This window comes from Ipomoea nil, unplaced genomic scaffold, assembly GCF_001879475.1.
Source record: "Ipomoea nil cultivar Tokyo-kokei standard unplaced genomic scaffold, Asagao_1.1 scaffold2403, whole genome shotgun sequence".
In the NCBI taxonomy this organism is placed as follows: Eukaryota; Viridiplantae; Streptophyta; class Magnoliopsida; order Solanales; family Convolvulaceae; genus Ipomoea; species Ipomoea nil.
Window position 1 is genome coordinate 657,336 of NW_017618831.1, and position 72,089 is coordinate 729,424.

The window sequence follows — 72,089 nt, forward strand, 5'->3', positions numbered from 1 at the left end:
TTAGCTTTTCCCTGACCAGGTGACAATCAAGTTCTATGTGTTTTGTCCTCTCATGGAATACAGGATTCTCTGCTATGGCAATTGCAGATTTGCTATCACAATACACAGCTATTGCTTCATTATGCTGAACTCCAAATTCTGTCAGTAGGAAAGATAGCCATTGTATCTCACAAGTTGTAGTTGCTAGGGCCCTATATTCTGCCTCTGAGGATGACTTAGATACTGTGGCTTGTTTCTTAGATTTCCATGAGACCAAGGCACTCCCCAGAAAGATACAAAAACCAGTGACTAACTTCCTTGTATCCACACAAGCACCCCAATCTGAATCAGAAAAGGCTTTTAGCTGCAGATCAGAATTTGCTGGGAAAAAGAGTCCCTGACCAGGGGAAGCTTTTATGTATCTCAACACCCTGTGGGCAGCTTGTAAGTGCAAGTGAGTAGGTTTGTCAAGAAATTGTGACAGCTGCTGAGTAGCAAAACTAATATCAGGTCTAGTTATGGTTAAGTATAGGAGTTTTCCTATTATCCTTCTGTATTGAGTATTGTCATCAAGTGGCTCACCCTCACTCTTGCTTAGTTTATGTGAGGGGACTGTAGGACTGTGCACTGGCTTTGCATTTGTGAACCCTGTGTCATCAAGCAATTCAAGGGCATATTTCCTTTGACAAACAGCAATACCCTTTTTCTGCCTGGCCACTTCTAGGCCAAGGAAATACTTCATAGGCCCTAAGTCCTTTATCTGAAAGCTTTCATTGAGCTGCCTCTTGACTTGTTGAATGATTCCTAAGTCAGCACTGGCAACCACAATATCATCCACATACACTAATAAGGCCACAAAAGACCTACCTTCACCTTTGGTGAATAGAGAGTTGTCAGGCAAGGACTGCTTGAATCCCATGCTGTGTAGGGCAATGCTCAACTTGGTGTTCCATTGCCTACTTGCCTGCTTCAAGCCATATAAGGACTTAACCAACTTGCATACCTGTCCTTTTTTGTTTTCTGAGAAGCCAAGGGGAAGCTGCATATATACCTCCTCCTCCAGATCTCCATGGAGGAATGCATTATTGACATCCATTTGATGGAGATGCCAGTCCCTTGCTGCTGCTACTGCTAGTAGGGTCCTGATGGTGGTCATTTTTGCTACTGGACTAAAAGTATCCAAGTAGTCAATGCCAAGTGTCTGATTGTATCCCTTTGCTACAAGCCTTGCCTTGTATCTTTCTATGGTACCATCAGGTTTGTATTTGATCTTGTAAACCCATTTACAACCAATTGGTTTCTTAGAGGGAGGTAGATTCACCAGTTTCCAAGTGTTATTCCTTTCCAGTGCAGTGATTTCTTCTTGCATAGCTTTTCTCCAACAGTCATGTTGGACTGCCTCCTGGTAATTTCTTGGTTCAGAATGGCAGGTTATGTTCATAACAAAGGATTGGAATGATGGCTCAAGTCTTCTGTAGTCCAGAACATTGCACATAGGATGAGGGGAGGTTTTGACAGCTGCATTTTGGCAGATGTAGTTCTGCAAGTAGTTAGGGGCATGCCTTTGTCTTGTGGATCTTCTAGTAGCTTGAATTTCTGGTAAAGGGGGCATGTTTGCCACCTCAGGTGGCTGTTCATCTGGAACAGAGAGTAAAACATGTTCAATCTGTTCATTTCTGCTGCTGGCCTGGCTCAGGGATTGCCCAGAAGCTTCATATATATGCTGACCAAGATGTTCATTGCTACTGTCTTGGTTTTGGGCTTGTGGTATCTGTGAATCCTCAGGAGGGGCAATGCTCATTGTAGGAAGTATAATTTGAGGTTCCTTTATTGGTTCTCTGACCTGCTGGAAAGGAAGTTCATTCTCATAGAAGGCTACATCCCTTGATACAAAGATCTCTTTGGATATAATGTCATAAAGTTTGTAGCCTTTTGTGCCACTAGCATAACCAAGGAAGATGCACTTTCTAGCTCTAGCATCCAATTTAGACTTAGGCCCTACTGTTGTTGCAAAAGCCAGGCAGCCAAATACTTTTAAGTGTTGATAATATGGAACCTTCTTCATCAAAACTTGGTAGGGAACTTGGTTGTTGATGGCTGCAGATGGTAGCCTGTTAATTATGTATGCTGCATGTAAGACACATTCACCCCAAAAGTATTCTGGTAGGTTTGCCTGGAACCTAAGAGCCCTGGCAGTTGATAGCAAATGCCCATGTTTCCTTTCCACCCTACTGTTCTGCTGGGGAGTATAGGTGCATGAAGTTTGGTGAACAATTCCCTTTAATCTGAAGAACTCCACCATATTGAATTCTGGGCCATTGTCAGACCTTATACATTTCACCTTTGCTTCAAATTGGTTCTCCACTAGATTACAGAACCCTATGAGTAGACTTCTCACTTCTGATTTCTGTTTCATTAGGTATATCCAAACAGCCCTGCTGTGATCATCTAGTATGGTGAGGAAGTAATGATGATTGTGGATGGTGGCTACCTTGTAGGGTCCCCATATATCAACATGCAGTAAGTCAAAGCAATTAATAGATATAGAATCACTAGATTGAAATGGAAGCCTTTTCTGTTTAGCAAAGTGACAATTATCACATATCAAGTCTTTATTAACATGAATCATGGGGTCTAAACCCTTTAACAACTGTAATTTGGAGTATGAGGTATGCCCCAACCTGGCATGCCACAAGGTACATTTGTCTGTATTTGAAACAATAGAACTGCATACAAGAGATGAGGCAACAGGAGAAACTAGGTAATAAAGTCCATTTTTCAGCTCAGCCCTTCCAATCATTGTCCCAAGGGTAGCATCATGTATAATGCATTGATCAGAATACATCTTCATACTATATCTACTGTCTTTAGTGAAGGACCCCACTGAAATCAAGTTGTATTGAAAACCAGGCACATAGAGAACATTATGCAGGACAAACTTATCAGACAAACAGACTGAACCAGTGAAGGCAATAGCAACCTGCTGTCCATTTGGCAGGCTAACATGCAGGTTGTAGACTTTCTTTTGAGTGCTTAACAAAGCTAAGTCACAAACAATGTGGTGAGTGGCACCACTATCAACAATCCACTCATTCTTCCCATATCTAACAGAGTTAAGTGAGGGAACCATACCTTCATTCTGCAGATCTGCTGATATAGTGTTGACAAGGGCCTGTGGATGTTGATCAAGAGGTGAATTTGAGTACTCAGCAACTGGTCTTTTAATTGTCATGAACTCTAGGAACCTCTTAAAATCATCTTGTGTGAAAGGCATGTTCCCATCACCATTAGACTGTTGACTTGCTGATGGACCTGCTGATGGACCTTGAATCTGATTAACAGATGTCTGATTTCTTGATCTTGGCTTCCATCCAGGTGGATAGCCATGTTTCTTGTAACATTTGTCATGAGTATGACCTGTATACCCACAGTAGGTACACACAAGCTTCTTGTTGTTTGCTATGGACTTCTTGTATCCAGACTGAAAATTCCCATCTGTTTTAGCCATAAACACATTTGCTGATGAACTGGTTTCTCCTGCCTGACATAACTGACTCTCAAAACCTGTATTACCCATTTGAAACTGTCTCTCTTGTTGGGCAACCATAGAGTAAGCCTCATTCACATCTGGTAATGGCCTCATGAGCATAATCTGATTCTTGGCTCCTGTATATCTTTCATGTAGACCAATAAGGAAGATGGATAGTTTGTCCATCTCAGTCTGCTGATTTAAGTCATCAATCTTCTTCCCACAATCACACTTGGTAGGGCATCCACAGTATATTGAGGGTCTAAGAATTGTCAGTTCATCCCATAGCAATTTCTGCCTAGTGAAATACTCATTCAGTGAGTTATCTGCTTGCCTGGTCTGGTAGATCTCACATTTTATTTCTGCAATCCTAAATAGGTCTTGCTTACTAAATCTTCTCTTCAAGTCATCCCAAATTCCGTAGGCTGTATCAATCCACAACACACTACGGCCAATTGTTGGGGTGAGAGTTCGCACAATCCAGGAAGCAACAATATTGTTGCATCTTTCCCAGGCTAAGTATTTTTCCATGTTGTCTGTAGAGGGTTTAGTAATGGTTCCGTTGATGAAAGGTATCTTGTTCTTGCACGAAAGAGCCATGGTCATGGCTCTAGCCCATGGATGGTAATTCGACCCATCTAGGGGTATCGAAACCAATTCTAGGGCTGGATTTTCGTTTATGTGCAAGAAGTAGGGATTTGATTGAGTCTGAGGGTCGAAGGTTACCTCAGATGAATTAGGTCTGTTCGTTGCTGTGAGAGGTGACGGCGCTGTGTTTCCGGTCATCGGATTTGTTGCCGGAGTCGGAATTCCAGCTCCATTGCCGGTTGGTACTGAGTGGCTGTTGAGCTGTGGCCACGCTGTTGTCATGGAAGCTTGGTTTTTAGATGCTCTTCACTCTGAGAGCTCTGATACCATGTGACAAAAGGGAGAGGAAGAGAATATTGAAGTGAAGAAAACCAGAAATTTTCATTAGCTTTGAAGGAAGAAGCAGAGTTCTTTTTATACAAAAGAAGAAGAGGAGAAGGCAATTAAAACGGTTTAACTGCTACTGTTTGGAAAGCTAACTGCTATAACAAAAAAAGGGAGATGATAGGATTGTGCCAAGTGTCTTCAATCCTTCACTCCTAATAAATCTTTCTTCCATTTTTGAGGGAAGTTCAGAAATTTGTCGAGAAGGAGGGATCCCTATTCTGGTTGAGATTCTCAAGTTGGGATCTTCAAGAGCTTTCCGACATCTTTTACAGCCTGTCCAGGATTCAACGGAAGGTATCTTACAGAGTGTTGCATGAGGCGACTAACGGTTTCTCTAACACAAATTTGATTGGCTATGGAAGTTTTGGCACTGTTTATAGAGGAACATTTGAGCAAGGTTTGCATTGGGACCAACTTTAATGGTAAAGGTTCTTCACCTTCTAAAAAATGGTGCTTCAATGAGCTTTCATTCAGAATGTGAAGTATTAAGGAACATACGTCACAGAAATCTTGTTCCAATTTTGACATGCTGCGCAGGCCATGATTTTGAAGGTAATGAATTCAAAGCTCTAGTTTATAAGTTTATGGAAAATGGGAACCTTGATACGTGGTTGTATACACAATCTGCTGCAAAGACAAATGTTCGATCTAAGTGTTTTTAAAGATTAAACATTGCTATTGATATAGCTTCTGCATTGGATTATCTTCACAATTATTGTAAACCACCAGCTATTCATTATGATTTGAAGCCCAACAATATTTTTCTTGACAAAGATTTAACTGTTCATATTTGAAGATTTTGGATTATCAAGGTTTTATTCATCAACAATTGAAGATGGAAAACGGGCTTGTACTGTCGGATTACAGGGTTCCATAGATTACGTTCCACCACTTCTGAAAATTATGGAATTTCCAACCACCTCAAAGTGATCTTAAGTTGATACCAAAAAGTGGTCGGAAATAGCAACAAAGGTTTTTTCGGATACCAAAAGTTGCCGGAACAAGACTTTCGACTTGATTTAAGATCACTTTCAGGTGGTCGGAAATTCTATAATTTCCAGTAGTGCACCAGGTATTAACACATTATTAATTAAAATTTTACCATATATTTCCACAACTAGCTAATTAGGGAAAATCATATCATTTCTAGAAATTGCCAATCATGTTTTAGTTCTTTACCAACTATGTTAAAGGCTTTATTTACCTATGTTTTAATTTGTTTTTCTTGGCAAATCATTTGGATCTAGGATATTGGAAGGGATCAAAGGCAACACCATTTGGAGATGTATATAATTTTGGAATTCTTTTGTTGGAAATGTTCACTGCAAGGCGATCCACGGATAATTTATTCAGTGATGAATGTAGCATCTGTAAGTATGTTGCAACAGCATTGCCAGAGCGAGTGATGAACATCGTAGATCCATTGCTTCTAGCATACCTTGAAAGCAACAATGGATCGAACAAATTGTTTGATGATGATGGAAATTTGGTGAAAATTAAGGAGAACAAGATACACAGTTTATTCGTCTCCATCTTCAAAATCGGGCTTTCTTGTGCTTCTACATCGCCTTCAGATCGAAAACATATGAAAGATGTTGCCAGCGAGTTACATAGGATAAAAATAACTTCTTGCATAAGAATAAGAAAACATGTCTTGAGAGAAATATCTTCAGATGTGAACTTGGAATTAATTTAAGGTAAATTTGTTGCCTAATTAGCCAAATATAGGTGTCTCTAAATTTGTATTAATAGTGTACTTTCCAAGGATTCGTCTTTTGTTAATTGTTATATGATTGGTGATAAGTGCCAATTTGTCTTAATTTTACCCTATGACCAACAGGGCAACAATGGGGATCAGAGGCTGAAGTGGAGAAGTTGCAGTCCAAACCGAGGGCGACTCTTGGGTTCAGAGATCAGACCTTGAAAATCATGGCTAGGATGGTGGTCGCAATACTCAGAATGACTTGAGGAATATTCAGAGAGCTACTTATGAAAGATGTTATCATCGAGTACAGAAAATCAAAAAGAGCTTCTTGTATAAGAACGAGCAAACACCTTCTGCTGCATAGAATATCTCCAGATTTTTGTATTAATATTGTACTCTCCTAGGATTCATCTTTTGTTTTAATTTGTGAATATCGTAATATCAAGTGGTAAATTATTTTAACCATGTAAAATCAAAATATTTTTCGAAAAACGTTTTTCAGATTTTCAAACAGATCTTATAGAAAATATTGGTTGCTTCATATAACAAAAGAAGAGTCCAAAAAAAAAAGTTTATGGCAAAAGAAACACAACAGCAATTATTAGTCCAAATAAATAACAAACTTATCATAATTGCTAGTTCACCAGTGGAAACATTGCTAGGTCACAAGAGATGTATGCTTATTTTTATGCAAAGAAGGCCTTCTTAATCTTGTGTAATTCCTTGGTCACATCATTCATATGCATGCGATCCATTGGTGATGTTGAAGCACAGATGAGCCCAATTTTGAAGACGGAGAGGAAGAAGTTGTGGGTTTTGCTCTCTTCAATTTCCACCAATTTATTGCCATGAATCTCCACATCTTTGTGCGGTCTTTCTCCACAATTGCTTTCTAGGCATGCTAGAAGCAATGGATCAACAATCTTCATAACTTGCTCTGACAACGCCATCTCCACATACTCACAAAGACTGCTACATTCACCATTGAATAAATCATCTGTGGGTCTCTTAGCTGTGAACATTTCCAACAAAATGATTCCAAAGCTATACACATCTCCAAAAGTTGATGCCTTTGCTCCAATCCCGTACTCTAAAACCAAATTATTTGTGAAAACAAACAAAGCAAATGATAAAAAAAAAAATTAATAGAGCATTTTAATTTGTGGGAAAGAACTTCTTCAACATAAGATATGATATATGAATATGACATTTTTTTTTCCTTAAACTAGCTAGTTATGGAAACGGAGTGGTAAAGTTTTATGACAATATTAATCTTACCTGGCGGAACATAACCAATTGACCCCTTTAATCCAATGGTACTAGTTTGTTCACCAATTGGATCTCCAATTGTACGTGAATAAAGTCTTGATATACCAAAGTCTCCAATATGAGCAGTTAAGTCTTTGTCAAGCAGAATGTTACTTGGCTTTAGATCACAGTGAATAACCGTCGGCTCACAATCATAATGGAGATAATGCAATGCAGAAGCTACATCAATTGCAATGTTTAACCTTTGAAGAACACTTAGAACAGTTGTCCTTGCATTAGATGAATGTGTATGCAACCACATATCCAAATCCCCATTTTCCATGAACTCATAAACCAAAGCTTTGAATTCATTACCTGCAAAATCACAACTCGAGCAGCAAGTCAAAATTGGAACAAGATTTCGGTGGCGTATGTTCCTTAACACTTTACATTCTGCAAGAAAGCTCTTTGTAGCTCCATTTTTTAAATGGTCAAGTACCTTCACCGCAATTGTTTGTTCTCCTCCACCTTGCTCATCAAATCTTCCTTTGTAAACAGAGCCAAAACTTCCCGAACCGATTAAATTTGTGTCAGAGAAACCATCAGTAGCTTGATGCAGGTCTCTATAAGGGATTTTGGAAAGCTTTTCTACTTTCGATGGCTTAGCTAACTCCATCCTTTTTCGTTTCCTCCAACACAATGTTAGAAAAGCAATTAATGATGCAAACACTAGAGCCGAGCAGATACATGTGAAGATAACAATCATAAGCTTTAAATGCTTTCTGTGTTTTGTTTTCTTCACAGGACATGGAGGCAGCTTTAGCTCACGTATACCACCGCATAGCTTTTTGTTTCCAAGCAATGATACATTTGTTGCCACTGCAAACACTCCAATTGTTGGTACCTCCCCCTCTAGATCATTGAAAGAAAGGTTCAAATATTGCAAGAGAGGGAGTTTTTGGAGGTTTCTTGGTATCTCTCCACTCAACTTGTTGTTTGAGATATCCAAATACATAATGCTTTTTAAGGAAACCAAAGAAGGTGGGACTTTACCTTCAAAGAGATTATCATGCATATCAAGATATTCAAGGCTCAAACAATCTCCAATTGTATTTGGAATTTCGCCTGACAATTTGTTCCCAGAGATGTCTAAGGCATTTAGTGTTTTCAATTTTCCCACAGCGGGAGATAACGGACCAGTGAATGAATTACGGGACAGGTCAAGGTACTTAGACAAAGATGGCAAATTAAAAACTTGTTGAGGAATGGTGCCATCTAGTTTGTTATTGTTCATGTACCATTCATTCAAATTCCTGAAGTTTTCCACATTTGAGGGTATATTGCCATCAAAATTGTTGTTTCTCAAATCAATGTTAGCTAGAGAAGTAAGGTTAAAAAGTGTGAGTGGCATTTTTCTAGATAATTGGTTTTCCATAAGATTCAAACCTTGTAGTTTATGTAATTCACCTATCTCACTAGGAATAACACCGGATAATAGATTGGCTCCTGCTCCGAAAGCGATCAAGCTAACTAGATTTTTTATTCCTCCTGGTATTGTACCAAATATCTTATTCTCTCCTAGATATAGGTGCTGGAGTTTGGATGAGAGATTAGTTATGGTGTTTGGCAATTTACCTTCAAATCTATTTTCATCAAAGGCAAATGCATTTAAATTACTACAATTGGACAGAGATGTTATAAAAGCCAAGTCATTGAGGGGATCATTGCTACCAAGAAGATTGGTCTCAAGGTCCAACCCTACAAGATCTTTTAACCTTCCAATATTATCTGGAATTTTACCTACAAGATAGTTTTGTGATATGTCAAGAATTTGAAGCTTAGAGGCGTTTGGAAATGAAATTGGGAAGGTTCCATGGAATTTGTTGGCAGAAAAATAAAAGCCTTCCAAGTTTGGCATGGTGTCTCCTATGTAGCTTGGAATTGTCCCTTGAAGTGAGTTTTCTTCTACTGAAAAAATTTGTATAGAAGTCATATTGAAGAAAGAAGGAGATAGTGTACCAGTGAAATTGTTGAGGCCAAGTGAAAGGATATTTAAATCCCAACACCGCATAATCTCATGCGGAACACGTCCCTTCAGATGATTCTCCTCCAAGCCCATATTTCGAAGTGATGACAAATTCCCAATAGTGGGAGGAATTCCGCCTGTCAATCTGTTGGTACCCAGAGATAGTGTTTGTAGCTTCTTCAAATTAGGTAGGAATTGGAATGCAGTAGGGAGGTTTCCATGGAGGCCATTTTGAGCAAAATAGAGTTCCCTAAGGTGCACGCAGCTGCTGAGATTAAGCTTAGCCAGATCTCCCGTCAGTGCATTCACAGACAATGAGAGATATCTTAGTCGAAACAAACCACCAATCTCTCCTGGAATTTCACCGTAAAAATTATTGTCATTGAGATGAAGAACCCTGAGGAAAGTGAGATTTCCAATATGAGGAGATATGGTTCCCACCAACCCCATCTTAGGAAGCCTCAACGCCACAACTCGTGGGTGTCGACGACCACACCTCACTCCTGGCCAACTACAATGGTGCACAGAGTCATTCCAGGAGTTAAGAACTACTCCTCGATTCGGATCATCATCAGAAATAATCCGGTGTTTAAAGTCTAAAAGAGCAAGTCTATCGGTTTCATTTGATGTGTAGAAAGCAACTGATGAAGATGATGATGCAAAGGAGGAAGTGGGGATAATGGTAACACTATATATTAAGCAAAAGAGAAGAAGATGGAGAGTACAAAGAGCAGCTGATGATGAGAGGGTTTTGTCATGCCTCATATTCTTCATCATCACCTCCATAATTCAAAAAGATGGATTATTTAATTAGAGAAAGAAGAGAGTGATCGATGTGTGTTTTTGTGACAGGGTAGAGTGTATATTATATTGTTTATATAGACATGCTAAATCTGATATGCCTAGGTACTGTTAATTGGTAGGTAAGTTTAAAACCGGATCGGAGGAGGCAAATCTCATAGTGGAATATGGTGGTTAGAGTGTGTAACAAGATGGACGGAATATAGGACGACAGCAAGAAGACTAAGACTTTAGTTTGCATCACTTATAGACAAATAATTCAAAATATATTTTAAAAGTGATTTTTAACTCATTAAAATTCAAAATTTAACACAATATAGTGAAGAGATGAAGGGAGAGTGCTTTAGATCTGAACGAAGGGTCTTTTTTTTTTTTTTTCTTTTTCTTTTTAATATAGTTATATGAGATAGGTTCGTTGAAGAACCGACGCCGTAGAGTATTAATTTATTTCAAAAAGAAAAAACAATAGGCTACAATGTCGGTTTGATGACAAATCGACGTCGTAGCCTAAATAAAAAATTAAAGAAAATATGTATAAATCTACGACGTCTGTTATATCAAAACTGACATTGTATAGTACTTAATTTCTTTTTTTTTTTTATTTTTTAAAATATAGATTACGGTGTCAGTTCGTCAATGAACCGATGTTGTATCCTGAATTTAAAAAAAAATAAATAAAAATACGAATACTATACAACGTCGGTTATACCAAAGCAGACGCCGTAAAGCTATTAATTTCTTATTTTAAAAAATAGTAATAAATTACGACGCCAATTCGTAATGTTAATTTTAATTTTTTAAAAAAAAAAAAAAAGTAAATATAAAATACGACGTAACGTCGTGTATTTTTAAAAATTTTTTATTTAAAAATGAGTTATAATGTTTGTAGTAGTGAAAGTTGTAAAAAATCAATGTTATATGTCTGACATTGTAAGTGATTTCGGTAGTGGTGAAAGTTGTTGTTTTGCTATATATATAAGGGTGGGTGTTTAATCAATTGCTTTTATATATTTTTATTTTAGTATTTAATTTCTTATGAAGAGAAAAAGATAAATCTCATAGTGGAAGAGTGGAATATGGTGGTTAGAGAACTATATTCATTTTATGCTAATTTAAACATTCATTTCCAGTGAGTTGGAATATGGGTATGAATGCAATTATTTGAGGTGGGGCTAGTCGTGATGGACGGAAGGTAAGAAAATCTTGCGCAGAGCATGTGAAAGCCTTTATACTGCGTGTATCATGCACGCTACATAAATACATAAATTTGCTGGTATATATATATAGACTTCCAGTCAAACGCTAGACATTAACGATATTAGGATCGTGTTACGTCAATTTAATAGAAATAGTTATACTCTAATTAATATATAAAATTTCAACCAAACCACAACATGCATTTAATATAAGAACATAGATAATACTTGGAGCTTAGCTTGTTCCCCATCATACAACTAAAGAAGAATCCAAGAAACGTTTAAATCAAAATTAAAGAAATTTAGAGCAACATATATTAGACAAATTGGAAAACAAGCTTTTCTTAATTTCTATTTTTCTACCAATGGAGATATTGTATGTCACAAAACATGTTTGCATAATTTTATGCAAAGAAGGTCTTCTTAATCTTTTGTAATTCTCTGCTCACTTCATTCATATGCATGCGATCCATTGGTGATCTTGAAGCACAAGTGAGTCCAATTTTGAAGATGGAGCGGAAGAAGTTATGGACCTTGCTTTCTTCAATTTCCACCAAATTGCCATTATTCCCCAACTCTACATCCGGTATTAGTCCATGATTGCTTTCTAGGCATGCTGAAAGCAATGGGTCTATTATCTCTATCACTTCCTCGGGCAACGCCAACTCCACATACTCACAAAGACTGCTACATTCACCATTGAAAAAATCATATGTGGGTCCCTTGGCTGTGAACATTTCCAACAAAAGGATTCCAAAGCTATACACATCTCCAAAAGTTGATGCATTTGCTCCTATCCCGTACTCTAAATTCAAATTATTTGTGAAAACAAAGAAAGAAAATGAAAAAATAAAATTAATAGAGCATTTTAATTTTTGAGAAAGAACTTCTTCAAACATAAGATATGATATATGAATATGAAGTTTTCACTTAAGCTAGCTAGTTATGTAAACAAGTGGTAAAGTTTTATGATGACGATATAATATTCTTACCTGGTGGAACATAACCAATTGATCCCTTTAATCCAATGGTACTAGTTTGTTCACCAATTGGATCTCCAATTGTGCGTGAATAAAGTCTTGAAATACCAAAATCTCCAACATGAGCAGTTAAGTCTATGTCAAGCAGAATGTTACTTGGCTTTAGATCACAATGAATAACCGTCGGCTCACAATCATCATGGAGATAATGCAATGCAGAAGCTACATCAATTGCAATATTTAACCTTTGAAGAACACTTAGAACGGTTGTCCTTGCATTAGATGAATGTGTATGCAACCACATATCCAAATCCCCATTTTCCATGAACTCATAAACCAAAGCTTTGAATTAATTACCTGCAAAATCACAACTCGAGCAGCAAGTCAAAATTGGGACAAGATTTCGGTGGCGTATGTTCCTCAACACTTTACATTCTGCAAGAAAGCTCTAAGCTCCATTTTTAAAAGGTCAAGTACCTTCATCGCAATTGTTTGTTCTCCTCCATCTTGCTCAAATATTCCTTTGTAAACAGAGCCAAAACTTCCCGAACCAATCAAATTTGTAGCAGAGAAACCATCAGTAGCTTGATGCAGGTCTCTATAAGGGATTTTGGAAAGCTTTTCAACTTTGGATGGCTTAGTTGACTCCATTCTTTTTCCTTTCGTCCAACAAAATGTTAGAAAAGCAACGAATGATGCAAACACCAAAGCTGAGCAGATACATGTAAAGATAACAATCATAAGCTTTAAATGCTTTCTGTGTTTTGTTTTCTTCACAGGACATGGTGGTAGCTTTAGCTCAGGTATACCACCGCATAGCTTTTTGTTTCCAAGCAATGATACATTGGTTGCCATTGCAAACACTCCAATTGTTGGTACCTCCCCCTCTAGATCATCGAAAGAAAGGTTCAAATATTGCAAGAGAGGGAGCTTTTGGAGGTCTCTCGGTATCTGTCCAGTCAACTTGTTGTTTGAGATATCCAAATACGTAATGCTTTTTAAGGAAACCAAAGAAGGTGGGACTTTACCTTCAAAGAGATTATCATGCATATCAAGATATTCAAGGCTAGCTCAAACAATCTCCAATTGAATCTGGAATTTTGCCCGACAATTTGTTTCGAGAGATGTCTAAGGCATTTAGTGTTTTCAATTTGCCCACAGTAGGAGATAACGGACCAGTGAATGAATTATGGGACAAGTAAAGGTACTTAGACAAAGATGGCAAATTAAAAACTTGTTGAGGAATGGTGCCGTCTAGTTTGTTATTGTTCATGTACAATTCATTCAAATTCCTGAAGTTTTCCACATTTGAGGGTATATTGCCATCAAAATTGTTGTTATTCAAAACAATTGTAGCTAGAGAAGTAAGGTTAAAAAGAGTGAGTGACATTTTTCCAGATAATTGGTTTCGCTCAAACTCAAAGCTTGTAGTTTATGCAATTCACCTATCTCACTAGGAATAACACCCGATAATAGGTTGCGTTCTATACCGAAACCGATCAAGCTAACTAGATTTTTTATTCCTCTCGGTATTGTACCAAATATCTTATTCCCTCCTAGAAATAGCTCATGGAGGTTGGATGAGAGGTTAGCTATGGTGTTTGGCAATTTACCTTCAAATCTATTTTTATAAATGGAAAAGATATTTAAATTACTACAATTGGACAGAGATGTTATAAAATTCAAGTCATTGAGGGGATCACTGTTACCAAGAAGATTGCGCTCAAGGTTCAAATGTAGAAGATCTTTTAACCTTCCAATATTATCTGGAACTTTACCTACAAGATAGTTATGTGGAACTGAAAGAATTTGTAGCTTAGAGGCATTGGGAAATGAAATAGGGATAGTTCCATGGAATTTGTTGCCACCAAAATATAATTTTTCCAAGTTTGGCATGGTGTCTCCTATGTTGCTTGGAATGGTCCCTTCGAGTGAGTTTTGGATTACTGAAAAAATTTGTATAGAAGTCATATTGAAGAAAAGAGATAGTGTACCAGTGAAATTGTTGACGCCAAGTGAAAGGTGATTTAAACCCCAACACCGCGTAATCTCATGCGGAATACTTCCCTCCAAATGATTCATCTTCAATCCCAACATTTGAAGTGATGACAAATTCCCAAAAGTGGGAGGAATTCCACCTGTCAATCTGTTTCTACCCAGAGCTAGCTTCTTCAAATTAGGTGGGAATTGGAATGCAGTAGAATTATTCAACTTTCCGTCATAGTTATATTCTAAATTATTTTAAGTTTTAGCTATGTAGAATTACAGTAGAAAGATTCCCTCTCACTTAATCCCACGTAAGCTGAGATTGCTTGGTCTCCCATGCATAAACATTACCATAACCTATCCAAGCTGGAGAAAATGTTCCATCTAAACTAGTCGCTTACTGTAAAGCATTTATTAAAAAAAAAAAAAAAAAGAAAAGAAACTAAATTCAAGCACCTATAAAAATTAATTTGAAAAATCAATAACACAAAGAAGCTACCAAATGAAACAGTCAGTTTTAAATGTAGATTATTCTTCTTCCCTCATTTTCTTCACTGTTTCACCTGAGTACCTACTCACTCCAGTAGTCCAGTCTATATTTTGGCTTTATCAAATGTTTTGGGCTTCTAGCTTCGGGCCCGTGGAATATTTGGATTTCTTTTTTTTTTTTTTTAGGCACAAGCCTTCTGATCGACCTCATTATATTCATTATAATGTGAACCATGATCTAATTGTAATGTGAACCCATAATATAGAGTCATTGACATATATGTACCAAAGCCCAAATTATAATGTGGATTAGTGATACTGGTATACAAATTTATTTTTAGATGGTCATACAGTTAATTTGGTATCATGAGATTATAAATTTAACTCCAAAGGTTTCAAAATCGACTTCACATGGTAGCATTTGACTACAAAAGTTTCAAATTTGACTCTACGTGGTAGCTATCTATTGACGCGACCTTCCTAGTTTGAACTAACTAGTTATGGATAACCTAAGTTAATTTCATAGTGCACATTTGTGTAGTGGTTACATACTTTCTCATAAACCAAAGATTATTTTTAGAGGTTGATTAAGAGTAACTCCGTATTAAATTAACTTACTGACATGTCAAACAATTGAAGAATTATATTGGTGACAATTTCAAATTTAGTCTCAAATTTAAACACGAGTAAAAGTAAAAATTGAAAGTAAGTTTTTGAGGTACACGAAATATTTTTATTAATAGAAAAACATTCGTTCTACATTTTGTATCGTGTGGTTCTCCATTCCTTCCACTTAATCACTCCTTTCAGGTTGGTCAAAGTCCTCGTCCTGTTATTTTCAAGCTAAGTTATTGCCTAGGACCCCATATGTTTGAAAAATCAATAGCGTTATTTTCAATTAATTAATTAGGATAAGAATTGGTCACGCTAGCTGTGACGGACTTACCACACTACAATTCAAGAGCAGTGTACATCATAAAATCGACAAGAGATAATACTTGATAGGGTCTGGGTCAGTGGTCAAGGTGGAATTGGGAGGTAATTGAAATTTGGGCCAATTAATACAATGAATTTATGTGAGCTGGCCATAAGTGACGGCAACAGTTATGCCATGAACTCAGGAAGTCAAAATACACAATTTATATATTAAATTTTTACAAATTTTAATATGTAAATTGTGAACATTTAGAATAATTTGCCGAGTCATAGGAGAGGATCCGCGGTGGCCCGACACGGCAAATTATGCCCTGGAAACGTGTTCACCATGAATGGTGAACACAAGTCTAAACGGCGTCATTTTTATGCGAAAAAATAAAATTAGTTAATGTGTTGTTAACGCCGGATCGTTATGCCATGGAACCGTGTTCACCATCCATTGTGAACACGGTCCCAACGGTGTTAGTACACCGTTATCTTTTTTTTTTTTTTCTTAATTAATCGCGTGATTTTTCTTCTTCATTTTCACATTTCGCGGTTTCACTTTAATTTGAGGTGAGCAATGATTTTGGACATTCATAAATTATGAATCCATGCCTGCACATTCACTTTGGAACCATGACTACACATTTCCGTCCGAAACCATGGCTGCTCCTCTGTAGCGCAAGCTTCTTCAACATTCATAAATTATGAATGTGCAGGCATGAGATTATGAATTTTCTGTTATAAGATTATGAATTTACAGAAAATTCATAATTACATAACTGTAAATTCATAATCTCATAACAGAAAATTCATAATTTAATAAATGTTTTACTTTTATGCGATTATGAATTTTCTGTTATGAGATTATGAATTTACATTACATTCATAATCTCATAACAGAAAATTCATAATCTGACCAAACGCGCGCCACACTGTCGAGGGTGTTCGGGTAGCAAGAATGGGACGGTGGTGGAAGAAGATGGACTGAGTGGTGAAGGACGATTTGGCGACTAGCTTGTAGACGTGTGTGGTTTGTTTATTATGTTCTTCAATGATATGTCAATTATTAATGTCATCCATCAATTATTAGTGGTGTAAATGTTGCCCTTCAATTTTTAAAACGGTATAGTGCTCACTCATATTAACTTCAATTATATGGGGGCTGATGGTAATAACGTTACCGGTAAATAATAATATAACAATGCTATAAGAGAATACGATAGTTGTATTGCTTTTGTCTCAGTATCGAAAGTACAATGCCTCCCCTGCTCAGCTGAGGGAAGTTCTATTTATGCTAGGTCCTAACGGTAACAACATGAAGAGTCATCATTGGGGAGCTGAGCTAACGGCAAGAATATGAAGAGTCATGAATGAGGCGTTGAGGCTTTAACTCTCTCTCATCAAAGGTGGCATCAATGGTGGCTTCAAAGACAATAAAGGTGACACCTGTTGGAATTCCTAACCGTTGGAGTTCTGCCCGTTGGGTTCCCATGTGATGCTGAGTCAATGCCCATATGTGATCCGGGTCGGGTGCCAGCTGACCGTGGCCGAGGCGTCGCCTCGGCTGACCGTGGCCAAGGCGTCGCCTCGACCGATCGTGGCCGAGGCGTGGCCTCGACCGATCGTGGCCAAGGCGTGCGCTTCGGCTGATCGCGGCCGAGGCGGCGCCTCGACCGATCGTGGCCGAGGCGTGGCCTCGACCGATCGTGGCCAAGGCGTGCGCTTCGGCTGATCGCGGCCTAGGCGTAGCCTCGTCTGATCGTTTTTTTTTCCGGGGCCGTGGCGTGCGCCTCAGCCATGTGGTCGAGGCGCGGCCTCGGCCTGTGGCCGAGGCGCCGCCTCGACCAGGAGGCCGAGGCTTGTGCCTTGGCCTTGGCTGAGGCGCGCCCTCAGCCAATTTTTTTTTTTTTTTTTTTTTTTTTTTGAAACAACATGGGCGGACCACAAGCACGAGATATTATTCCAAAAGATTTCAGAATGCAAAGCGGGCGGACCGCGATTTCCAAACACCAGTTCCAAACGACTACTAGAATATTATGGAAAATACTTAATCAAATGTTCCTAGCTCCATACCCGATCGATCATCCTTACAGATGGTGTGGACTTATAGATCATTTCTGCCAATCTTTTTGCATGCTTTAACGTAACAACTGCGGGCCGCTCGCTGGTCTCCTCTGACGACCCCTATCCCGCTCGGAGTGGGGAACTTCATACACAAGTGTTCCACCGACACTATGGCCTTGAGGTTCTCCAGTGCCGGTCTCCCCAATATGATGTTGTGCGCGCAAGTGAGTTTTACCACGATGAATTCCAAGTCAAGTTTGCGAATGTTAGGGCTCGTGCCTATCTCCACTGGTAAGACCACTGACCCCTCCGTCTCCACTGAATCACCCGTAAATCCAGAGAGTGGGGTACGTACTTCTTTGAGCTGGTTCCTAAGTATCCCTAACTTGGTGAAGGCATCGTAATACTTCACATTGACTGAGCTTCCCGTGTCGACTAAGATGCGGCGGATAATGACATCATTGACGTCCATCTCAATTACCAGGGCATCAAGATGGGGTAACGGGCCCTCTGGGAGGTCATCATCAGAGAAGGTGATGGCCTCCTGTCTCTGTTTCTTTTCTCTGGAAAGACTCGCCACTTCTCCCACGTATAGCTGCCGGCTCCACTTCTTTCTTTCCGCGGGCGTGTCGCCCCCTGCAGGTCCACCATAGATAAAGTGTATGGTGTGCTTCTTTTGTCGTCTGGGCGCCACCTCGGTTTCTTTCTCGCTATCACTCTGCTCAGATATTTGGTCGTGGTCTCTTTTTTTGGCGTTTGAGGTGGACGGCTCGGTGCCATCCTCATTCCTCCAGACATTTTTTGGTGGATTGTGTTGCGGCTGTTGCTGCTGCTTGGATCGCTTGACGAAATGTCGGAAGTAGCCCTGCTGGATGAGGTCTTCTATTTGTCTCTTCAAAACGTGACACTCATCCGTATCGTGTCCGGCATGCCTATGAAACCTGCAGTACTTTGTTTGGTCTGCCTTTGGGGAGACCTTCATGCACTCCTCGGGGAATTCTACCATTCCCATCTCCTCAGCTTGCTTTAGAATGACACTGACGGGATGGGTAAGAGGAGTCAAATTACGCAAGGGGACCAGGCGAGGCCGTTCGTGGTCTCGGCCTTTCCCTGCGGTCAGGTGGTTCGAGAGTGGTGCCTGGCTGGGCGGACCAGCTTTCCCAGGCTTCCCATCTTTCCTACCATCCTCTTCGTCCTTCTTCTTCCTGTCGACGTCCTCTGCTTCGGCATAGCGGCTAGCCGTCCTCATCAGATCTTCGTAATAGCGGGGTGGTGAGAGTTCAGCTGCTTGTGGAAATACCTTGATCTTAAGGCATGGATAAATATCGGGATCGCCGCCTTGGAGTCGAAGTCGTAGACATTATTGACTTCCTTTTTCCATTTGATCAGGAAGTCTTTGAGGCTCTCGCCTCTATCTTGCTTCACTACACAGAGGTGAGAGAAGGGTTTCTTGCGATGTATGCTACCGGAGAAGTATGTTAGGAAGCTCTTGGATAACTCCCCAAAGTTTTGGATCGACCCATCTGGGATGGTGTTGAACCAGTTTTGGGCCGCTCCATCCAGTGTGGACAAGAACGCTCGGCACATGATGGCGTCCCCTGCCCCGATCATTACCATAGCAGCCTTGTACCTCGTCATGTGGACACGTGGGTCAGTGGCCCCCGTATACTCCTTGATGGCGGGCAACCTAAAGTCCCTCGGCAAAGGTACGTCCATGATGCTAGGGGAGAATGGTGCTGCCATCCGTACCTCAGGTTCCGGCGACTGCTCCCGTGCCTCCACCCTTCTTGCTAACTCCTCGATTCTTCTCTGCAGCCTCTCGACCAGGGCCGACTCGTCAGGGTGCCGACGCGGGGCCGGCTGCCGCTCCTCCATGTGTCGGCGTGGAGCTAGTTCATCGACGTGCTGTCTATCTGAGTGTCGACGCAGAGCAGGTTCCTCGACGTTCCGTCCATCCAAGTGTCGGTGTGGGACCCGCTCATCAGCGCGTCGCTTCTCCACCGAGTGCCGACGCAGAGCCCGCTCATCGACGCGTCGCTCCTCCAAGTGTCGACGTAGGGCCGACTCATCAACGTGTCGGCGTGGGGTCGGCTCCCGAGACTCGCCCACCTCCTCTGTGGGTGATCTCTCGGCTTGTCTGTTCTCGTGTTGGCGAGGGCCTCTGGTAGAGGACCCCTCGGCCGGTGATCCTAATCTTTGCCGCACGGGCGCCCTCTGTCCCAATCGTTCTGGCGCAGATTGGGAAGGGCCTGGTTGTCGTCTGGCCGGTCCACTTCTTTGGGCCTCTACCCCTATTTGCTGGGGCCGCGGCGTGGGCACTTGGCCTTGCAGTCCCACCGCCACCTGATTTAGCGCCGCCATCACTGCTTGCTGAATGATATCGGCGGTCGCCTGGAGGTTCACGGCTTGGTTCACCCCCCCATTGTTGAGTTGGTCTCGAAGGTCCCCGGGCCTCCCGTTCACGACTTGGTTTACCCCTCCATTGTTGAGTTGGTCTCGAAGGTCCCCGGGCCTCCCGTTGTTGAGCTGTTCTCGGAGGTCCCCTCCGCGATTGTTGGTGAGTTGGTCCCGGAGGTCACCTGAGGCATTGCCATTGTTCACGTTGCGAGAACCGTGGGAGCTGCGGGACGCCATTCTTTCAGGCTTGCTGTTGAAAGAGAAAAAGAGTAGTGTTGTAGCCTGCTTGAGTATTGGACTCAGGCTCTCAATGAAAGCACCAATGACGGTAATAACGTTACCGGTAAATAATAATATAACAATGCTATAAGAGAATACGATAGTTGTATTGCTTTTGTCTCAGTATCGAAAGTACAATGCCTCCCCTGCTCAGCTGAGGGAAGTTCTATTTATGCTAGGTCCTAACGGTAACAACATGAAGAGTCATCATTGGGGAGCTGAGCTAACGGCAAGAATATGAAGAGTCATGAATGAGGCGTTGAGGCTTTAACTCTCTCTCATCAAAGGTGGCATCAATGGTGGCTTCAAAGACAATAAAGGTGACACCTGTTGGAATTCCTAACCGTTGGAGTTCTGCCCGTTGGGCTCCCATGTGATGCTGAGTCAATGCCCATTTGTGATCCGGGTCGGGTGCCAGCCCTATTATCCTGTCAGGGGCAATGTTATCTTCAATTAATTCAGGCTTGAATATTAACTTAATTAAGTCAAGTTGGTTGGGTCAACTAAATAATTATGTATTATTAAATGAAAAAAATTCATCATTGTTCTCTGGCTCACAAAAGACGAAATTGATCACTTGCCTTAAGGGTCTCACAACCCGATGGAATAGAAAATTTTTTCATTTTGCTTTTAAAAAATAGAGAGTATTTGGCTCTCATGTTGGAGATTTTGGATCATCAATGTTTCATTCACCAACAATTGAAGATTCATCTAGTATTGTCAGATTAAATGGGACCATAGGCTGCGTTCCACCACGTAACTAACATATTTTTAATTAAAGCTTTACAATATAAGTCATTTCTATAAACTTCCAGTTATGGTTTAGTTCTTTACCAAACTAAAACTATAATAGATGCTTTATTTTTACATTTGGTTTAATTTGTTTTTTCATTGCAAATTATTTTGATCTAGAATATGCGACGAGCACAAATGCATCAACATTTGGAGATATATATATATATATATATATATATATATATATATATATATATATATATATATATATATATATATATATATATAGATATGGAATTCTTTTGCTGGAAATGTTCACTGCAAAGCGACTCACAGATTTATTCAATGATGAATGTAGTCTTTATGAGTATGTAGCATCAGCATTGCCAGAGCAAGTGATGAAGATTGTAGACCCATTGTTTCTAACATACCTAGATAGAAACCATGGATGTATGGAATAAAATGTTGGAGAGTGATGGAAATTTGCTGAAAATTAAGGAGAGCGAGATGCATATTTTCTTTTTCTCCGTCTTCAAAATCGGGCTCTCTTGTGCTTCTACATCCCCATTGGATGGAATACTTATGAACGTAACGATGTTATCATCGAGTTACAGAAGATCAAAAAGAGCTTCTTGTATAAGAACAAGCACACACCTTCTGTTGCATGGAATATCTCCAGATTTTTGTATTGATATTGTACTTCCCATGATTCATCTTTTGTTTTGATTTGTGAATATCGTAATATCAAGTTATAAATTATTTTAACCATGTAAAATCAAAATATTTTTCAAAAAACATTTTTTAGGTTTTCAAACAGATTTTATAGAAAATATTTGTTGCTTCATATAACAAAAGATGTTGCTTCATATAACAAAAGAAGAGTCCAAAAAAAAAAGTATATAGCAGAAGAAACACAGAGCAACATTAATTAGTCCAAATAAATAACAAACTTAACATAATTGCTAGTTCACCAGCGGAAACATTGCTAGAACACAAGAGATGTATGCTTATTTTTATGCAAAGAATGTCTTCTTAATCTTGTGTAATTCCTTGGTCACATCATTCATATGCATGCGATCCATGGGTGATGTTGAAGCACAGGTGAGCCCAATTTTGAAGATGGAGAGGAAGAAGTTGTGGGTTTTGCTCTCTTCAATTTCCACCAATTTATTGCCATGAATCTCCACATCTTTGTGCGGTCTTTCACCAAAATTGCTTTCCAGGCATGCTAGAAGCAATGGATCAACAATCTTCATAACTTGCTCTGGCAACGCCATCTCCACATAGAAAGACTGCTACATTCACCATTGAATAAATCATCCGTGGGTCTCTTAGCTGTGAACATTTCCAGCAAAAGGATTCCAAAGCTATACACATCTCCAAAAGTTGATGCCTTTGCTCCTATCCCGTACTCTAAATCCAAATTATTTGTAACAACAAACAAAGCAAATAAAAATAAAATAAAATTAATAGAGCATTTTAATTCTTGGGAAAGAACTTCTTCAACATAAGATATGATATATAAATATGAATTTTTGTCATAAGCTAGCTAGTTATGGAAACAAGTGGTGAAGTTTTATGATGAAAATATTCTTACCTGGTGGAATATAACCAATTGACCCCTTTAATCCAATGGTACTAGTTTGTTCACCTATTGGATCTCCAATTGTATGTGAATAAAGTCTCGATATACCAAAGTCTCCAACATGAGCAGTTAAATCTTTGTCAAGCAGAATGTTACTTGGCTTTAGATCACAATGAATAACCGTTGGCTCACAATCATCATGGAGATAATGCAATACAGAAGCTACATCAATTGCAATGTTTAACCTTTGAAGAACACTTAGAACGGTTGTCCTTGCATTAGACGAATGTGCATGCAACCACATATCCAAATCCCCATTTTCCATGAACTCATAAACCAAAGCTTTGAATTCATTACCTGCAAAATCACAACTCGAGCAGCAAGTCAAAATTGGAACAAGATTTCGGTGGCGTATGTTCCTCAACACTTTACATTCTGCAAGAAAGCTCTTTGAAGCTCCATTTTTTAAAAGGTCAAGAACCTTCACCGCAATTGTTTGTTCTCCTCCACCTTGTTCAAATCTTCCTTTGTAAACGGAGCCAAAACTTCCCGAACCGATCAAATTTGTCTCGGAAAAACCATCAGTAGCTTGATGCAGGTCTGTATAAGGGATTTTGGAAAGCTGTTCAACTTTGGATGGCTTAGCTGACTCCAAGCTTTTTTCTTTCCTCCAACACAATGTTAGAAAAGCAATGAATGATGCAAACACCAGAGCCGGGCAGATACATGTGAAGATAACAATCATAAGCTTTAAATGGTTTGTGTGTTTTGCTTTCTTCACAGGACATGGAGGCAACTTTAGCTCAGCTATACCACCGCATAGCTTTTTGTTTCCAAGCAATGATACATTGGTTGCCACTGCAAACACTCCAACTGTTGGTACCTCCCCCACTAGATCATTGAATGAAAGGTTCAAATATTGCAAGAGAGGGAGCTTTTGGAGGTCTCTTGGTATCTCTCCCGTCAACTTATTGTTTGAGATATCCAAATGTGTAATGCTCTTTAACGAAACCAAAGAAGGTGGGACTTTACCTTCAAAGAGATTACCATGCATATCTAGATATTCAAGGCTCAAACAATCTCCAATTGTATCTGGAATTTTGCCCGACAATTTGTTTCGAGAGATGTCTAAGGCATTTAGTGTTTTCAATTTTCCCACGGCAGGAGATAACGAGCCAGTGAATGAATTACTGGAAAGGTCAAGGTACTTAGACAAAGATGGCAAATTAAAAACTTGTTCGGGAATGATGCCATCTAGTTTGTTATTGTTCATGTACCATTCATTCAAATTCCTGAAGTTTTCCACATTTGAAGGTATATTGCCATTCAAATTGTTTTTACCCAATTCAATTGCAGCTAGGGAAGTAAGGTTTAAAAGAGTGAGTGGAATTTTTCCAAACAATTGGTTATCTTTGAGACTCAAAAATTGTAGTTTATACAATTCACCTATCTCACTAGGAATAACACCTGATAATAGATTGTCTCCTATACTGAAACCAATCAAGCTAACTAGATTTTTTATTTCTTTGGGTATTGTACCAAATATCTTATTCTCTTTTAGATATAGAAAATGGAGTTTGGATGAGAGGTTAGCTATTGTGTTTGGCAATTTACCTTCAAATCTATTTTCTGAAATGGAAAAGCCATTTAAATTACTAGAATTGGACAGAGATGTTATAAAAGCCAAGTCATTGAGGGGATCATTGCTTCCAAGAAGATTTGTCTCAATGTTCAAACGTAGAAGATTTTTTAACCTTCCAATATTATCTGGAACTTTACCTACAAGATGGTTTTGTGGTACCTCAAGAATTTGAAGCTTAGAGGCGTTGGGAAATGAAATAGGGATAGTCCCATGGAATTTGTTTCCACCAAAATAAAATATTTCCAAGTTTGGCAGAGTGTCTCCTATGTAGCTTGGAATGGTCCCTTCAAGTGAGTTTTCGGATACTGAAATAGTTTGTAATGAACTCATATTGAAGAAAGAAGGAGATAGTGTACCAGTGAAATTGTTGATGGCAAGTGAAAGCAAATTTAAATCCCAACACCGCGTAATCTCATGCGGAATACGTCCCTTCAAATGATTCTTCTCCAACCCCAGCTTTTGAAGTGATGACAAATTCCCAATAGTAGGAGGAATTCCACCTGTCAATCGGTTATCATCCAGAGATAGTGCTTGTAGCTTCTTCGAATTAGGTAGGAATCGGAATGCAGTAGGGAGGTTCCCCTGGAGGCCATTTCGAGCAAAAAAGAGGTCCCTAAGGTGCACGCAGCTGCTGAGATTAAGCTTAGCCAGATCTCCCATCAGTGCATTCGCAGACAGGGAGAGATATCTTAGTCGAAACAAACCACCAATCTCTCTTGGAATTTCACCGTGCAACATATTCCTACTGAGATGAAGAACCCTGAGGAAAGTGAGATTTCCAATATGAGGAGATATGGTTCCCACCAACCCCATCTCAGGAAGCTCCAAACCCACAACTCGTCGGTGTTTGTGGCCACAACTAACTCCTTGCCAATAACAATGGTGCAAAGAGTCATTCCAGGAGTTAAGAACTACTCCTCCATTGGGATCATCATCAGAAATAATCCGGTGTTTAAACTCTAAAAGAGCAAGTCTATCAGTTTCATTTGATGAGTAGAAAGCAGCTGATGATGATGATGCAAAGGAGGAAGTGGGAATAAGAGTAACACTACATACTAAGCAAAACAGAAGAAGATGGAGGAGAGTAAAAAGAGCAGCTGATGATGAGGATGAGAAATAAAATGATGAGAGGGTTTTCTCATGCCTCATCATCATCTTCTTCATCACCTCCATAATTCAAAAAGATGGATTATTTAATTAGAGAGTGATGTGTGTTTTTCTCACAGGCTAGGGTGTATATTATATTGTTTATATAGACATGCTAATTCAAGATCGAATCTGATCTGATATGCGTACTGACGGACTAACTACACTACAATTTTATTTTACGGAGTAGCATTTGAATTCAACAGCAATCTACATCATAAATCGACAAGAGATAAAAGTACATTATTTAAAAGTACATGATTTTTTATATATTATCAAATAATATACATATGCAAATAATATATTTTTAATATGTGGTCCAATGGTACCCGGGTTGGACTTCCATTTGGAAGATTGTGAGTTCGAGCCTCAGTGTGGAGGCCTTATTAGCTCTTTGTGTTTCAGTAGGTTGAGAAAGTATATGAACAGATACTACAATGTAATAGAGCTAGTAGCATTCAAAAAAAAATATATATATATTTTTAATATATTAAAAATGTATATTATATTCATGGTCACACAGCTATGTAGATCATGGTCCACCGAATAATTTACCACTTGATACAATCGTTATGCTGTGGAACCGTGTCCACCTTGTAAGGTGAACACGATTTTATGTTTATAATAACAGAACTATATTTTTATAATTATAAAGCTATATATTCATGATTTTTCTGAACTTTATATTCACAATTATTGAATCTCTATATTCACAATTACAAAACTATATATTCATAATTATATTCACAACTCTATGTTCATAATTATAAAACTATATATTTATAATTTTTGAAATATATATTCATAATTATAAACAGTTTTGGAACCATATACACGGTTCCAAAGCATAATTTGCCCACTTGATAGGTCTGGCATGGGTTAGCGGTCAAGGTGGTTGGGACTTGGGAGGTGATTGAAATTTGGGCCAATTAACAATGCATTTTTGGAAGTAAGCTGATTAAAATAGGTTTGGGATTGATTGTCAAATTTAATAATGGGAAAAATAGGACTAAGGGGGAGGTAATTTTGGCGCAAATCAATTTATATTATGGACCAGGGTCCATATAATATTATGGACCTAAATTGAAACGATGATGTACAGAATTTATAATTATAAGCAGTGTAGCAAAACTCTCGCTTAGGCACCGATTAATCGACGCCTAAGCGTTATGCGCTAGTTAGTCACCTAGCGTATCACCGTAATCGGTGATCTAAGCAATTGGCTTACTAGGCGGTTGACTAAGCCACCTAAGCACCGCCTAGGCTTCCTAGGAAGTGTTAAAACTCTAGATTTTTTTAGGTAAATATTTAATAGTTTAGTATTAACCATTAAATCATTAATTAGTTTATAATTACCAAGTCTTAAAAATATATAAATTTTAAACAAAGTTTGAAAAAAAAAAAAAAAATACACGGGCGTCTAAGCGCTAGGTACAAAATTGATTTACTTATTTTTCAAATTTTAAGGTACAAAATTTCGATCATAAGACAAGACTCATACACATTTTATATATTTACTTATATTTCAAATATGATTTAAGTACAAAATTTGACTTCATATGCACATAATTACACAACATAAGACACAAAAATTCATAACATAAGACACAACCACTAATTTGTTTTAGGTACATAATTCATACTCGTAAAAAGTACATAATTTCATAACACAAGATACAAAAACTCACAACATAAAACGCATACACATGCACCAGGATCCACAATGCACTCATTGCACCGTGAACCTTGGTCAATGGTATAAGACTATAAGAATTGCTTGTGAACTGTTCACCTTAGAATTTTCTAACAAGTTGTTGTTCTACTTCTAATCAAATTGAGAAATTTTAAATTAGATCAAGTCTTAGTGGAGGTGTTATTGACTCATTGTGCGTCATTAGGTTAAAAAAGTATGTTTGAACTTTGAACAGATACTACAATGTAATAGAGTCACTAGCATTCAAAAAATAAAAAATAAAAAATTAGACAAAATATGTGAATTTGTGTATAATTTTGTTTTTTGAATTTGGATCGATCAACATTATAATTCAAAAAAAAATAGACAAAATATGTGAATTTGTGTATAATTTTGTTTTTTGAATTTGGATCGATCAACATTATAATTAATCAAAATTATAGTTAGTGGTGTTTTTTCTAAAGGCTACTAACTTTATTACAATGTAATATTAGTATCTGTTCAAACACAAAGTAAGGCTTGAATTCACAACCTCTCATTTGAGAGTCCAACCCGGGTGCCATTAGATCACAAGGTCGAGATTTGATTACCCATTCAATTAAAAATATCATTCTCTAATTAAAAGGGGTACCATTCTATCTTATTGGTAATATAATGTTTAAGTTTGGGTTAATACTATTAGATTTTTGTTTTGATTTTTTTTTTGTTTTTATATTTTTAAAACATTTATTCCCATTATAGGTCATACACAATCAAACATCAAAATTGGTAATCATTCCAATTCCACCCTACTACCAAACATATAAAATAATTTTACTAAAATCATTACCATTATATTATAAAGTATTTAATTTCCATTCCGATTTTGATTATATGAGCAAACCAAACACACCTTAACAATTCTTTTCTTTTGTCTATGTCAGGTCATCAGGTTGTATCAAGTGGTACTATACCTTGATTTACAAGAATGTCTACAATCTTTATCTGAGGTGCATTTTATGTGAAGTCCAGCCCCAGGAGGTAATCTAATCTAGGTTGCCAATGGTTAACTGGCTTAAATCAAGAAAATCAATAGATAGTTCTCATAAGGAGTTAAACTTAGAATCTTGTGATTATCAAACTAATTTGGTTGGAGTTGCCCCTATCAATAGGACTTGATATTATTGGTGAGATGTTCTATGTTGTGTATACAGTGGTTCTCCACTTCTCCCCTTATATTTTATTTTCAATATTATTGGTTAATAAGATGGGATTGGACTCCATACTAATGAAAAAACGTCCTACGTTTTGTATGACGTGGTTCTTCACTCCTTTCACTTTTTTTTTGAAAGCCAACCAACTTAAATTGCATTAGTCATTCTAGGCTCAAGAAAAGCAGGAGGAATATCCCTCCAAAGAGAACGTGCCAAAGAGGCAGATACATACTTAGCCATATCATGGGCAGCCTGTATAGCATCCCTGCGAGGAAAACCTCCTTTCACTTAATCACTCTTTTCAGGTTCTGTCAAAATTCTCATCTTGTTATTTTCAAGCTAAGTTATTGCCTAGGGCCCCATTAGGATAAGAATATTTGCTCAAAGTTGAATTGGTCACGCACGCTAGCGTATGACGGACTTACTACACTACAATTCAAGAGCAGTCTACATCATAAATCGACAAGAGATAATACTTGATAGGGTCTAGTCAGCGGTCAAGGTGGTTAATTGGGAGGTGATTGAAATTTGGGCCAATTAATACAATGGTCCAAATTGACAGGGATAGATTATAAGCTATGTTTGATAGACATCAATAGTTATGCTGTGCAACTGAATGCACCATGCGCATGGTGCATATGATGCAAAACGACGTAGTTTTGATTAAAAACGCGCATCTCACTTTAAAAAAAAAAAAAAATCAAGTTCGATTCTCGGCAATATTATTGTGGATATATAGTTATGAATTTCTGGATATATAATTATGAATTTGTGGATATATACTTATGAATTTATGGATATTTAGTTAATTCATTGTGGATATTTAGTTCATTATATTCATTGTAGATATTTACTTCATTCATTCACTGTGGATATATAGTTATGAATTTATGGATATTTAGTTCATTCATTGTGGATATTTAGTTCATTCATTGTAGATATTTACTTCATTCATTCACTGTGGATTTAGTTCATTCATTGTGGATTTTTACTTCATTCATTCACTGTGGATATATAGTTATGAATTTGTGGATATATAGTTATGAATTTATGGATATATAAAAATGCTATTGCCGGGAATCGAACCTGATTTCTTCTTTAAGTGGGACGCACGTTTTTTTAACCAAAACGACGTCGTTTTGCATCGAATGCACCATGCGCATGGTGCATTCGATTGCACAGCATAATTTGCGGATAGACATAGCTAAAAGCTGAATAAGTAACTGAAAAGCTATAAGATAGAAGCTGAAAATTGAAGAGTTGCATGTTAAGCTAGCTGATTATATTTAAAAGTGTTAGATAAAATTAATTTTTTGATAAGTTGATAAATGTAAAAAGACTAAAACGAACATGTTCATAAAATTTAAATAGTTTTAAATTTATATAGGTTTGTTTACATATTAAAATTTAACATTTTGAAATGAAACTATTAGCATAATCATGATCTAGTATCTCATAATAATGAAGTAGCAATACTGTTGCAAATCTCCTTCATCTCAATATAATAGAGGTCTCACTTAAATTTTCATTGATGAAGATATTACTACTTGAATCTTGGAGTTCATCGCGCAATACGTAATCTGGATGCTGCTCAAGCATATTAAAAATCATGTCATCTTGTATATTTCATTGGAGGATCAATGGACTTATGAACGGACGATTGGAGTTAGAACTTTAAGGAGTTGCTGGGCGGTGAATAGTTGCGGAAGAAAATGAATAAAAATATAGGAGAAGAGAAAAGACCAAAAGGATTTAATTCGGAGGGGTAAATGATGTCAAGATCATTTATTTAAAATAATAAGGATAAAGATGGAAAACAAGTTAGGAAGCTTCTAGCTTAATTTTGAAATGCTACTTAAGATACTTTGAAGTGTACAAATGATACGCATTTACTTCATTTATATTGGCTACATTATTTGTCAAAACTTAAGCTTAATTTTATTAGGTTCTGGATTTGAGTCAATATCTACTTTAGAGTAGTCCGAGTCTCAGTCAGAATGTATTTGAGAGTGGCAAATAACAGAATTCTGATTTTCAAACCCACTTTTCAGACAGTATTTGAATTAATTGGAGCAGCTTAAAATGAGGGCTTTAAGCTGCATTTATTCAAATAAACAAGGTGGTTGTTTATTTTCGCTATATAAAGAGCGGAATTTTTGAATTAATAAGTTGATTAAACTTATGAACTAATTCCTCAAGTCCTTTACACGTTTTCTCACTATATATATTTCGAAAAAGTTTAAACAATCTGAACCGATTTACCTCAATATTAGACTCGACTCTCTGCATCGTCACCTCACATTATTATTATTATTATTAGGGAGACATTATTATTATTAGGGAGTATTACTTAGAATGGAAAATGTAATACTTTTAGTCATTGGCCAGTATAAATACTAAGCCCTGTGACAAGCAGGAGATATGCAAAAACTTTTACTCAGGACTATAAGCAATAATGCTACCACTTGTATGTTTACTTACTCCTAATTACTTTCCGGTAACGTTATTACCTTCATCATCAACCCATAAGGTGAGGATGAGATGGTGTGGATCTCTTCTAAACTTTTGCCGCTCTTGATCGAGGTCTTACTTGACACAAACATGCATGATTAATCTCGATGTATAATTCTATTTAATTGATTGGTTGATAAATAAAATAAAATAAAATAAAATAAAAAAGGCAAACAAACAAACAAAAACACATGGTTGACCAAGTAGATTGAGCATTATTTTTGTACCTAAAGATTATGAATTCATGAATTCTTGTCATACCCTTATTGAGTAGTGGTTAGGAATTTCTCTCATCACCCCAAAAAAATTGTATTGATGGGATAAAAATATTAAATAATAGTTATATACCAATTCAACTATATATTTTGTAAAACTTGAACCATAAATACGTATCAAATTATATATAAATCAATAAATAAATATTCAAATCTATAATATAATTAACTTTGTTTTCTTTTAGGGAAATGACTAGCTTAATTAAGTTGACTTGGCGTCAAGGAAGAAAGCTAAGATAAATTAAAGCACAAAGTGGAAGACTTGGAATTTGGTGGTCAAAACTCAAAAGCACTTTGGAAAAAAAAAAAAAACAAACCTTATACATACATGCATGGTGCAAGAATGGAATTTGGTGGTGAGAATAAAAGGAGGTTTCCCCCCAGGCCACCTTATTACACTAATTCAAATTAAACATGATATAAAATTATTACAAGCACAACAAAGTCCAATTTTTAACACGGAGATGAAGAAATCATTCATCTTTCTCTCTTCGATTTCCACCAACTTGCTAGGATTTTTCAATTGTTCTTTACATCTTATTCCATGGTTGTTGCTTTCTTGATGTTAGAGAATTGAAGTTTTATTGCTAGGATTTCCACCAACTTGCTAGGATTTACGACATTCTTTTTAGTGCAGTTTTATTTCCTTATGAACTTATGTTAGGCTAATTAGTTGACTAATTGTGCATATCATATCTTAGGATCGTGTTACCCCAATTTAATTGAAATAGTTATACTCTAATTAATATATAAAATTTCAACCAAAATCACAACATGCATTTAATATAAGAACATAGATAATACTTGGAGCTTAGCTTGTTCCCCATCATACAACAAAATAAGAATCCAAGAAAAGTTTAAATCAAAATTAAAGAAACTTAGAGCAACATATATTAGGCAAATTGGAAAACAAGTTTTTCTTAATTTCTACCCATGGAGATGGAGACATTGTATGTCAAAAGACATGTTTGCATAATTTTATGCAAAGAAGGTCTTCTTTATCTTCTGTAATTCCCTGCTCACTTCATTCATATGCGTGCGATCCACTGGTGATCTTGAAGCACAAGTGAGTCCAATTTTGAAGATGGAGAGAAAGAAATTATGCACCTTGCTCTCTTCAATTTCCACCAAATTGCCATCATTCTCCAACTCTACATCCGGTGTTATTCCATGACGGCCTAGGCATGCTGAAAGCAACGGGTCTACTATCTCTACCACTTTCTCTGGCAAAGCCATCTCCACATACTCACAAAGACTGCTACATTCACCGTGGAATAAATCATCCGTGAGTCTCTTAGCAGTGAACATTTCCAACAAAAGGATTCCAAAGCTATACACATCTCCAAAAGTTGATGCCTTTGCTCCTATCCCGTACTCTAAAACCAAATTATTTGAGAAAACAAACAAAGCAAATGAAAACAAAAATAATTAATAGTGCATTTTAATTTTAGGGAAAGAACTTTTTCAACATAAGATATGATATATGATATATGATATATGATATATGAATATGATGTTTTCACTTAAGCTAGCTAGTTATGTACACAAGTGGTAAAGTTTTATGATGACAATATAATATTCTTACCTGGTGGAAAATAACCAATTGATCCCTTTAATCCAATGGTACTACTTTGTTCACCAATTGGATCTCCAATTGTGCTTGAATAAAGTCTCGATATACCAAAGTCTCCAACATGAGCAGTTAAGTCTTTGTCAAGCAGAATGTTACTTGGCTTTAGATCACAGTGAATAACCATCGGCTCACAATCATCATGGAGATAATGCAATGCAGAAGCTACATCAATTGCAATATTTAACCTTTGAAGAACACTTAGAATGGTTGTCCTTGCATTAGATGAATGTGTATGCAACCGCATATCCAAATCTCCATTTGACATGAACTCATAAACCAAAGCTTTGAATTCATTACCTGCAAAATCACAACTCGAGCAACAAGTCAAAATTGGAACAAGATTTCGGTGGCGTATGTTCCTCAACACCTTACATTCTGCAAGAAAGCTCTTCGAAGCTCCATTTTTTAAAAGGTCAAGTACCTTCACCGCAATTGTTTGTTCTCCTTCACCTTGCACATCAAATCTTCCTTTGTAAACAGATCCAAAACTTCCCGAACCGATCAAATTTATCTCAGAGAAACCATCAGTAGCTTGATGCAAGTCTCTATAAGGGATTTTGAAAAGCTTTTCAACTTTGGATGGCTTAACTGACTCCATCCTTTTTCCTTTCCTCCAACACAATGTTAGAAAAGCAATGAATGATGCAAACACCAGAGCCGAGCAGATACATGTGAAGATAACAATCATAGGCTTTAAATGCTTTCTGTGTTTTGTTTTCTTCACATGACATGGAGGCAGGTTTAGCTCAGGTATACCACCGCATAGCTTTTTGTTTCCAAGCAATGATACATTGGTTACCACTGCAAACACTCCAACTGTTGGTACCTCCCCCTCTAGATCATTGAAAGAGAGGTTCAAATATTGCAAGAGATGGAGCTTTTGGAGGTCTCTTGGTATCTGTCCAGTCAACTTGTTGTTTGAGATATCAAAATACGTTATGCTTTTTAAGGAAACCAAAGAAGGTGGGATTTTACCTTCAAAGAGATTATCATGCATATCAAGATATTGAAGGCTCAAACAATCTCCAATTGTATCTGGAATTTTGCCCGACAATTTGTTTCCAGAGATGTCTAAGGTATTTAGTGTTTTCAATTTGCCCACGGCGGGAGATAACGTTCCCGTGAATAAATTGCGGGAAAGATCAAGGTTCTTAGACAAAGATTGCAAATTAAAAACTTGTTGAGGAATGGTGCCATCTAGTTTGTTATTGAACAAATACAATTCATTCAAATTTCTGAAGTTTTCCACATTTGATGGTATATTGCCATCAAGACTGTTGTTATCCAAAAAAATTCCAGCTAGAGAAGTAAGATTAAAAAGAGTGAGTGGCATTTTTCCAGATAATTGGTTTCGTTCAAGATTCAAAAGTTGTAGTCTATGCAATTCACCTATCTCGCTGGGAATAACACCTGATAATAGATTGCTTCCTATACTGAAAGCAATCAAGCTAACTAGATTTTTTATTCCTCCAGGTATTGTACCAAATATCTTATTCTTTCCTAGATATAGGCGATCGAGTTTGGAAGAGAGGTTAGCTATGGTGTTTGGCAATTTACCTTCAAATCTATTTTCAGCAATGGAAAATATATTTAAATTACTACAATTGGATAGAGATGTTATAAAAGCCAAGTCATTGAGGGGATCATTGCTACCAAGAAGATTTTCCTCAAGGTTAAAATATACAAGATCTTCTAACCTTCCAATATTATCTGGAACTTTACCTACAAGATGGTTTTGTGATACCTCAAGAAGTTCAAGCTTAGAGGCATTGGGGAATGAAATTGGGATGGTTCCATGGAATTGGTTATCGGAAAAATAAAAGCCTCCCAAGTTTGGCATGGTGTCTCCTACGTAGCTTGGAATGGTCCCTTCAAGTGAGTTTCCGGATACTGAAAAGTTTTGTATAGAAGTCATATTGAAGAAAGAAGGAGATAGTGTACCAGTGAAATTGTTGGAACCAAGTGAAAGGATATTTAAACCCCAACACCGCGTAATGTCATGCGGAATACGTCCCTCCAAATGATTCATCTCCAAGCTCAACCTTTGAAGTGATGACAAATTCCCAAAAGTGGGAGGAATTCCACCTGTCAATCTGTTGCTACCCAAATATAGGCCTTGTAGCTTCTTCAAATTAGCTAGGAATTGGAATGCAGTAGTGAGGTTCCCCTGGAGGCCATTTTGAGACAAAGAGAGTTCCCTAAGGTGTACGCAGCTGCTGAGATTAAGCTTAGCCACTTCTCCCGTCAGTGCATTCGCAGCCAGGTAGAGAGATCTTAGTCGAAACAAACCACCAATCTCTCTTGGGATTTCACCGTACAACTTATTGCTATAGAGATGAAGAGCCCTGAGGAAAGTGAGATTTCCAATATGAGGAGATATGGTTCCCACCAACCCCATCTCAGGAAGCCTCAAAGCCACAACTCGTGGGTGTCGACGACCACACCTCACTCCTTGCCAACCACAATGGTGCACAGAGTCATTCCAGGAGTTAAGAACTACTCCTCCATTCGGATCATCATAAAAAATAATCCGGTTTTTAAACTCTAAAAGAGCAAGTCTATCGGTTTCATTTGATGAGTAGAAAGTAGCTGATGATGATGCAAAGGAGGAAGCTGTGGGAATATGGGTAACACTACATATTAAGCAAAAGAGAAGAAGATGGAGAATACAAAGAGCAGCTGATGAGAAATAAAAGAATGAGAGGGTTTTCTCATGGCTCATCATCTTCTTCATCACCTCCATAATTCAAAAAGATGGATTATTTAATTAGATAAACAAGCTAAGAGATCAGAGTGATGTGTTTTTCACACAGGGTAGGGTGTATATTATATTGTTTATATAGAAATGCTAAATCAAGATCGAATCTGATATGCGTACTGTTAATTGGTGACGCTAACTATGACGGACTTCCAACACTACAATTATATTTTAGCATTTGAATTCAAGAGCACTCTACGTCATAAATCGACAAGAGATAATACTTGATAGCAATCATTATTCCTTGGACCATGGTCTACATATTTGTGTGAATTATAAATAAAAAGTACATTGTTTGAAAGTATATGATTTTTTTTTTAATATTAAATGATGTATATTCAGTATACAAGTAATGTGCTTTTAATATATTAAGAATGTATATTGCACTCATGGTCCACACAATAATTTCCCACTTGATAGGGCAAATTATGCTGTGGAGTTTCAAAATTGTTCATAATTATGAATATATAGTTCAAACATTATGAACATATAGTTCTATAATTATGAACATATAGTTCTATAATTATGAACATAAAGTTGTGAACATAATTATGAATATATAGTTCTGTAATTATGAATATAGAGATTCAATAATTGTAAATATGAAGTTCAAAAATTATGAATATATAGCTTTATAATTATAAACATATAGTTCAATAATTATGAATATAGAGTTCTGTAATTGTGAATATAGAGTTTAATAATTATGAATATATAACTTTATAATTATGAATATATAATTCAGTAATTATAAACATAGAATCGTGTCCATCTTGTAAGGTGGACACGATTCCACGTCATAACGATTGACTTGATAGGGTCTGGGTCAGCGGTCAAGGTGGTTGGAAGGTGATTGAAATTTGGGCCAATTAATACAATGATTTTTCGAAGTAAGTTGATTAAATTAGGTTTGGGATTGATTGTCAAATATAATAATGTGAAAAATAGGATATAAGGGGAGGTAATTTTGGCGCAGGGGGTTTCGCACATCAATTTATATCATGGACCAGTGTCCATATAACATTATGGACCTAAATTGAAATGACGATGTACAAAATTCACACTTATAAGCAGTGTTATAAAAATCCGTTTACGTACCGATTAATCGACGCCTAGACGTTATGCGCTGGTTGGCCACCTAGCGTATCACCATAATCGGTGGTTTAGGCAATCGGCTGCCTAGGCGGCCAACTAGGCCGCCTAAGCACCGTCTAGGCTTCCTACGAAGTGTTCAAACTCTAGATGTTTTTTAGCTAAACATTTAATATTTTAGTATTAACCATTAAAGTATTAAATAAAAAATAAAAAAAAATACACAGGCATTTAGGCGGCGCTAGGCGCCCCCGAACGCCCGAAGAACGCTTAGCAATTTTTTCAACCATGCTTGTAAGGTACATAATTTTGATCATAACACAAGACACATACACATTTTTATATATTTACTTATTTTTCAAATATGATTTAAGTACAAAATTTGAGCTCTTATGCATAGAATTTCACAACACAAGACACAAAAATTTATAACATAAGACACAACTACTAATTTGTTTCAGGTACAGAATTCATACTCTTAAAGTATATAATTTCATAACACAAAATACAAAAACTCACAATATAAAACACATATACATGCACCAGGATCCACAATGCACTCATTGCACTGTGAACCTTCGTCAATGGTAGAAGCCTAGAAGGATTGCTTGTGAACTGTTCACCTTAGAATTTTCTAACAAGTTGCTGTTCTACTTCTAATCAAATTAAGAAATTTTAAATTAGACAAAATATGTGAATTTGTATATAATTTTATTTTTTGAATTTGGATCGATCAACATTATAATTAAATCATGGGTGTGTTTGGTTCATGGGTTTACTTCAAAAAAAAAAAAAAATTAAATCATAATTTAAGGGTGTGTTTGGTTCATGGGTTTACACTATAGGAATGAAAATCAAAATCATAGTTAGTGTTTGGTTGATAATTTTTTTTTTTAAATACAACTATGAAATTTAATTATCCATTCAATTAAAAATCTCATTCCCTAATTAAAAAGGATATCATTCCATCTTATTGGTAATATAATTTTTAAGTTCGGGTTAGTACTATTAGATTTTTGTTTTGATTTTTTTTTGTTTTGTATTTTTAAAACATTTATTCTTATTATAAGTCATAACAACCAAACATCAAAATGGTAATCATTCCAATTCCACCCTACTACCAAACATGTAAAATACTTTCACCAAAACCATTACCATTACATTGCCAAGTATTATGATTTCCATTCCGATTCTGATTCCATGTGCAAACCAAACACACCTTAATAATTCTTTTCTTTTGTCTATGTCAGGTCATCAGGTTGTATCAAGTGGTACTATACCTTGATTTATGAGAATGTCTACAACCTTTATCTGAGGTGCATTTTAGGTGAAATCCAACCCTTAGGAGGTAATTCAATCTAGGTTGTCAATGGCTAATTGCCTCTTGAAGTTTTACTTGACACAAACATGCATGATTAATCTCGAAGTATGATTCTAATTAATTGATTGCTTGATAAAACCAAAACCAAAAAAAAAAAAAAAAAAAAAAAAAAAAAAAAAAAAGATGACCAAGTAGATTGAACATTATTTTTGTATCTAAAGGTCACGAGTTCATGATGAATTGTTGTCATACCCTTATTGAGTAGTGGCTAGTTAGGAATTTCTCTCGTCATCCCAAAAAAATTGGATTGATTGGATAAAAATATTAAATAATACTTATATACCAATTCAACTATATATTTTGTAAAACTTGGACCATAAATACGTACCAAATTATAAATCAATCAATAAATATTGAAATCTATAATAATTAAGTTTATTTTCTTTTAGGGAAATGAGTAGCTTAAGTTGACTTCACGTCAAGGAAAACAGCTAAGATAATTAAACCACAAAGTGGAAGACTTGGAATTTGGTGGTCAAAGCTCAATAGCACTTTGGAAAAAACAAACCTCATACATGCATGCATGTGCAAGACTGGAATTTGGTGGTGAGAAATTGGAGGTTTCCCCGATCTTATTATACAAATTAGTATTTTTTATGCGCGATGGGCAAAAAATAGGTGCTCAATATTAATACATTATATTAAAATTGTAAATATATTTAGATTTTAGATATTTAAATTATTCTAAATAATAATAATAATAATGTAAATCATTTTTATAAAATTTGATATTTATATTTTATGTAATAATTAAAATATAACTCAAATATATAATGTGTATATATTATTATTAATGAAGAAGATAAGAAAATATATGATGGATGCATGTTCATGGTAACAATAGTAGAAAAGATAACGGAAGTTATAACGGTAGGGGTATGTTTGTCCAAAATATTTTAATGTACAACCTTTATAGCATAATGTACAAAAAAAAAAAACTTAACGAAAAAAACGGACATAAATCAGGGGTATAACTTTCATTCACACTTATTTAGATTCAAACATTAACACCGCGTTTGATTGGGAGGAAGAAATTAAGAAAGAAAAGAATTGGAATTTCGTCAAAAGTGAATAAAGTAAGAATCAAATTACATTGTTTGGTATAGATGAATAGAATTATTAGAATGGAATGGAAAGAAATGATATAAAGACTAAAATGTTCTTGTGTTGTTGTAATAATAATAATAATAATAATAATAATAATAATAATAATAATAATAATAATAGAGGACAAATATGTCAATATCCTATTTTTCTCATTTCCTTAGCTTCTTCCATTGAATTAGAATTCATGGGCAGGGGGATGAATTTCAATTCAATGGGTGGAAGGAATTGCATGCAATTCCCTCCCATCAATGAATTGCATTATTGGAAAAGAATTTCAATTACATCCAAACAAACACCATAGTTTATAGAAAAGATTGGTCGGGACGGAATAAAATAACAACTCTAAAAAAGAACTATTACATTGAAATTCTGCAAACATGATATAAAATTGGTTGTGAAGATGGATTGAAAAACTCAGATAGCCATTTTTCTATGCTTCCATTGGTGAATAATGTTATCATCTGCTGATGAAGACTCCCAGCTAGGCCATAATCAAATCTTAATCACCCCTGCATCATCTGTTTCATCTCACATACAGTCTATGTCTTTCTAGGAATGGGTCAATCTCTTCTGGTGCATTTCAGGAAGAGGAATCATTTCTGCTTTTGCGATAGTTGATGAAGCAGTTTGTGTTTTATCTAATCTCTCTGACATTTTTTATGGAAGAAGAGAAATTTTTGAGGAAGGAAAGAGGGATCCCTTTTCTGGTTGAGATTGTGGAGTTGGGATCTTCAAGAGCTAAGGAGGATGCAGCTGTTACGTTGCTCTCCTCAATTTATGTGTGAACAGTAATATGGTTCTCCGGCTAGGAGCTATCATATCCCTCCATTAATCACATTGTCCAACTGCAGTAACCCCAGACCACAACAACTGATGGTGCGCTTCTAACCATATATCTTAGCAAGTTACCATGAATGATTTCAATATCTCATTATTGTAATGAAATTATAGTGTGTATAAAAATGAAACTAAATAATGAGAGAAATTTACCCGTGCTCACTTTATGGACTTACAGTAGTTAACCAGTTTTAGAACCAATTAAAATGATAACTGTTTATACAAACTTTTAATCAAATTACAACACATAATATAACATGTATAGTAAATGTTTGCAGCTTGTTGCCATCATACAACAAAAGAGTAATCCACGAAAAAGTTTACATCAAAAGAAATTCAGAGCAACATATATTAGGTAAATTCAAAAACAAGCTTTTCTTAATTGCCAGCTAGTTCAACCTTAGCTTGGAGATATTGTATGTCACAAGACATGATTGCTTAATTGTATGCAAAGAAGGACTTCTTAATCTTGTGTAATTCCCTGCACACTTCATTCATATGTATGCGATCCATTGGTGATCTTGAAGCACAAGTGAGCCCAATTTTGAAGATGGAGAGGAAGAAGCTATGCACCTTGCTCTCTTCAATTTCCACCAAATTGCCATGATTCCCCAACTCTACATCCGGTGTTATTCCATGACTGCTTTCAAGGAATGCTAAAAGAGACGGGTCTACAATCTCTATCACTTCATCTGGTAACGCCATCTCCACATACTCACAAAGACTGCTACATTCACCATTGAATAAATCATTCGTTGGTCTCTTAGCTGTGAACATTTCCAACAAAAGAATACCAAAGCTATACACATCTCCAAAAGTTGATGCCTTTGCTCCTATCCCATACTCTAAATCCAAATTATTTGTGAAAACAAAGAAAGCAAACGAGAAAAAAATTAATAGAGCATTTTAATTTTTGGGAAAGAACTTCTTCAACATAAGATATGATATATGAATATGACTTTTTTTTCTTAAGCTAGCAAGCTAGTTATGGAAACGGAGTGGTAAAGTTTTATGACAATATTAATCTTACCTGGTGGAACATAACCAATTGACCCCTTTAATTCAATGGTACTAGTTTGTTCACCAATTGGATCTCCAATTGTACGTGAATAAAGTCTTGATATACCAAAGTCTCCAATATGAGCAGTTAAGTCTTTGTCAAGCAGAATGTTACTTGGCTTTAGATCACAATGAATAACCGCCGGTTCACAATCATCATGGAGATAATGCAATGCAGAAGCTACATCAATTGCAATGTTTAACCTTTGAAGAACACTTAGAACGGTTATCCTTGCATTAAATGAATGTGTATGCAACCACATATCCAAATCCCCATTTTCCATGAACTCATAAACCAAGGCTTTGAATTCATTACCATCAAAATCATAGCTCGAGCAGCAAGTCAAAATTGGAACAAGATTTCGATGCCGTATGTTCCTCAACACCTTACATTCTGCAAGAAAGCTCTTTGAAGCTCCATTTTTTAAAAGGTCAAGTACCTTCACCGCAATTGTTTGTTCTCCTCCACCTTGCTCAAATCTTCCTTTGTAAACAGAGCCAAAACTTCCCAAACCGATCAAATTTGTCTCAGAGAAACCATTAGTAGCTTGATGCAGGTCTCTATAAGGGATTTTGGAAAGCTTTTCAACTTTAGATGGCTTAGCTGACTCCATCCTTTTTTGTTTCCTCCAACACAATGTTAGAAAAGCAATGAATGATACAAACACCAGAGCCGAGCAGATACATGTGAAGATAACAATCATTAGCTTTAAATGCTTTGTGTGTTTTGTTTTCTTCACAGGACATGGAGGCAACTTTAGCTCAGCTATACCACCGCATAGCTTCTTGTTTCCAAGCAATGATACATTGGTTGCCACTGCAAACACTCCAACTGTTGGTACCTCGCCCTCTAGATCATTGAATGAAAGGTTCAAATATTGCAAGAGAGGGAGCTTTTGGAGGTCTCTTGGTATCTCTCCCGTCAACTTATTATTTGAGATATCCAAATGTGTAATGCTCTTTAACAAAACCAAAGAAGGTGGGACTTTACCTTCAAAGAGATTATCATGCATATCTAGATATTCAAGGCTCAAACAATCTCCAATTGCATATGGAATTTTGCCCGACAATTTATTTCCAGAGATGTCTAAGGCATTTAGTGTTTTCAATTTACCCACGGCAGGAGATAACGAGCCAGTGAATGAATTACTGGAAAGGTCAAGGTACTTAGACAAAGATGGCAAATTAAGAACTTGTTCGGGAATGGTGCCATCTAGTTTGTTATTGTTCATGTACCATACATTCAAATTCCTGAAGTTTTCCACATTTGAAGGTATATTGCCATTAAAATTGTTGTTACCCAAATCAATTCCAGCTAGGGAAGTAAGGTTAAAAAGAATGAGTGGCATTTTTCCAAACAATTGGTTATCTTCAAGACTCAAAAGTTGTAGTTTATGCAATTCACCTATCTCACTAGGAATAACACCTGATAATAAATTGTCTCCTATACTGAAACCAATCAAGCTAACTAGATTTTTTATTCCTTTGGGTATTGTACCAAATATCTTATTCTCTCTTAGATATAGAAAATGGAGTTTGGATGAGAGGTTAGCTATTGTGTTTGGCAATTTACCTTCAAATCCATTTTCTGAAATGGAAAAGCCAATTAAATTACTAGAATTGGACAAAGATGTTATAAAAGCCAAGTCATTGAGGGGATCATTGCTACCAAGAAGATTTGTCTCAATGTTCAAACGTAGAAGATCTTTTAACCTTCCAATATTATCTGGAACTTTACCTACAAGATGGTTTTGTGATACCTCAAGAATTTGAAGCTTAGAGGCGTTGGGAAATGAAATGGGGATAGTCCCATGGAATTTGTTTCCACCAAAATAAAATATTTCCAAGTTTGGCAGGGTGTCTCCTATGTAGCTTGGAATGGTCCCTTCAAGTGAGTTTTCGGTTACTACAAAACTTTGTATAGAAGTCATATTGAAGAAAGAAGGAGATAGTGTACCAGTGAAATTGTTGACGCCAAGTGAAAGCAAATTTAAATTCCAACACCGCGTAATCTCATGTGGAATACATCCCTCCAAATGATTCATCTTCAAGTCCAACTTTTGAAGTGATGACAAATTCCCAATAGTGGGAGGAATTCCACCTGTCAATCTGTTGTTTTCTAGAGATAGTACTTGTAGCTTCTTCAAATTAGGTAGGAATTGGAATGCAGTATGGAGGTTCCCCTGGAGGCCATTTTGAGCAAAATAGAGTTTCCTAAGGTGTACGCAGCTGCTGAGGTTAAGCTTAGCCACTTCTCCCGTCAGTGCGTTCACAGACAGGCCGAGAGATCTTAGTCGAAACAAACCACCAATCTCTTTTGGGATTTCACCGTACAACTTATTGCTATAGAGATCAAGAACCCTGAGGAAAGTGAGATTTCCAATATGAGGAGATATGGTTCCCACCAACCCCATCTCAGGAAGCTCCAAACCCACAACTCGTAGGTGTCGACGACCACAGCTCACTCCTTGCCAACCACAATGGTGCACAGAGTCATTCCAGGACTTAAGAACTACTCCATTGGGATCATCATCAGAAATAATCCGGTGTTTAAACTCTAAAAGAGCAAGTCTATCAGTTTCATTTGATGAGTAGAAAGCAGGTGATGATGATGATGATGATGCAAAGGAGGAAGTGGGAATAAGGGTAACACTACATACTAAGCAAAACAGAAGAAGATGGAGGAGAGTACAAAGAGCAGCTGATGATGACGATGAGAAATAATAGAATGAGAGGGTTTTCTCATGCCTCATCATTATCTTCTTCATTAGAGAGTGATGTGTATTTTGATCACAGGCTAGGGTACGTGTATATTTATTGTTTATATAGACATGCTAATTCAAGATCGAATCTGATCTGATATGCGTACTGTTAATTGGTCACGCTAGCCCTGACGGACTTACTACACTACAATTATATTTTAAGGAGTAGCATTTGAATTCAACAGCACTCTACATCATAAATCAACAAGAGATAATTCTTGATAGCAATCATTATTCCATGGATCATGGTTACACATTTAGTATACAAATAATATATTTTTAACATATTAAAAAGGTATATTATATTTATGGTCACACAGCTATGTAGACCATGTTCACGGAATAATTTGCCACTTGATACAATCGTTATGCTGTGGAACCGTGTCCACCTTATAAGGTGAACACGGTTCTATGTTCATAATTACTGAACTATATGTTCATAATTATAAAGTTATATATTCATAATTATTGAACTCTATATTCACAATTACAGAACTCTATGTTCATAATTACTGAACTATATGTTCATAATTATAAAACTATATATTCATGATTTTTGAACTTTATATTCACAATTATTGAATCTCTATATTCATAATTACAGAACTATATGTTCATAACTTTTGAACTATATATTCATAATTATAAATTATTTTGGAACCATGTCCGCCTTACACGGTTCCATAGCATAATTTGCCCACTTGATAGGTCTGGGTTAGCGGTCAAGGTGGTTGGGAGGTGATTGAAATTTGGGTCAATTAATACAATGCATTTTTGGAAGTAAGCTGATTAAAATAGGTTTTGGATTGATTGTCAAATATAATAATGGGAAAAATAGGACTAATGGGGAGCTAATTTTGGCGAAGATCAATTTATATCATGGATTGATTGTCAAATATAATAATGGGAAAAATAGGACTAAGGGGGAGCTAATTTTGGCGAAGATCAATTTATATCATGGACCAACGTCCACATATAATATTTTGGGCCTAAATTGAAACGATGGTGTACAGACATCATGGCGACTCAACTAAACATAAACCACCACACTGCCGCTAGTGAGACTCAATCCTTGATCATTCTTCCAAAGTTTCACTTCTGTGACCAGTTGAGCTGCCCATGTAGGTATGATGTACAGAATTCATACTTGTAAGTAGTGTTGTAAAAATCTCGCTTAGGCACCGATTAATCGATGCCTAAGCGTTATGCGCTAGTTAGTCACCTAGCGTATCACCATAATCGGTGATTTAGGCAATTGGCCGACTAGGCAGTTGACTAAGCCACCTAAGCACCGCATAGGCTACTTAGGCGCTGATCGCTTAGGCTTCCTAGGAAGTGTTCAAACTCTAGATGTTTTTAGGTAAATATTTAATATTTTAGTATTAACCATTAAAGCATTAAATAGTTTATAATTATCAAGTCTTAAAAAATTTAAAAATTATAAACAAAATTTAAAAAAAAAAAAAAATACACGGGCGTCTAGGCGCTAAGTACCAAATTGATTTACTTATTTTTTCAAATTTTAAGGTACAGAATTTTGATCATAAGACAAGACTCATACACATTTTATATATTTACTTATTTTTCAAATCTGATTTAAGTACAAAATTTGACTTCATATGCACAGAATTACACAACATAAGACACAAAAATTCATAACATAAAACACAACTACTAATTTGTTTCAGGTACATATTTCATACTCGTAAGAAGAACATAATTTCATAACACATACAAAAACTCACAACATAAAACACATACACATGCACCAAGATCCACAATGCACTCATTCCACCGTAACCTTGGTCAATGGTATAAGACTATGGCCCTGTTTGGTAAAATGGCTGTTAGCTGTTAGCTGATTGTGTTAATTAGAGGGTATAAATAGTTGATAACATTAGCTGATTGTAGAAAAGTGTTTGGTAAATTAGCTGATAGTTGTTTGGTATAATTTCTTTTTTCAAAAAGCTAATTGAAAAAGTTGCTTGGAGTAGCTTTTTGGATTTTAGCCTTTTGGAGTTGCAAAAAGCTAATTAATTAAACATTTCTATTGATATTTTAACTAAATCAAACAATTAATAGTGGTCAAATAGGCCAAAATTGACCTATAGGCCAATTTTTTACCAAACAGGGCCTATAAGAATTGCTTGTGAACTGTTCACCTTAGAATTTTCTAACAAGTTGTTGTTCTACCGATCAAATTAAGAAATTTTAAATTAGATCAAGCCTCAGTGGAGACGTTGTTGACTCTTTATGCTTCATTAGGTTGAGAAAGTATGTTTGAACAGATACTACAATGTAATTGAGTCAGTATCAGTAAAAAAAAAATAGACAAAATATGTGAATTTGTGTATAATTTTATTTTTTGAATTTGGATCGATCAACATTATAATTAGATCATAATCTAACTATCTAAGGGTGTGTTTGGTTCATGGGTTTACACTATAGGAATGAGAATCAAAATTATTGTTAGTGTTTTTTGAAAGCTACTGGCGCTATTACATTGTAGTATCTGTTCAAAATTATTGTTAGTGTTTAGTTGACAACTTTTTTAAATACAACTATGAGATTTGATTACCCATCCAATTAAAAATCTCATTTTCTAAAAAGGGTATCATTCTATCTTATTGGTAATATAATTTTTAAGTTTGGGTTAGTACTATTAGATTTTTGTTTTGTTTTTTTTTTCTTTTTTTTTTTTGTATTTATAAAACATTTATTCCCATTATAGGTCATACACCACAAAACATCAAAATTGGTAAGCATTCCAATTCCACCCTACTACCAAACATGTAAAATATTTTTACTAAAATCATTACCATTATATTACAAAGTATTTAATTTCCATTCCGATTCTGATTCTATGTTCAAACCAAACACACCTTAATAATTCTTTTCTTTTGTCTATGTCAGATCAGGTCGTATCAAGTGGTATTATACCTTGATTTACGAGAATGTCTACAACCTTTATCTAAGGTGCATTTTTGGTGAAGTCCAACCTCTAGGATGTAATCTAATCTAGGTTGCCAATGGCTAACTGGCTCAAATCAAGAAAATAAATAGATAGTTTTCATAAGGAGTTGATCTTAAAATCTTGTGATTATCAAACTAATTGTTCGACCAATTTGGTTGGAGTTGCCTTATCAATAGGACTTTGATATTATTGGTGAGATGTTCTATGTTGTGTATACAGTGGTTCTCCACTTCTCCCCTTATATTTTATTTTCAATATTATTGGTTAATAAGATGGGATCGGACTCAATATTAATGAAAAAACGTTCTATGTTTTGTATGACGTGGTTCTCCGCTCCTTTCACTTAATCACTCTTTTTGGGTTCTGTCAAAATCCTCATCTTGTTATTTTCAAGCTAAGTTATTGCCTAGGGCCCCATATGTTTGAAAATCAATAGCATTATTTTCAATTAATTAGGATAAGAATATTAGCTCAAAGTTGAATTGGTTACGCACGCTAGCTATGAGTCTATGACGGACTTACTACACTACAATTCAAGAGCAGTCTAAATCATAAATCGACAAGAGATAATAATACTTGATAGGGTCTGGGTCAGCGGTCAAGGTGGTTAATTGGGAGGTGATTGAAATTTGGGCCAATTAATACTATGGTCCAAATTGACTGGTATAGATTATAAGTTATATTTGACAAACATACCTAAAGCTGAAACGTAATAAGCTAGAAGCTGAAAATTGAAGAGGTGCATGTTAAGCTAGCTGATTATGTTTAAAAGTGTTTGATAAAATTAGTTTTTTGATAAGCTGATAAATGTAAAACGACAAACGAATATGTTCATAAAATTTAAATAGTTTTAAATTTATATAGGTTTGTTTACATATTAAAATTTAACATTTTGAAATGAAACTATTAGCATAATCATGATCTAGTATCTCATAATAATGAAGTAGCAATACTGTTGCAAATCTCCTTTATCTCAATATAATAGAGGTCTCACTTAAATTTTCATTGATGGAGATATTACTACTTGAATCTTGAAGTTCATCGCGCAGTATGTAATCTGGATGCTGCTCAAGCATATTAAAATCATGTCATCTTGTATATTTAATTGGAGGATCAATGGACTTATGAACGGACGATTGGAGTTGGAACTTTAAGGAGTTGCTGGGCGGTGAATAGTTGCGGAAGAAAATGAATAAAAATATAGGAGAAGAGAAAGACCCAAAGGATTTTAATTCGGATGGGTAAATGATGTCAAGATCATTTATTTAAAATAATAAAGATAAAGATGGAAAAAAAGTTAGGAAGCTACTAGCTTATTTTTGAAATGCTACTTAAAATACTTTTAAGTGTACAAATGATACCCATTTACTTCTTTTATATTGGCTACATTATTTGTCAAAACTTAAGCTTAATTTTATTAGACTGTATTAGGTTCTGGATTTGAATCAATATCTACTTCAGAGTAGTCTGAATCTCAGTCACAACGTATTTGAGAATGGCAAATAACAGAATTCTGATTTTCAGACCCACTTTTCAGACAGTATTTGAATTAATTGGAGCAGCTTAAAATGAGGGCTTTAAGCTGCATTATTCAAACAAGGTGGTTGTTGATTTTCGCTATATAAAGAGCGGAATTTTTGAATTAATAAGTTGATTAAACTTATGAACTAATTCCTTAAGTCCTTTACACGTTTTCTCACTATGTATATTTCAAAAAAGTTTAAACAACCTGAACCGATTTACCTTAATATTAGACTCAACTCTCTGCATCGTCACCTCACATTATTATTATTATTAGGGAGACATTATTATTATCAGTGGCGGATCCAGAAAATAATGTGAGTGGGGGCGTACTTAACTCGAGATATCGCTTCTAAGAAAAAATTACATGCAAAAAAAAAGTATAATTAAAAAATATATTTAATTTATTGAAGGGTGGGAAGAGCTAAAATAAAGATAAGGCGGCATAATCCATAGAAGCTAAAATATACATGCAAAAAAAAGTAGAATTGAAAAATACATTTAATTTATTGAATGGTGAGAAGAGCTAAAATAAAGATAAGAAGCTAAAACATAATAAAATGTTATAGGTGGGATTTGAAACTGTGACTCTCCATGTAATATTCAAGGTTCAACCCACTGATTTACTAAACATTTTAATCACTTATTCATGTACTTATATATTAGTAGAAAAGATTGATGGGGGGCAGTGGCCCCCACTGCCCCCATTGTGGCTCCGCCACTGATTATTATTAGGGAGTATTACTTAGAATGGAAAGTGTAATACTTTTGATAAAAAATATAATACTTTTAGTCATTGGCCAGTATAAATACTAAGCCCTTGTGACAAGCAGGAGATATGCAAAAACTTGTACTCAGAACTATAAGCAATAATGCTACCACTTGTATGTTTACTTACTCCTAATTACTTTCCGGTAACGTGTTATTACCTTCATCATCAACCCATAAGGTGAGGATGAGATGGTGTGGATCTCTTCTAAACTTTTGCCGCTCTTGATCGAGGTCTTACTTGACACAAACATGCATGATTAATCTCGATGTATAATTCTATTTAATTGATTGGTTGATAAATAAAATAAAATAAAATAAAGGCAAACAAACAAACAAAAACACATGGTTGACCAAGTAGATTGAGCATTATTTTTGTACCTAAAGATTATGAATTCATAAATTCTTGTCATACCCTTATTGTGTAGTGGTTAGGAATTTCTCTCATCACCCCAAAAAAAATTGTATTGATGGGATAAAAATATTAAATAATAGTTATATACCAATTCAACTATATATTTTGTAAAACTTGGACCATAAATACGTATCAAATTATATATAAATCAATAAATAAATATTCAAATCTATAATATAATTAACTTTGTTTTCTTTCAGGGAAATGACTAGCTTAATTAAGTTGACTTGACGTCAAGGAAGAAAGCTAAGATAAATTAAAGCACAAAGTCGAAGACTTGGAATTTGGTGGTCAAAACTCAAAAGCACTTTGAAAAAAAAAAAAAAAAACCTCATACATGCATGGTGCAAGAATGGAATTTGGTGGTGAGAGAAAAAGGAGGTTTCCCCCAGGCCACCTTATTACACTAATTCAAATTAAACATGATATATAATATTATTACAAGCACAACAGAGTCCAATTTTTAACACGGAGATGAAGAAATCATTCATATTTCTCTCTTCGATTTCCACCAATTTGCTAGGATTTTTCAATTGTTCTTTACATCTTATTCCATGGTTGTTGCTTTCTTGATGTTAGAGAATTGAAGCATTGGGTCAACAATCTTCAGCACTTCATCTGGCAATGTTGTCTCTACATATTCCGAAAGGCTACTACAATTGTCACTAAAAAAAGTTATATGTGAGTCTTTTTTCAGTAAACATTTCTAATAAAAGGATTCCATAACTGTATACATCTCAATAATTAAGTTGATGCATTTGCTCCAATCCCGTATTCTAGATCCAAATATTTGTCAAAGACAAAATGATCAAGTGTAAGAATAAAATCATGTAAGAATAAATTGGACTGGTTGGATAGTTGACTTGCTAATCACAAAGTTCAGCTTTCTGAGCTAAATAGCTAATCATAAAGTTCGGTTAATTTACCTCTTTGTGCTCCTTTATCGATCAGCTAGAGTCACAAAGTGAAATTTATTTAAATCCACCTCTGCATCCCTTGTTTCATTTTGCACTCCAAATGTTTCTAGGAATAGTTCAATCTCTTCTGGTGCTTTTGAAGGAGAGGGATCATCTATTCATCTCCATCTCATCCCCATTCATGTTATGGGGAATCTTAGCCTATAATTACTGGTAATAACTGTGTATCATCACTTCATGATTACTCTCTTCAAGGCTATACCTCTGTATCAACTGTTTCAACAACTTCCCTAGTATCTCCTCGGCGAAGTTTAATCCATTCTAGTGTAATCCCAAGAGGATCATCATGCACGGTACATAGATAAATTTGCGCTGCACATTAACATAATTCGCCAATAACTATTCAGTAGGTCAGACTGTTAGAGAAACGCGACATTAACTTTGACTGAAGTGAGAAGAAGGAAAGTATGAAGAAATTTACGAGAAATGCAGCGAGGAAGCTATTAATGGAGGAGGGGATGGTTTCCAATTTTTACGACATATCTTAGGATCGTGTACGTCAATTTAATAGAAATAGTTATAAAATTTCAATCAAATTAACATATAAAATTTCAATCAAATCACAACATGCAATTAATATAAGAACATAGATAATACTTGGAGCTTAATTGGCTTGTTCCCCATCATAAAACAAAAAATATGAATCCAAGAAAAGTTTAAATCAAAATTCAAGAAATTTAGAGCAACATATAATAAACAAATTGGAAAACATACAAGCTTTTCTTAATTTCTATCCATGGAGATATTGTATGTCACAAGACACGTTTGCTTAATTTTATGCAAAGAAGGCCTTCTTTATCTTTTGTAATTCCCTGCTCACTTCATTCATATGCATGCGATCCATTGGTGATCTTGAAGCACAAGTGAGTCCAATTTTGAAGATGGAGAGGAAGAAGTTATGGACCTTGCTTTCTTCAATTTCCACTAAATTGCCATTATTTCCCAACTCTACATCCGGTGTTATTCCATGATTGCTTTCTAGGCATGTTGAAAGCAATGGGTCTACTATCTCTATCACTTCCTCGGGCAACGCCATCTCCACATACTCACAAAGACTGCTACATTCACAATTGAAAAAATCATCTGTGGGTCTCTTAGCTGTGAACATTTCCAACAAAAGGATTCCAAAGCTATACACATCTCCAAAAGTTGATGCCTTTGCTCCTATCCCGTACTCTAAATTCAAATTATTTGTGAAAACGAACAAAGAAAATGAAAAAATAATATTAATAGAGCATTTTAATTTTTAGGAAAGAACTTCTTCAAACATAAGATATGATATATGAATATGACTTTTTCTCTTAAGCTAGCTAGTTATGGAGACAAGTGGTAAAGTTTTATGACAATATTCTTACCTGGTGGAACATAACCAATTGACCCCTTTAATCCAATGGTACTACTTTGTTCACCAATTGGATCTCCAATTGTACGTGAATAAAGTCTTGAAATGCCAAAGTCTCCAACATGTGCAGTTAAGTCTTTGTCAAGCAAAATGTTACTTGGCTTTAGATCACAATGAATAACCATCGGCTCACAATCATCATGGAGATAATGCAATGCAGAAGCTACTTCAATTGCAATGTTTAACCTTTGAAGAACACTTAGAATAGTTGTCCTTGCATTAGAAGCATGTGTATGCAACCACATATCCAAATCCCCATTTTCCATGAACTCATAAACCAAAGCTTTGAATTCATTACCTGCAAAATCACAACTCGAGCAGCAAGTCAAAATTGGAACAAGATTTCGGTGGCGTATGTTCCTCAACACTTTACATTCTGCAAGAAAGCTCTTTGAAGCTCCATTTTTAAAAAGGTCAAGTACCTTCACCGCAATTGTTTGATCACCTCCCCGTGCTCAAATCTTCCTTTGTAAACAGAGCCAAAACTTCCCGAACCGATCAAATTCGTGTCAGAGAAACCATCCGTAGCTTGATGCAGGTCTCTATAAGGGATTTTGGAAAGCTTTTCAACTTTGGATGGCTTAGATGGCTCCATCCTTTTTTGTTTCCTCCAACACAATGTTAAAAATGCAATGAATGATGCAAACACCAGAGCTAAGCAGATACATGTGAAGATAACAATCATAAGCTTTAAATGCTTTTTGTGTTTTGTTTTCTTCACAGGACATGGAGGCAGCTTTAGCTCAGATATACCACCGCATAGCTTTTTGTTTCCAAGCAATGATACATTGGTTGCCACTGCAAACACTCCAACTGTTGGTACCTCCCCCTCTAGATCATTGAAAGAAAGGTTCAAATATTGCAAGAGAGGGAGCTTTTGGAGGTCTCTCGGTAACTGTCCAGTCAACTTGTTGTTTGAGATATCCAAATACGTAATGCTTTTTAAGGAAACCAAAGAAGGTGGGACTTTACCTTCAAAGAGATTATCATGCATATCAAGATATTCAAGGCTCAAACAATCTCCAATTGTATCTGGAATTTTTCCCGACAATTTGTTTCCAGAGATGTCTAAGGCATTTAGTGTTTTCAATTTGCCCACGGCAGGAGATAACGGACCAGTGAATGAATTATGGGAAAGGTAAAGGTACTTTGACAAAGATGGCAAATTAAAAACTTGTTGAGGAATGGTGCCATCTAGTTTGTTATTGTTCATGTACAATTCATTCAAACTCCTGAAGTTTTCCACATTTGAGGGTATATTGCCATCAAAATTGTTGTTATTCAAAACAATTGAAGCTAGAGAAGTAAGGTTAAAAAGAGTGAGTGGCATTTTTCCAGATAATTCGTTTCGCTCAAGACTCAATGCTTGTAGTTTATGCAATTCACCTATCTCACTAGGAATAACACCAGATAATAGGTTGCTTTCTATACTGAAACCGATCAAGCTAACTAGGTTTTTTATTGCTCCGGGTATTGTACCAAATATCTTATTGTCTCCTAGATATAGGAAATTGAGTTTGGATGAGAGGTTAGCTATGGTGTTGGGCAATGTACCTTCAAATCTATTTTCATCAATGGCAAATATATTTAAATTACTGCAATTGGACAGAGATGTTATAAAAGCCAAGTCATTGAGGGGATCATTGCTACCAAGAAGATTGTGCCAAAGGTGCAAAACTAAAAGATCTTTCAACCTTCCAATATTATCTGGGACTTTACCTACAAGATGGTTTTGTGATACCTCAAGAATTTGAAGCTTAGAGGCGTTGGGGAATGAAATAGGAATAGTTCCATGGAAGTTGTTTTCACCAAAATAAAATCTTTTCAAGTTTGGCATGGTGTCTCCTATGTAACTTGGAATGGTCCCTTCAAGTGAGTTTGCGGATAGTGAAAAAATTTGTATAGAAGTCATATTGAAGAAAGAAGGAGATAGTGTACCAGTGAAATTGTTGGCACCAAGTGAAAGGATATTTAAACCCCAACACCGCGTAATGTCATGCGGAATACGTCCCTCCAAATGATTCATCTCCAAGCTCAACTTTCGAAGTGATGACAAATTCCCAAAAGTGGTGGGAGGAATTCCACCTGTCAATTTGTTTCTACCCAGAGATAGTTGTTGTATCTTCTTCAAATTAGCTAGGAATGCAGTAGGGATCTTCCCTTGGAGGGCATTGTTAGAAAGTTCAAGTTCCCTAAGCTGTAAGCAGTTGCTAAAATTAAGGGCAACCAGTTCTCCCGTCAGTGCATTCGAAGCCAGGTAGAGAGATCTTAGTCGAAACAAACCACCAATCTCTCCTGGAATTTCACCATAGAAATTATTGCCATTGAGATGAAGAACCCTGAGGAAAGTGAGATTTCCAATATGAGGAGATATGGTTCCCACCAACCCCATCTCAGGAAGCTCCAAACCCACAACTCGTCGGTGTTTGCGGCCACAACTAACTCCTTGCCAATAACAATGGTGCAAAGAGTCATTCCAGGAGTTAAGAATAACTCCATGCGGATCATCAGAAATAATCCGGTGTTTAAACTCTAAAAGAGCAATTCTATCGGTTTCATTTGAGTAGAGAGTAGGTGATGATGATACAAAGGAGGAAGTGGGAATAAGGGAAACACTGCATATTAAGCAAAACAGAAAATAAAAGAGTGAGGAGAGGGTTTTCTCATGGCTCATCTTCTTAATCACCTCCATCTCTGAACTAGAATTCAAAAAGATAGATGGGATTTAGATAAACAAGAGAGTGAATGATGTGTTTCTCTCACAGGGTATTATATATTGCTTATATAGATGTGCTAAATCAAGAATCTGGTGCATGCATGCATGCATATGATAATCAAAATGGACTCCGTCACCCAAGAAATTTATGATATGCGTGTAACCAGATGCAAATTAAATACACCTCATACCATGCTCCATACGCCAATTTAGAATTTTGTGATACTAAAGTGTTTGACAAATTGATTCTAGATAGTCTGCTAGACTTGGAAATTAAACTCAGGCAATTCAATAATTTTGTGCACGTTAATTGTTCTGTAAGTCATTACCAAACTGGCTCCCACTTTCACGTGATGACGTGAATACACTGCTGAAAATTGTGAAATTTCCGCCCACCTCAAAATAATATTAAATTAAGTCGAAAGTAAAAAGTGGTCGAAAATAACAACAAAGGTTTTCTGGATATCAAAAGTGGTCGGAACAAGGCTTTCGACTTTTTTTTAAGATCACTTTCAGTGGTCGGAAATTCCATAATTTCAGTAGATACGTGTTCGAAACTAAGGGAAAAACAATGTGTTAATAATAATTTGTGATTTGATGGTATCGCTGTAACCTTCTAAATGAAAGATCAAATCAAGAATGTTGATATATCATGTTGTTAAGTAGATACTACAAATAGATTAATTAAATTGAAGTCACAAAAAAACAACTGATAATTCATCTCATGAGTTTGTTTTTTTTTTTAATTAAAGGAGCATTATATAAGAGAATATTTTAAGTTAAAATGTAACTTCATGGAAGAAATTTGATAGACTCCGTCACCCAAGAATTTAAAGTGATATGCGTGTTGAATAGGGGAGGCAAATACGCTTCAATTGGTGCTCCATACTATACGCCATGCATATATGACAGATATGGTTTTCTCATGCTTCTTCGTCAACAAAGTCTGATCTCTGTAACACAATGATATTTTTTTTTGAATGCTGCCAGCTCTATTACATTGTAGTATCTGTTCATATACTTTCTCAACCTACTGAAACACAAAGAGCTAATAACGCCTCCACTGAGGCTCGAACTCACAATCTTCCAAATAGAAGTCCAACTCCGATACCATTAGACCACATAGTCCTGGTAATTGGATATAGTTGGGGACAAGTTAAATTTTGACTGCCGTATCATTTGATTCTCTTGTTAAGAGGTCGCAAAAATCAATCTCTTGTTAGGACTTGAACTCGTGACATGATTCTAATACCATTTGTTAGGACTCACTTCCGTCTATATTTTGATTTCCATTCCGATTTCAGATCGATTCTCATGTACAAACCAAACACACCGGCCCCTAAGTGTATTCTCAAAATTAAATGTTATATGTTGTAAGTTTATTATACCGTGATTCTCATGTTAGAGTTAATACTATCTAGGGTCCTCCGAGTATAGTGGTTTTGCCACATTTAGTCCTAAACTTTCAAATTACCACTCATGGTCCTTCGACTTTCAAATTGTTACCATCCGTAGTCCAAGTTAACCACCCATGGTTCTTCAACTTTCATAATTTAACCAGCCGCAGTCCTCTTGGAATGACCATGGGTGGTTAAAATTTTATAGTTGAAGGACCATAGGTGGTTAACTTGGCCACGAATGGTAACAATTTGAAAGTTGAAGGACCATGGGTGGTAATTTGAAAGTTTAGGACTAAATGTGGCAAAACCACTATACTCGGAGGACTCTAAATGGTATTAACTCTCTCATGTTAATATATGAAGAATATATATTATGTTTAGAAGACAATTAAGTACTTATTGTGTAACAACCAAAGACCTTGTGGTTAAGCAGTATGGAGTGACTCTTTCAAATAAGAGGTTATAGGTTCGAGCCTTTATAAAGTACATATATTAACAGAGCCATAAAATTTGTAGTTTAAACTTTCTTTAACTAAAGACTTTATATGCTCGAGCAACGGATGCTATGAGAGCTCTATTGATCATAATGGAAAACAGGAAGATGTGAAAATTATAATACTTCAAACATTATTATATTAGATAAAGTTTTTTATAAGTTTTTTATCATCTTATATGAGTAATCTGAGACTCAAAGAAAACTTGTCCTTGTGAAATACGGGAAAATTGAACAAATTGATAGGCATATACGAAATTTAGATTATTCTTCTTCCCTCATTTTCTTCACTGTTTCACCTGAGTACCTCCTACTTACTCCAGTCTATATTTTTGCCATATAAAATGTTTTGGGCCTGTGGAATATTTAGATTTCTTTTTTTAAGGCCCAAGCCTTCTGACCTCATTCGTTATTATATGAACCATGATACCTAATATTGAGTCATTATATATGTACCATAGCCCAAATTATAATGTCGATCACTGATATTGACATACAAATTTATTTTTAGTTGGTCAGATAGTTGATTTGGTATCACAAAATTATAAATTTAACTCTTAAGATTTTAAATTCGACTCCACATTATAGCATTTAAATCTAAAGGTTTCAAATTTGACTTTACGTGGTAGTTATTTATTGACCTTCTTAATTTGAGTTAACCAGCTATGGACAACCAAAGTTAATTTCATAATGCACATTCGAGTCCAAAGTTAATTTCATAATGCACATTCAAGTCCAAAGTTAATTTCATAATGCACATTCGAAACCAAAGTTAATTTCATAATGCACATTCGAGTCCAAAGTTAATTTCATAATGCACATTCGAGTAGCAGTTACATACTTTTTCATAAATCAAAGACTATTTTTAGAGGTTGATTAAGAGTTATTAAATTAACATATCAAACAATTGAAAAATTATATTGGTGAAAATTTCAAATTTAGTCTCAAACTATCATTTACTCAAAAAATCAATTAGATCCTTAAACTTTTACAGGTCACCAACCGGTTTCTAAGCGTCGCTACTTCAAAATAACATATTTATGAATTTAATTCTAACTTTTAAAAGTTTAAAGATCTAATTAACTTTTTGAGCAAAGTTTTGGCCTATTTCACCCTTTTCCTTTATTTATATTTAAAAAAGAAATGGTGCAAAATACTTGATGAGGGCAGTATTTCCCTTCAAAGATAACCAACCATAATACGCGATAATTCAAATATTAAATGCATTAAATTCCTTAGTGAAAATAGTAAAAAAAATAAATAAAATAAAATAAAACAAAAGTTTCCACTATAATAATGATATATATTTTAAATGACAATAACACCCTCTGGCCTCAATCAAATTTACGTACAACACCCCCAATCATTCCCCAGCTCAAAAGCCAGAAAACCCGGTTCTTTCCCAATCACACTTTCAGAATCTTGGCGGCTCGGACCACCGGATTTTCCCTCGCGATCGCCTCCCGGCCGGCCGCCTTGTAATCAAACGAACAGTCGTGGCGATCGGAGTATCTGTGCTGGGAGCAGAACACCTCCCCGCACCGGCACCGGAACCCCACTAGCCCGACTTTCCGCCGGCATCCCGCTCCCGAGCACCGGCAAACGTCCCTCGGCCTCTTCAAGGACCGAATCTCCGACGCCTCGAAAGCGGTTTTTGTCTCCGATCTTTGCGGCGACCCCGCCGGGCTAGATCTCAGGTCGCCAGCGCCGGAGAGTTTCGGATCTGAGCTCTCAGGTGATACGGCGGAAGAAGAAGATAGCACGCAGAGAGGTATGGTTTCCGGCACCTTGAGCTCGGCCTCGTCTTTCTCCCTCTGAGCCGCCATAGCTGCGAAGTTGCGTATGGAGATGAGATTTGTTGGGAGAGATAGCGGAGCGGAGAGCAGAAAACGAACGTGAAATGGGTTTGGATTATGACTTTTGAGGCTGTTAGCCACCGGTGGGGAAGCCTAACTTTACTTTGTACGGAGTAATAATAATGTTATAAAAATCACCAAAATAGCTTATTGCTAAAGAGTTTGAGTCTCCTTTAAATATTAAATCGAAACTTCATCATTAATTTAAATTTGATCCTATGATTAAAAAAATTGTTTAAATATTAAATTAACGTTGTAAAACTAATTTAGATTCAACTTATGCATCAAACGGAAAACTTGATCCCACAGCGTTATTTATGTATAAAATTGATATTATATGACTAATTCAGATTTTGACTTGTACATCTACAAAGAAGTTCGATACAATTTTTTTTTTTTTAATATGAAAACACAACCATAGCTTACTAACTTTGCTCTCAAATATCAACTCTCGCAGATAGGCATGACCACGGTTCGGTTCAAATCGAACTAGTTACTGTTTCAACCAAACCAGAACCGAAACTATACGTACGATTTCAATTCCAGTTGATTATGTTAACAAATTAGAACCGTGTGTGTGTGTGTGTGTGTGTGTGTGTATATATATATATATATATATATATATATATATATATATATATATATACATACATTTAAAAAAAAGTCTGGTTAGAAGCGTCAGTTTTAACCGGAAGCGTCAGTTTTAGAACCGGAATCAAACCGTGGGCACCTCTACTCACAAGTCAAAACATGTAAATATATTTAAGGAAAAATAACATCTGTTTTTAAACTATAAAGAAATAACACTATTCGTCCACCAATAATCACCATACAAACAAAAAAGTGACTAGTATAATTGAAAAACAAAAAAAATGTCATTTCCCCTATATTTAAACAAATCATAATTTACTAGTTTATAACCCACACTAAAAGTGACCCAAAAAAAAAGAAGAAGAAGAAGAAGTTGGACTTGATATCTAATGCAATGGAGCAGCTGAAATGGCTTAGAAGACCATGAAGAAGAATATTGTCTGAGGAATTTGTTTTTGTTTTTTGATAATTTTTAGATTTGGATGTACGATGAAGACAGGAAACAGGAGATATAGAATGGCAGTGAACCAGAATAATGCACCATAATAACCATAATAATCACAATGATATCCACCAAACCAGTAATATGAACTTGGAAACTAAAGTCAATAAACATAGTCTTGCCAATAAGCATGAATAAATGCATTGATCCAACCTGCACTCCATCCCGGGATCCATTGATACACGACAGAGTTTCAGCACGAGGCTTCGTCGTTAGATCTTATCCAGCTTCTCGGCCCTAATAACGGGGTTGGCCTTGGCAATGGCATCGCGTCCAGCAGTGCGATAATCGAAGAGGCAGTCGTGTTTATCCGAGTAGCGATGTGAACCGCAGTAGAGCTTGCCACAGCGGCATTTGAATCCAGTTAGGCCGACGCGTTTCTGGCAAGTGGCACAGCGGCTCGGACCCTCCTTAGCCGCCTTGAGCTCGGGAGACTCGCTCGAGCTCGAGCTCGAAGTTAGGGACGAGGGCACGGAAAGAGCCGTGGCTTCAACAGAACCGTTCTGCACGTCTGCGGGGCCCACGACAGCGGGTCCCGTCTCGCTGCCGCTCGACCCGTTAACGAGATTCTCGATCGACGATGCCGCGAGCTTGGCTTGTTCTTGTTTCAACACCATGTCCTTGTAGCACTTGGAGCACATGTTCATGTTCGCTGCACTTCCAAAGAAACCACAGTTGTTGATGCACAAAATCGGGCCTTCGGGAGGGGGATGGCATCCTGTCTCGTTGTGCTCCATATCCTCGCTTCTGCTTCGAATTCATTAAGAAAAACACATTAATATAAACCCAGAAAATGCGGGTTATGCACCTATACCTTCCTCTCCGGGGAGAGAGAACTCAAAACATCAAAATATAAAAACAAGAAAGAAAAGAATATCCTTTACTTGTATGATCTATAAGGTACATGAATACCCTAGACTTTGTTTGTTTCGAACAAAACAATACACGTTAGGAAGCATAAATTCGATAGGGGCATAAACTTAACTAAAACTCAATCCCAAGCTATTATGGCTCTGCTCGGAAGGAGTTAAGAGGAAACAAAGCTTTCAGTTTTAACGAAGTAAAGACTATTCTGGGCAACCAAAACAATGTTCTGCACCCAATAATCTCGGGAAAATCAAACATTAGAATCTAAGTTTAAAGGGTAGTCATAAACTCAAGGATGATAGATATCTCTACCACAACACCTCAAAAAGCCATAGCCACAAAGCTTCCATTCCCAAGTAGCGTAATTGTAACTTAATTATCATAAACAATAATGCATTATGCATAATCTTATTCAAATCATACAAGAAAAGTATTGGGTAAGGTCTTCTACATAACTACATAAGCCATGCTTAAATCAAATATGAAGCAAATTGTCCGCAAAGGCAGCTCAGTTGGTTCTTGATGTTAGATTGTGGGCAAGATAGGAAGCAAATTTACACTTCCCCATGACCCAAATCACACTCAGAACAGATTATCAAAACCTTCAACATTTATTCATTCAATAGTCCCACAAAAAGAAAAAAGGCAAATTTTTTGTGAGAATGAATGTTTAAAGAAGCAAAATTAACAGCTTTAACAGCTCCAGATCTTTATAAACAGTCCCATGAAATCAAATTATTCACAAAACCATCACACAATTCTCCACCCTAAGAATAATCCAAGAAATCCAATTAAACCTAAAAGATTCAAACATTCAAATTCAAGACCAAAAACAATAATTAACACCATAACCAGGCAAAAACTCAACCGATGATCTCCGAATTCCGAAACATGAGCTGAACACTACCCAGACAACCAAGAACCCGAATAACGCATAGAAAATCCAAAGAACAAGAACAACAAAACCAGGAGAAACAAACAAGAAATCGATCAAGGCAGAAACCTATGCATATATACGATTAGAAAATTGAATTTCTGGGAACCATACAGTACTAAACCGAGATGGGTTTTGGAAACTGACCTCGAAGGGATTGAGAGATCGAAGAAACGAGAGTTTTTGTCAGAATTTCAAAGCTGAATCGTGGAGAAGGAGAGAGAAAGAGAGCTTTTTTTTTTCCTTGGTGTCCCTGCCAACAAACGATCTTTACTGATTAGGTGGGTCTTGTGGGACTCCCCTATTGGTCCTGGACTTGTTTAATAAGAAGTGGGCACATTGCGTTCTTGAAAACATATGGTGGAAAACCAGACTTGCGTACCAAGATTCAATGTATTTGTCAATGAAAGTTTTGGAAAGTACAAAATATAGAATATGAACCTTAGACTCTATTTTTGTAAGGGGGTTTAGTTTACCAAAAGCCCAACAACAATTTTTAGAAAATTAATAATAAATTAAGGACAAACCTCTAGTTTTTACTGGTGAGAATATGAGTTCTGGATGATTGATGGATCAATACGAAGATAAGGTGGGTAAGAGAGTCACTTATGCGTTACAGTTATTATTTGGGCAAGATGATGTTTGTACAAGGAATCATACATTATGGGTATCTATAAGTACAAGCGGAGGCTAAAAAGATGGGGAGAGCTCTTTTGTTTTTTTGTTTATTGGGATGAAAGAAACCTGCAATTATTACCACAAGATAAACACTAGGTAAATCTTATTTCTGTATAATAGCCCACGAACAACATATGAGAAATAAATAACACTAAAAAACCTTATGCAACGCAATTGACCAAGATGATATTGGTAAAATCACTATGACTCACTATGATGATAATTTTTTTTTCTCACTTGACCAACCTTCTATTACAATTCTTATTATTGAATGGTTAAAATTAGATCCAAAATCCATTTAATTTCACTTTAAGAAATAAACTTTTTTCCACTTTTTTTTTTTAATATGGTCATCTACTCTTCTTAAACTTTTGTTTTTTTGGAACAAAGAAATCTCCAAAAGAAGTAGTCAAATAATTATGGCCTTTTCTGCCGACTAGTATATATGTTGTCCAATAACATTTGGTCTAAGCATCTATGTATAGAATATTGATACAAAAACATGTCAGTGTCAATATGCAACATAAGTAAAATCTATATAACTATGTCTACTATCGAGTACCATGGCCCATATTATAAGACTAGTTTTTTACGCGCATTGTGCGATTAGGATAATGCCTAATGCTTTTTTTTAAATAAGTACTTTAAAGTATATTAATGCAGGATTATATTGAAATTGTTCATGCATAGATAATTGAAGGTTGAATTTGCGTATTTAAATAGGTAATTCTTCTCCAAAAGGTTGAGTCCCCAACCCCAAGGGCTCCCCACACTCCGACCCGACAGAGCATTGTGAGAAGTTGTAAATCACGGTGACTCAATAATTCAGCAGACAGGGCCAAATGCTGATACACACAAGGAATCTGCCCACTTTGGACATAATTCCCGCACTGCCGCCGCCGAGGTTTAAACCTTGGTCTCTTCTCCCAAATACTACCCACTAAACCATTGAGCTAAGCCCGTGCGGGTTAAATAGGTAATTCTAAGTTTACAAATGCAAGATAATATAGTCAAGATTGATTATAATTGTCAATAAAATAATTGTATAGGTATGGTTGAAACTAAATATGGGACATAAGGGAGAACAAATAAAAATTAGGGCATAAAATATTAAATATATACTAATATTGTTTGAGGAGATTCCGACATTAGGATTTGTGGTTAAGTTCTATTAAGACTTTAATATTAGAATTAGATTAATGGTGTAGTTATAATTCTATATTAGACTTTAATATTAGAATTAGACTAACGGTGAATTAACGGAAAAGTTAAATGGATAATCATATAATTAAGGATAAATTAGAAAATCTTAAAAGAAAAAAAGTAAAACCTAAACAATATGAACCATTCATTGATTTAATAATTTGGCGGTCATTTTTTCTACCCAATGTTAATAATTAAATAAATTCGCTAGTCAAATCCGTTAGTATAATCCGCTAACGCTAACCGCTAACTACTGATTGTCAAACATGGACATTGCGAGGTAATTCTCACTTCAATTTGTTGTGTGATTTGAATACTCTCTTTGTCACAAAATCTCTCAAGTAGTTAATATGGTTGGCTTTATTAATTATATTTTTTTAATTTTTTCATGGTATTAATAAAATACTTGGTAAATAAATATATAGCATTATTTTGTATTATAACTTTGATATTTAATTAGAAAAATAGTGCACAAAAAAGATAATAGATAATGTAGTGAATATAATCAATTGATGAAATTGAATGTAAAAATTTTTACATTTGAGAAAAATAAAGACAATATAACTAATGAAAATATTTCTTTTAATTAATTTATTGATAATTAATAATTTTTTTTTCATTGAATAAAGACATTGTAAGGATAATGTAGTGAATATAATCAATTAATAAATTTGAATATAAAGAATTTTTATATTGAAGAAAAATAAAGACAATATAACTAATAAAATTATTTCTCTTATTTAATTTATTGATAATGAATAATTTTTGAATTAATTTCACTTTTAGTCCCACGACTTTTGATGTTCAATCACTTTTGGTGCACAACTTTAAAATTTTTTAATTTTGGTGCCTAACTTTGTTATTTTTATCAGTTTTGGTCCTTTCGGCCAAATTGACAGCGAAATGTTGCTGTATTTTATATTTTTAGGGGTAAAATCGTCATCCCAAAATCACTGTAAAATCATATCTATAGGTGTTTGATGATGAGAATAATGGAGAAGACGGACAGAAACCAAACAGATCTATGGGGATTTATAGTTTCGACGATTGACAAACTCTTCTTTTACTCTTAATATGATTTTTCTTTTATTTAAATATTGAAGATCTTTCCATGAGATGACGATGTTGCCCCTAAAATATAAAATCCGGAAATATTTTACCGTCAATTTAGTTGGAAGGACCAAAACTGATAAAAATAACTAAGTTAGGCACCAAAATTGAAAAAATTTAAAATTGTGCACCAAAAGTGATAAGAACTCAAAAGTCGTGGGACCAAAAGTGAAATTAATTCAATAATTTTTGTTTTGAATAAAGGCATTGTGGACACATAATTCTAAATTAAAGAAATGCATATGTATTATTTTTTGTTGTAACTACTAAATTATTATTTATATAATTTAATAAGAGTAAAATAGAGTACTAATTATGCCAACTTTGATTAGGATGAGGTTCGAACCTAAGACCTTTTTTTTTTTTTATTGAAATAAATGAGTAAGTTAACGGTGAACTAACGGCAATTCTTAAAATTTTAACGGAATTAGTAATGGTGTGTGGGTATTTTAGGAAATTTTAGTGTAAAATTTAAATCTGATCAATCTTTTAATCAATCTGAGCCATTCATTTGATTAAAATCTGTGACCGCCATTTTTTCTACCCATTATAGGTCTAACTTTCTTGGGCTCTTATTAGTATATATATATATAGTAGATGTATCATCAATATATAAGTTTATTTTTAGTTTATTATATTTTGATATAATTTTTTTTAATATACTACTTATAAATAAACTTATAGTACATTAATAATGAGTATGTATTAGTAACTCACCTTACAATGTAAATAATGGTCAACAATATAATTTGTCATGTATGTCTAATTGGGTATAACCAAACACCTAATAAAATTTAGAGATAGTGTAAATCAATGTAATTTATCCCTTTATATTATAATTTTGAATAATTAGAATTAAGTTATTATCAAGAATTTATTTTAAAAAGATTTGTTTAAAAAGCAATTTCCATATTGAGATTTTTTAATGTAAATGTATCTTAATCATTTTTATTATTTCTTTATGAGTAAAACTACATATAGTCACATACTTATTATCTTACTCTCTATTTTTTAATGTGATGTGACAACTCTTATCACACAAATCTGTTTTGATCGCCCATATTATTAGTTATTACGCATAAAATTAATAATTGTTCGCTTTAAAGATTAAAATCAAAGTAAAGCTCTTTCTTCTTTTTTTTTTTTTTAAAAAAAAAAAATGATGCTACATGTACTAAAACTGAATGATACTAGCTAATTAAGGGTATCAAGTCAAGTTGAAATTGAATCGTCAAAACTCAAAATTCAACTCAATTCAAAAAATAAAAGTTAGAGCTCTAAGCTAGCTCTAGATCAAATTGAGTCAAACTTGAGCTAGTCAAGCTGAACTCGAATAGGTTCGAGAATATTTTTTAAAGAGTAAATTTCAATTTGGTTTCGTGATTACTGGAGTCTTGTTAATTGCAATCCACGACTTTTAAAACTGTTAATTTAGTACCTTAACTATTCAATCTTCAGCAATACTTAACAGCAAATACTATGACGTTACGGTCCTATATTGGTTCCACTATTGAAGAATGTAGATCGCTTATGGCAACCTTTACTTTTTGCTCGATTAGTTTTGTTCCTAGACAAGCCAACCTTATGGCTCATACTTTAGCTTCACATGCGTTGACTCCGGCTGGACCTATGTATTGAGATTCCATCACTCCTGATAGTATTGCAGTTTATCTATAATATATCCAACCACTTTGGTTGCTTTCAAAAAAATATTATGCAAGTATATAAATATTTAATTTAATATATAATATTATATTTATATTAATATTAAGGTACTTGAAATTGACTTAATCCATTAGTCAATTTCAAACATAACTTTACATAATTGAATTAATTTTGAATATTTGTTAAATCGAGTCAATCTCAAAACTAAAATATTAAAATATTTTATTCTTTTTTATTGTACATACATTTTGTAGATATTAGGTTATCTCGCTTAATGAACTGCAAAATCATCGTAATTTACCCATTTATAATCATATTTTGTATAAATTTCTTGGAATGAGAAATTATGCCTTCTGATGCCACGTGGATAAGTACATTTTACTTTGAAAGTTTAAAAATTAGTTTGGTGGGTCCCGCTTTCCGTCGAAGCATTCGAACGTTGCACCAACGTTCTCCATCAGATTCAAAATTGAACTACGATCCAAAATCGAACGTTGTGCGATCCACACAAACATCTATAAATACAGACAACCTAAATCCATTTCTTCGCATCGTCTCTTCTTCTCTTTCCGCCTTTCCGCAATCTTAAGAAAAAAACTCTGCTTTTCCTCGTACACCTGCGAAAATGGCGAAATTGGGAATCTCGGAAATCGTCGTCTTTTCCGTTATCTTCATGCTGTGGTGTCTCTCCTTTAACGGTGCAGCGCAGGAGATCGATCTGGCTCCGGCGCCGGCGCCGGGAATGGACTCCGGAGCTGGTTTTCCGGCGACTGGTTACGGTGCCTTGCTCTGCTCTTCTCTGTTGCTGTCGCTCGTGGGGCTTCTCCGGCACTAGAAATCTACGGAGATCGATCGGAAATTGGAATGAATTGGCAGATTTTGTGGCGGCTCTGGCAGTGTTTCGTGGCGGCGACGGCGAGTGTGGAAGCTTAGAGGCGTGATATGATTATCTGAATTTTATGGCCTTAATCTTCTGTTAGGGTCTTCAGTGTTTAATTATTTTTACTTATTTTGTATTATTACCTTATTATTAATGATATGATATGATTATTGTTATATTTTATGGTATTATATTAATTAATAACTTTTTTTTTTTTTTTGGAGAATGTTATTTTGATGTTAAGAGCTACACTTCTGGACAATATAGAGTAGGTATTATAGAACAGCTCATAAATATTGGTATTTAGTTGTGAAAAATAAATTTTGATTAAAAAAACATTAAGTATCCATAAATCAATTAAAATTAGAGCATACTCAATAGCTCTAATTTTTGCATAAGATTTTAGAATTCAAGTAGAAAAAAAAAAAAACAAAAACAAAATATTAAAAAAAAAAAAAAAGCTCCAAATTATTAACGCATTAACATGTCCATCGGGGATTGTTGTTGCGCCTCACACCACCAATGGAGTACCTTTTTCATATTTGGTGAGCTCACTCTAAAAATCGAGTTTTTGCAAGTAAAGAAACATATATAATAATTGTTCTTGTTGGCAAGTTCAAGATTCCTTGATGTCTTGTGTATGGAGTTAAAAGCATCGAGGGAGGTGCGAATTTGGATGAATTTTGTATTGTAGTTTTTGCAGCACGAGCAACAACATTATAGAGATTTGGTTATTACTTGTAACTTGGTTTAGAATTTGTCGAATTTCTTATTTGTATTTTCTAAAAACAAAAAATTAGAGTTAGGGTGGAACCTTTAACTAGGAAACAAAACCCCATGGATCTAAGGAAAGGAAAATCAGCTGTCCTAACAGCATCAAATATGTGTAGACAGAATGTAGTGCACATATTAATGATTTGGATAATTAGATACCTAACATAGCACTATAGCAAATAGCTCAATAATAGCCAACTTTAATCCTTAGAATTAAGAAGGCAAAGCAACAAACTTCATAGTAACAAGTTTATCTAATGTACATTCTCAAACAGTGATTATAATAATTTCTCTATCACTTGAAAAAAAATCAGCAATCACTTTATCATGTTAGTTCCAATGACACTTCATGTCTTCATCTGAATTGTCAATTCATGTAATGATGCTTTAATAAATAAAGAAAATTAGTGTATATTTTCTTTATATAATATACTGTTGGGTTTTCAGCCAGGCTGGGGTGCCCTAGCTAACTAGGTGCATGAAAACAACAATGATTAAGGGGAACTCAAGATATATATTGGGGGTAAAAGAATGAATTTTACACTAGTGAGAAAACAAGTTAAGTATGAATACCACAGGTTTTTGTAGGTTGGGTTCTTTATGTGGAGAAGAGAGGAATAGAAAAGAGAAGAAGTTGGGCAATTATTATACCATGGATTAGGGTTCATATTGTATCGTGAATCTTGGTACAAAAATTTTGTACCTTCCGTTAACACATTTTGTACCTACAGTTAATCGTTTTTGTACATGTAAACAAATAACTTGATAATTGTTGACACATAATATGATAGCTTCAGGTACAGAAACTATCAACTACAGGTACAGAATGTGGCAACTATAGATACATAATCTAAAGGTTATTTCATAATATGATAGCTACAAGTACAAAAAACCATCAACTGCACTTACAGAATGTGTCAACTATAGATACAGAATCTGAATGTTATTTTTGGACCAGGATCTACAATGCAAGATAAACTCTGGTCCATGGTATAATTTGCCTATGATGGGTGCTTGCAGGAAAACTTGGTTTTTGAAAGAAAAGTGGGCCCCACTAAAAAAAAAAAAAAAAAAAACATTTGTCTCCTCTTGTGCGTGTGAAGCGCCTAGTCGGACGCGTTAAACTATATTTTTTTTCTTTAAAATAAATTCTCTTCAAATCATCTCGTCGCACCTGCAAAAACTCTTCAAAATTTATGCATACCGAAGATGTTGAAAGCCGCCTCTAAAGGTATGAGCCAAACCCCCCATACCCCAACACATAGGACTTTCACTATACTTGATCTGCAGAAGTAATTACCCTGATCAGAGGCACATATGTACTTGTGCTCGAGTCTCCATGCATACTCCTATTAACTCATTGGATTTTGAAAGGCTTTGTTGAGTAACACCAATCTGTCGGTTCATTGAAGAGATGAACAAAAAGAATTGTATATATATATTGCAGGTTAGGAGAGTACTTGCATACATAATTCACTTGGATCCTCTCACTTCATGTGTCTTGGCTTTACACTCTGAAATGGAACTATAATTTGACAACACGTATGAACAGTCCAGCTACTAGATAGAGTGGTAGACATTGCCTTATAATAATAAATTGTTATTAATGAATATAGGTCTAGGGTAGCCATCCATCAATTTCGTCATATATTTGTTGGGATTAACCTTACCTATTGGCTATTGCCCTATAGGTATTATTGTTACTTTTCAAAAAAAAAATTTAAAAGTAATGATTGGTATTTTGGATTAAGAGAGACACTCGCGGCTGTTGGGGGATATTAATCATGATCAATGATATAAAATCAAATTTGTAATTTTTTTTACAAAATCATATTTCACCCCTCGATTATCCGTTTTAATTTTAACTATATTTTAGAGTTAATTTAAGTAATGATGGATTCTATTTTAGATTCTCTTAATCTACATTGCTGAAAAATTCATGATTTTAAATTTATTATTCAGGTAACTAAAAATTTTAATATTTTTAGTCAAAAGTAATTTTTTTTTATTACTTATTTGGAACATATCCATAAATATAACTTATTACTTTTTTTTTTTTTAGTGAATTAGGCAATCCTCGTATTACCTTTTATTTTTTTAGTGAAAATCTTCGTATTACCATAATTTCTTATTTGATAAGCAAAATCACAAGTTTTCCTTATTTCAACAAATTTGCTAATCACCAAAAAGTTAGCTGGGTGCTAATACTTCTTCTCCCAAAAAATTAAATCCCCTACTTCAAGAGAACCCATACCTTGACAGAGCATTTAAGATGATGTAAATCACGGTGATTCAATCGCTCAGCAGAAATGACCAAATGTCAGTGCGCATAAAATACTTAACCACTTTGGACATAATCCTCATACTGCCGCTGTAGAGGTTTAAACATTGGTCTCTTATCCAAAATATTACCTACTAAATCAGTTAGTTAAGCCCGATCGCACAAATTGATTGATGATAGTAATAATAACAGTCAATTTTTCTTTTATCTATAAAATGGTTGAAAATTAAACACGTTAGTGACTAAATGGTTTTATTTCCAATTATGATCCAAATGACTCAAATTCTATACCTTATTTGTAAATCAACGGTTGCTAATTAATTAATTAACACATAACAACAACCCTAGTTGAGAAATTACTCAAATTAAAGAGAATGAATTAGTTTGATTAAGGATTAATCCACAATTATATTTGTGAAGTAGAACAAAAATGGCGTATGCAGGTACGTATTGGCTTTTCATGTCACACATCAAATTCTTTTATGTCTACATGACAAAAATTCTAAGTATTTCCGTGATACGTCCATAGTTCCATACTGCACACACAACATGACAAGTTGACAACATGCACACAAACCCTACACCTTAATTTTCCTTGGATGAATTGAAGCTAGGCATGTAGCAGCTAGCTGGTACAGTACTACATTGGACAAGACATTTCACAAACTCATCTTTCGCAATATTATTCTATTATTATATTAATTAATTCCTACCATATACATTTGTCATTGTCACAACACTGTCACCAAATTAAAAGCTCATCAGCTCTCATCATCTCATGCATATGCCTGCCTTCCATCCTTCTCCAACTCTTTCTTCATTCTATTAATTCCTCTTCGACCACCAGTGAAGAGTCAAGTCTAACAATTGGTAATTAAAGAATTGTTGGGCGAAGGCCTATGAAGAAATTGAAAAGTTAAGTCCAACACTTTGCCTTCCAAAAATGTTATGATATATATAAGTTGTTTCCTATGAACTATACGTGTTGACCTAGTGGTAATGTTTGATCCTAACAAGTCCAATAATTGATGGCTAGGGTATTGTTAGGGGGAGATGGTGAAAGGCCAAGTTCAGCACCCTGCTAGAAAAATGTGAGAAGAAAAATACATAGGTCATGTTTGGTAACTGGTTGTTAGCTGATAGTCATTAACTTATTATGTTAATTAGAGAGTATAACGAGTTGATAACATTATCTGATTGTAGAAATGTGTTCGGTAAATTAGCTCTTAACTGATAGTCGTTTGGTATATATATTTTTTTTTTTCAAAAAGCTAATTGAAAAAGTTGTTTTGATTAACTTTTTGAATTTTAGCACTTTGGAATTACAAAAAGCTAATTAACCAACACTTATATTGATTTTCTTAACCAAGTCAAAGAATTAATAGTGGTCAAATAAGTTAAAATTGACTTATAAACTAACTATTTTACCAAACAGGGCTAAAATACTAGAAATACCTAATAAATTTGATTAATTCACAAGCGGTTAATAAATATATAAAATACAAATAGAAGTTTCATTAAAATATATAAGTAAACGGATGAATATTAGAGATATATATCCCAATGAACTTTTATAAAGCGGTTAATAATATAGTTATTATTAGCCGTTAGCTAGGTATCTTGCTCGATTTCAGAAGCCGCTTCATCTTCCTCATCAAAGCAGTCGATCCCGCAGGCGGTGTGGCCATCCCCAAACGCCCTTATATGATCCTTGAGGGAGCGCTTGTGCTTGAAGTCGGAGCCGCAGGAGCAGTACCAGAGCTTGCCGCAGTTCTTCTCGTGCGTCCGCCAGTCGCCGCGCACGGCGAACGCCTTCCCGCACTTCCGGCACATGAACGGCTTGATCCCGTGCTTCCGCTTGTAGTGCGTCTGCAGCGTCCGGAAATCCTTCAGCGGCTTCGGCCGTGGGTGGTCGATGTTGTTCCGGCAGCCCGCCGCGCAGCAGAAACACGGCAGCCTCAACATCGCCGTCGGCTGCGTTCCCCGGAGCGATTCCGGTCCCTTTCTGTACTGCGACCCATGCCCCCACATGTGCATCTTCATCATATATTATATTATTACATCACCCAATCAAAAAAAAATTTTATTAGTTTAATAT

General features: G+C 35.7%; 6 protein-coding genes across 7 annotated transcripts in view; all 6 read right to left on the bottom strand.

Moving 5' to 3' along the window:
- Positions 1–6,851: 6,851 nt before the first annotated feature.
- Positions 6,852–25,745, bottom strand: LOC109152270 (probable LRR receptor-like serine/threonine-protein kinase At3g47570). The gene is made up of 3 exons (XM_019299860.1): positions 25,661–25,745; positions 7,467–10,207; positions 6,852–7,278 (listed from the first exon to the last, which is right to left on the bottom strand). The coding sequence occupies exons 1-3, from the start codon at positions 25,708–25,710 to the stop codon at positions 6,875–6,877; spliced, it is 3,195 nt and encodes a 1,064-aa protein (XP_019155405.1). The 5' UTR covers positions 25,711–25,745; the 3' UTR covers positions 6,852–6,874.
- On the bottom strand, positions 11,633–25,378 carry LOC109152274 (probable LRR receptor-like serine/threonine-protein kinase At3g47570). Its single transcript, XM_019299866.1, has 4 exons — positions 24,675–25,378; positions 22,908–23,927; positions 22,616–22,723; positions 11,633–12,156 (listed from the first exon to the last, which is right to left on the bottom strand). Exons 1-4 carry the CDS (start codon positions 25,348–25,350, stop codon positions 11,864–11,866), a joined length of 2,097 nt encoding a protein of 698 aa, XP_019155411.1. The 5' UTR covers positions 25,351–25,378; the 3' UTR covers positions 11,633–11,863.
- A 6,454-nt stretch (positions 25,746–32,199) lies between the features above and the next one.
- Positions 32,200–54,733, bottom strand: LOC109152218 (probable LRR receptor-like serine/threonine-protein kinase At3g47570). Its single transcript, XM_019299806.1, has 3 exons — positions 53,596–54,733; positions 41,194–42,795; positions 32,200–32,731 (listed from the first exon to the last, which is right to left on the bottom strand). Exons 1-3 carry the CDS (start codon positions 54,731–54,733, stop codon positions 32,334–32,336), a joined length of 3,138 nt encoding a protein of 1,045 aa, XP_019155351.1. The 3' UTR covers positions 32,200–32,333.
- Positions 54,734–57,858: 3,125 nt separating this feature from the next.
- On the bottom strand, positions 57,859–58,645 carry LOC109152277 (zinc finger A20 and AN1 domain-containing stress-associated protein 5-like). Its single transcript, XM_019299871.1, has one exon. It carries the CDS (start codon positions 58,474–58,476, stop codon positions 58,057–58,059), a length of 420 nt encoding a protein of 139 aa, XP_019155416.1. The 5' UTR covers positions 58,477–58,645; the 3' UTR covers positions 57,859–58,056.
- Positions 58,646–59,589: 944 nt separating this feature from the next.
- On the bottom strand, positions 59,590–61,732 carry LOC109152276 (zinc finger A20 and AN1 domain-containing stress-associated protein 8-like). Of its 2 annotated transcripts, none has more exons than XM_019299870.1 (2): positions 61,548–61,732; positions 59,590–60,349 (listed from the first exon to the last, which is right to left on the bottom strand). In XM_019299870.1, the coding sequence occupies exon 2, from the start codon at positions 60,334–60,336 to the stop codon at positions 59,812–59,814; it is 525 nt and encodes a 174-aa protein (XP_019155415.1). In that variant the 5' UTR covers positions 60,337–60,349; positions 61,548–61,732; the 3' UTR covers positions 59,590–59,811. The 2 variants fall into 2 exon arrangements, with proteins under 2 accessions (XP_019155415.1, XP_019155414.1); XM_019299869.1 differs by having other exon boundaries at positions 59,590–60,346; positions 61,548–61,730.
- Positions 61,733–71,478: 9,746 nt separating this feature from the next.
- LOC109152262 (zinc finger protein WIP2-like) overlaps positions 71,479–72,089 on the bottom strand; it is a 4,557-nt gene continuing 3,946 nt past the window's right edge. The window contains exon 2 of the mRNA XM_019299850.1: positions 71,479–72,028. Within this exon, the coding sequence (XP_019155395.1) occupies positions 71,603–72,028 (426 nt within the window). The 3' untranslated portion in view covers positions 71,479–71,602. The remainder of the gene's footprint in view (positions 72,029–72,089) is intronic.

Excerpts from the sequence above, each read along its gene's own strand:
- LOC109152276 (XM_019299870.1), bottom strand. The coding sequence starts at position 60,336 with ATGGAGCACAACGAGACAGGATGCCATCCCCCTCCCGAAGGCCCGATT.
- LOC109152274 (XM_019299866.1), bottom strand. The coding sequence starts at position 25,350 with ATGGGGTTGGTGGGAACCATATCTCCTCATATTGGAAATCTCACTTTC. Across the intron at positions 23,928-24,674 it reads ACCACAAAACCATCTTGTAG|GTAAAGTCCCACCTTCTTTG; the intron begins GTAAAGTTCCAG and ends ATCTCTTTGAAG. Across the intron at positions 12,157-22,615 it reads CACGGATGATTTATTCAATG|GTGAATGTAGCAGTCTTTGT; the intron begins GTGAATGTAGCA and ends ATTTTTTCAATG.
- LOC109152270 (XM_019299860.1), bottom strand. The coding sequence starts at position 25,710 with ATGGAGGTGATGAAGAAGATGATGATGAGGCATGAGAAAACCCTCTCA. Across the intron at positions 10,208-25,660 it reads CATGAGAAAACCCTCTCATC|CTCATCATCAGCTGCTCTTT; the intron begins ATTTTATTTCTC and ends TGACAAAACCCT. Across the intron at positions 7,279-7,466 it reads AATTGGTTATGTTCCGCCAG|AGTACGGGATTGGAGCAAAG; the intron begins GTAAGATTAATA and ends ATTTGGTTTTAG.
- LOC109152218 (XM_019299806.1), bottom strand. The coding sequence starts at position 54,733 with ATGGAGGTGATTAAGAAGATGAGCCATGAGAAAACCCTCTCCTCACTC. Across the intron at positions 42,796-53,595 it reads TGATGAAAATAGATTTGAAG|GTAAATTGCCAAACACAATA; the intron begins GTACATTGCCCA and ends ATGGATTTGAAG. Across the intron at positions 32,732-41,193 it reads AATTGGTTATGTTCCACCAG|AGTACGGGATAGGAGCAAAG; the intron begins GTAAGATTAATA and ends ATTTGGTTTTAG.
- LOC109152277 (XM_019299871.1), bottom strand. The coding sequence starts at position 58,476 with ATGGCGGCTCAGAGGGAGAAAGACGAGGCCGAGCTCAAGGTGCCGGAA.